At 46.5% G+C, this 72,089-nt stretch overlaps 1 protein-coding gene across 1 annotated transcript; it reads left to right on the forward strand.

Annotated features, from left to right (window-relative positions):
• Positions 1–27,040: 27,040 nt before the first annotated feature.
• Positions 27,041–49,911, forward strand: LOC125536062 (cytochrome P450 76M5-like). The gene is made up of 2 exons (XM_048699174.1): positions 27,041–27,160; positions 49,546–49,911. Exons 1-2 carry the CDS (start codon positions 27,041–27,043, stop codon positions 49,909–49,911), a joined length of 486 nt encoding a protein of 161 aa, XP_048555131.1.
• The last annotated feature ends 22,178 nt before the right edge of the window (positions 49,912–72,089 follow it).

The raw sequence follows: 72,089 nt of genomic DNA on the forward strand, positions 1-72,089 counted from the left end.
CTACAACGTCAGGTCCCAGTCCCCAGGCAGGCTTCAGCCATCGTTGGTATGCCAGGTCGTGATGCCGTGGTCAAGGCCACGAGGTGAGCGGCCCAAGATCCGGTAAGACCTCCCGAGACGTGATGCTCAGGAGGTCCCCCTTGGCGTGCAAGTAGCTCCCTGGAGACCGAAAAGGAAGGCAGCTCTGTCAAAGCGAGTTTACGAGAGTGGTGGGCTTCGGGCAGAGAGATTCGCTTTGTTTCGCATGGAAGACTTATCTTGTGGCAACTCGATGGCGATCCCTTGCACATCATTCGATTTGTGCTTCTACGGTGAAACTACTAGGCAGGGTCGCGCCGGTCACCCCGTTTCCCCGCTCATCTGTATGCTTTGTGTCCTCGGTTCCCGACCCTCGAGCGAGGCTCAGCCGCCGCTGGTATGCCAGGTCGCGATGCCATGGTCAAGGCCATGAGGTGAGGGCTGGAAAGTCAGTAAGAACTCCCGAGGCGCGATGCTCAGGAGTCCCCCCTTTAACGCGCAAGCGGATCACATAGAAATAAGGGGGGCAGGCGATGCCGCCTATAGTTGACCTCCGGAGATTCCTGTGGGTTAGTTCGAGAGAAGAGCATGAGTCATAATCGCACCGTTGCCCTGCCGCTATTCTTTCCGCAAGAGGATGAAGGCACTGAGGTTCTCGTGAGATGACGTACGCGGAGCGGGCCGTGAGCCAGAGCTTGATCGCATAGGTTTATCAGCGTTGCAAGGACGGACCCGAGCACAAGCGCCGTGCCAACATGTGTAGCCCCCGTTGTGGTATGAGCCGGAGGCCGGTGAGCAATGCGGGTGGCCGCGAAGGACAACAAGCAAGCAGATGATAATCGTAAGATGGCTTGCAAGGAATCAAGCTAGTTCATATAAGTGCAAGGACGATACATGCCGTAGGGGCAGACCCATGCGGCCTGGGGAAGATGCAGCCTTGTGTCTACTACACAACCTTCTTCTTGTAGACGTTGTTGGGCCTCCACGTGCATTGGTTTGTAGGAAAGTGGCAAATTTCCCTCAAGTGGATGACCTAAGGTTTATCAATCCATAGGAGGCGTAGGATGAAGATGGTCTCTCTCAAGCAACCCTGCAACCAAATAACAAAGAGTCTCTTGTGTCCCCAACACACCCAATACAATGGTAAATTGTACAGGTGCACTAGTTCGGCGAAGAGATGGTGATACAGGTGGTATATGTATGGTAGATAAAGGTTTTTGTAATCTGAAAATATAAAAAAAGCAAGGTAGCAAGTGATAAAAGGAGCGTAAATGCTATTGCAATGTGTTGAAACAAGGCCTAGGGTTCATACTTTCGCTAGTGCAAGTTCCCTCAACAATAATAACATAATTGGATCACATAACTATCCCTCAACATGCAACAAAGAGTCACTCCAAAGTCACTAATAGTGGAGAACAAACGAATAGATTATCGTAGGGTACGAAACCACCTCAAAGTTATTCTTTCCAATCAATCCGTTGGGCTATTCCTATAAGTGTCACAAACAGCCCTAGAGTTCGTACTAGAATAACACCTTAAGACACAAATCAACCAAAACCCTAATGTCACCTAGATACTCCAATGTCACCTCAAGTATTCGTGGGTATGATTATACGATATGCATCACACAATCTCAGATTCATCTATTCAACCAACACATAGAACCTCAAAGAGTGCCCCAAAGTTTCTACCGGAGAATCAAGAAGAAAACGTGTGCCAACCCCTATGCATAGGTTCATGGGCGGAACCCGCAGGTTGATCACCAAAACATAGATCAAGTGAATCACGTGATATCCCATTGTCACCACAGATACGCACGGCAAGACATACGTCAAGTGTTCTCAAATCTTTGAAGACTCAATCCGATAAGATAACTTCCAAGGGGAAACTCAATCCATTACAAGAGAGTAGAGGGGGGAAGAAACATCATAGGATCCAAATATAATAGCAAAGCTCACGATACATCAAGATCGTATCACCTCAAGAACACGAGAGAGAGAGATCAAACACATAGCTACTGGTACATACCCTCAGCCTCGAGGGAGAACTACTCCCTCCTCGTCATGGAGAGCACCGGGATGATGAAGATGGCCACCGGAGAGGGAATGCCCCCTCCGGCAGGGTGCCGGAACGGGTCTAGATTGGCTTTTGGTGGCTACGGAGGCTTCTGGCGGCGGAACTGCCGATCTATTGTGTTCTCGGATGTTTTTAGGGTATATGGAGATATATAGGCGGAAGAAGTACGCCAGGGGGGCCATGAGGGGCCCACGAGGGTGGAGGGCGCTCCCAGGGGGGTGGGCGCCCCCTACCTCATGGCCTCCTCGAAGCTTCCTTTATGTAGACTCCAAGTCTCCCGGGTTGCTTTCCTTCCAACAACGAGTTCCGTGAAGTTTGAGGTCAATTGGACTCCGTCTGATTTTCCTTTTCTTCCAAACCCTAAAATAGGAAAAAAAAACAGAAACTAGCACTGGGCTCTGGGTTAATTGGTTAGTCCCAAAAATAATATAAAAGTGTATAATAAAGCCCATAAACATCCAAAACAGGAGATAATATATCATGGAGCAACCAAAATTATAGATACGTTGGAGACGTATCAGCATCCCCAAGCTTAATTCCTGCTCGCCCTCGAGTAGGTAAATGATAAAAATAGAATTTTTGATGCGGAGTGCTACTTGGCATAATTTCAATGTAATTCTTCTTTATTGTGGTATGAATATTCAGATCCATAAGATTCAAGACAAAAGTTCATATTGACATAAAAAAATACTTCAAGCATACTAACTAAGCAATTATGTCCTCTCGAAATAACATGGCCAAAGAAAGTTCATCCCTACAAAATCATATAGTTTAGTCATGCTCCATTTTCATCACAGAAGAATGCTCTCATCATGCACAACCCCGATGACAAGCCAAGCAATTGTTTCATACTTTAGTAATCTCAAACTCATAAACCTTCACACAATACATGAGCGCGAGCCATGAACATAGCACCATGGGTGGAATAGAATATGATGATGGGGGTTATGTGGAGAAGACAAAAAGGAGAAAGTCTCACATAAACGAGGCTAATCAATGGGCTATGGAGATGCCCATCGATTGATGTTAATGCAAGGAGTAGGGATTGCCATGCAACTGATGCACTAGAGCTATAAATGTATGAAAGCTCAACAAAAGAAATTAAGTGGGTGTGCATCCAACTTGCTTGCTCACGAAGACCTAGGGCACTTGAGGAGGCCCATTGTTGTAATATACAAGCCAAGTTCTATAATCAAAAATTCCCACTAGTATATGAAAGTGACAAAACAAGAGACTCTCTATCATGAGGATTATGGTGCTGCTTTGAAGCACAAGTGTGGCAAAGGATAGTAGCATTGTCCCTTCTCTCTTTTTATCTCATTTTTTGGGCCTTCTCTTTTTTATGGCCTTTTTCTTTTTTTTGGGCCTTCACTTTTTTTATGGCCTTTCTATTTTTTTTATTCCTCACTTGGGACAATGCTCTAGAAAATGATGATCATCACACTTCTATTTTTTTACAACTCAATGATTACAACTCGATACTAGAACAAAGATGAATCTATATGAATGCCTCCGACAGTGTACCGGGATATGCAATGAATCAAGAGTGACATGTATGAAAGAATTATGAACGGTGGCTTTGCCACAAATACGATGTCAACTACATGATCATGCAAAGCAATATGACAATGATGATGCGTGTCATAATAAATAGAATGGTGGAAAGTTGCATGGCAATATATCTCGGAATGGCTATGGAAATGCCATAATAGGTAGGTATGGTGGCTGTTTTGAGGAATATATAAGGAGGTTTATGTGTGAAAGAGCGTATCATATCACGGGGTTTGGATGCACCGGCGAAGTTTGCGCCAACTCTCAATGTGAGAAAGGGCAATGCACGGTACCGAAGAGGCTAGCAAGGATTGAAGGGTGACAGCGCGTATAATCCATGGACTCAACATTAGTCATAAAGAACTCACATACTTATTGCAATAATATACAAGTCATCAAAAACCTCGGTACTACGCGATGCTCCTAGGGGGATAGATTGGTAGGAAAAGACCATCGCTCATCCCCGACCGCCACTCATAAGGAAGACAATCAAATAACACCTCATGTTTCAAATTTGTTACACAACGTTTACCATTGTGCATGTTACGGGACTTGCAAACTTCAACACAAGCATTTCTCAATTTCACAACTACTCAACTAGCACGACTTTGATATTATTACCTCCATATCTCAAAACAATCATCAAGCATCAAACTTTTCTTAGTATTCAAAACACTCATAAGAAAGTTTTTACTAATCTTGAATACCTAGCATATTAGGATTATTTAAGAAAATTACCATGCTATTTAAGACTCTCAAAATAATATAAGTGAAGCATGATATTTCATCTATTTCTACAAAATAAAACCACCACCGTGCTCTAAAAAGATATAAGTGAAGCACTAGAGCAACAACAAACTACTCCGAAAGATATAAGTGAAGATCAATGAGTAGTTTGAATAATTATGCAACTATGTGAAGACTCTCTAACATTTAATAATTTCAGATCTTGGTATTTTATTCAAAAATCAATAAAAACAAAATAAAATAAAATGACACTCCAAGCAAAACACATATCATGTGGCGAATAAAAATATAGCTCCAAGTAAAGTTACCGATGAACGAAGACGAAAGAGGGGATGCCTTCCGGGGCATCCCCAAGCTTAGGCTCTTGGTTGTCCTTGAATATTACCTTGGGGTGCCTTGGGCATCCCCAAGCTTAGGCTCTTGCCACTCCTTATTCCATAGTCCATCGAATCTTTGCCCAAAACTTGAAAACTTCAAAACACAAAACCTAATAGAAAACTCGTATGTTCCTTTAGTATAAGAAAATAAATCACCACTTCAAGGTACTGTAATGAACTCATTATTTATTTATATTGGTGTTAAAACTACTTAATTCCAAGTTCTCTATGGTTTATAAACAATTTTACTAGCCATAGATTCATCAAAATAAGAAAACAACACATGAAAAACAGAATTTGTCAAAAACAGAACAGTCTGTAGTAATCTGGATCAAACATACACTTCTGGAACTCATAAAATTCTCAAATAAATTTCTGGACCTGAGGAATTTATCTATTAATCATCTGAAAAAAGAATTAACTAAATAGCACTCTCCAAATAAAAATGGCAGCAATGCTCATGAGTGCTAAAGTTTCTGTTTTTTACAGCATGATCGCAAAGACTTTCCTCGAGTCTTCCCAAAGGTTCTTCTTGGCACAAACACTAATTAAAAACATAAAACCACATATAAACATAGGCTAGATTAATTATTTATTACTAAACAGCAACAAAAAGCAAGGAACAAAAATAAAGGTGGGTTGCCTCCCAACAAGCGCTATCGTTTAACGCCCTTAGCTAGGCATGATGATTTCAAAGATGCTCACATAAAGGATAAGAATTGAAACATAAAGAAAGCATCATGAAGAATATAACTAGCACATTTAAGCCTAACCCACTTCCTATGCATAGGGATTTTGTGAGCAAACAATTTATGGGAACAATAATCAACTAGCATAGAAAGGCAAAACAAGAATAACTTCAAGATTTTAAGCACATAGAGAGGAAACTTGATATTATTGCAATTCCTACAAGCATATATTCCTCCCTCATAATAATTTTTCAGTAGAATCATGAACGAATTCAACAATATAACCAGCACCTAAAGAATTCTTTTCATGATGTACAAGCATAGAAAATTTACTACTCTCCACACAAGCAAAATTCTTCTCATGAATAATAGTGGGAGCAAACTCAACAAAATAACTATCATGTGATTGAAAATTAAGATCAAGATGACAAGTTTCATGGTGATGATTATTATTTAAAGCATACGTGTCATCACAATAATCATCATAGATAGGAGGCATGCTTTCAGCATAATAAATTTTCTCATCAAAACTTGGGGGACAAAAAATATCATCTTCATCAAACATAGCTTCCGCAAGCTTGTGGCTTTGCATATCATCGGCATCATGGATATTCAAGGAATTCATACTAACAACATTGCAATCATGCTCATCATTCAAATATTTAGTGCCAAACATTTTATAGATTTCTTCTTCTAGCACTTGAGCACAATTATCCTTTCCATCATACTCACGAAAGATATTAAAAAGGTGAAGTGTACGAGACAAACTCAATTCCATTTTTTATAGTTTTCTTTTATAAATTAAATTAGTGATAAAACAAGAAACTAAAAGCCTCGATTGCAAGATCTAAAGATATACCTTCAAGCACTCACCTCCCCGGCAACAGCGCCAGAAAAGAGCTTGATGTCTACTACACAACCTTCTTCTTGTAGACGTTGTTGGGCCTCCAAGTGCAGAGGTTTGTAGGATAGTAGCAAATTTCCCTCAAGTGGATGACCTAAGGTTTATCAATCCGTAGGAGGCATAGGATGAAGATGGTCTCTCTCAAGCAACCCTGCAACCAAATAACAAAGAGTCTCTTGTGTCCCCAACACACCCAATACAATGGTAAATTGTATAGGTGCACTAGTTCGGCGAAGAGATGGTGATACAGGTGGTATATGTATGGTAGATAAAGGTTTTTGTAATCTGAAAATATAAAAAAAGCAAGGTAGCAAGTGATAAAAGGAGCGTAAATGCTATTGCAATGTGTTGAAACAAGGCCTAATGTTCATACTTTCGCTAGTGCAAGTTCCCTCAACAATAATAACATAATTGGATCACATAACTATCCCTCAACATGCAACAAAGAGTCACTCCAAAGTCACTAATAGTGGAGAACAAAAGAAGAGATTATGGTAGGGTATGAAACCACCTCAAAGTTATTCTTTCCAATCAATCCGTTGGGCTATTCCTATAAGTGTCACAAACAGCCCTAGAGTTCGTACTAGAATAACACCTTAAGACACAAATCAACCAAAACCCTAATGTCACCTAGATACTCCAATGTCACCTCAAGTATTCGTGGGTATGATTATACGATATGCATCACACAATCTCAGATTCATCTATTCAACCAACACATAGAACCTCAAAGAGTGCCCCAAAGTTTCTACCGGAGAATCAAGACGAAAACGTGTGCCAACCCCTATGCATAGGTTCATGGGCGGAACCCGCAGGTTGATCACCAAAACATACATCAAGTGAATCACGTGATATCCCATTGTCACCACAGATACGCACGGCAAGACATACATCAAGTGTTCTCAAATCTTTGAAGACTCAATTCGATAAGATAACTTCAAAGGGGAAACTCAATCCATTACAAGAGAGTAGAGGGGGGGAAGAAACATCATAGGATCCAAATATAATAGCAAAGCTCACGATATATCAAGATCGTATCACCTCAAGAACACGAGAGAGAGCGAGATCAAACACATAGCTACTGGTACATACCCTCAGCCTCGAGGGAGAACTACTCCCTCCTCATCATGGAGAGCATCAGGATGATGAAGATGCCCACCAAAGAGGGATTGCCCCCTCCGGCAGGGTGACGGAATGGGTCTAGATTGGCTTTCGGTGGCTACGGAGGCTTCTAGCAGTGGAACTCCCGATCTATTGTGCTCTCGGATGTTTTTCGGGTATATGGAGATATATAGGCGGAAGAAGTACGTCAGGGGGGCCACGAGGGTGGAGGGCGTGCCCAGGGGGTGGGCACACCCCCCTACCTCGTGGCCTCCTCGAAGCTTCCTTGACATAGACTCCAAGTCTCCCGAGTTGCTTTCCTTCCAAAAATGAGTTCCGTGAAGTTTCAGGTCAATTGGACTCCGTTTGATTTTCCTTTTCTTCGAAACCCTAAAATAGGTAAAAACAGAAACTGGCATTGGGCTCTGGGTTAATAGGTTAGTCCCAAAAATAATATAAAAGTGTAGAATAAAGGCCATAAACATCCAAAACAGGAGATAATATAGCATGGAGCAATCAAAAATTATAGATACGTTGGAGACGTATCATAGCCCAAGGGGCACCCCCAACTGAGTCAGCTAGAGATGCAAAAGGGATACACGTCGCATGGACAGGCCTGTGCGACTTGGGGATAATGCTGCCCGAGGTGCGCCCCCAACTGAATGAATCGGAAAGAGTGACCTGACACCGTTGCTGGAGGGATGTTGAAGCAGTTGAAGACGCATGTTGAAGAACTTGCTCCTCACGAGCCGCACGGGTCCAGAGCCTCAGGAGGCTCAAGAAGAGCCATCGCCATTTCTTCCAGGACTGCGTGATGCCGGGCCTCTCGAGCCACTAGAACGCTCCGCAGGCGGTGCTGGAAGGTGACAGCCACGTTCGGCAGGCAAAATGACATGTGAATATAGCTGTGGGGTGGACCCTCGCATCGACCAACGCACGAGGGCCAGAAGCGCTCCTGGGATGCGGCCTTGTTGAGCCTTGGGATATTGATGCAGATGCGAAGCTCGTCGTTCTTGCCAGGATAAGGAGCTTCGCCAGGTGGCGGGCAGTGATCACCGCGCATGGTTCTCGGCTCTTGAAGCTCCTCGGTTACCTTTGTGATGAACTCCTGAGCACCAGGCACTCCATGCCTTGTGCCCTCATGAGGGAAGCGTGCGGTGAAGCATGCCTTCACATGGTGCCCGTGTGCCTCCCTCGTGACAATGGCTAGGTCAGAGGCCCTCCAGAAAAGAGCCCCCAAGCGCAACCCGAGGAGGGCGCCAAGCGCGCCTTCCTATGCGAGAGAGGGAGGCGCCCTGTCCGTGGGCGCAGGTCCTGAGATGGTGCCGCTGGACACACCGCTCTCCTGAAGCTCCTGGCTGCACAACTACTTCTTCTTCTTGGGGACGGCCTCAGGAGGGTAGAGGGCGCCTTGGTTATATGGGTCTTTGACTGCTGCAGCCTAGTAAGCGCACTCGAGAGATCACACCATGTCCTTTTCCTCGTAGGAGACTATGATGATGCCGCAACTTCCTAGCATCTTGAGGACATTGTAGCCGTGATGAGTCACTACCATAAACTATGGCGATGTCAGGTCGATGAGCTCGGTGCAGTAGTTGTAACGCTTGCCGAAGGTGACAGGGAGGTGGACCTGCCCTATCGGGGTGGTGGAGCCGTTGGTCACTCCTGAGAAGGGCTTGGTTGGCTGCAGCCGATCATACGGCACTTGGAGGCGGTCAAACATTTCGATGGAAAGGACATTGATCCTTGTGCCCCCATCAATGAGGGTCTTGGTGACGAGGACGTTGCTGATGATGGGCAAGCAGAGCATCGGGAGGGTGCCGGCAGTTGCCGCGCACTTGAGATGGTCGGATGAGCTGAAGGTTATGGTGTACTTGGACCACCTGAGCGGGCGCATGGCCTCGAGCCTGGGAAGGGCCGCGTTCACCTAGCGAGCAAACAGCTTGAAGATGCGCTGAGAGGCTGGGGCCTGAGCGCCTCCCATGATGCAAGCGATGGCACGAGGCTCATGGAAGCCTCCATCCCCTTCATCCTGGTGATGGTCATCGTTCGTCCTTGGTGGTGGCGGCAGCGGAGGGAGGCCAGTGTGGCCCTGCGGACGGTCCTCACAAGGCGGGTCTCTCCAGGCGCCCTCGCTAGGCTGGTCTTGCCAGCGATCCTCGCGAGGCCGCCCGCGCCACTCTTGGCGGGGGCCGCGGTCGTCCCTACGTCCTCTAGTTCAGTCTCCTCCACGGCCATAGCCTCGCTCGTTGCGCTCGGGGCATCGACCGAAGCGCCCGTCGCGGATGGCCCTAAGCTCCTCACAGTTGTTGGTGTTGTGGCTGTGCGCGTTGTGGATGGCCCAGAACGGGTGGTTGGCCTTGAATGACTCGGGGTGGTCACAGCCGCGCTTGATCTTTAGCTCCACCGTGAGCACTGCAGCCCCCTTGCGCTTCACGTCCTTGGCCTGGCCTTCTTGTCTTCCGGTTCGGCGGCTGGAATTTCAAGAAGGGAGAGGCGTCCCTCCTCAGCTCTCGCGCACTTGGTCGCCATGTTGAACATCTCCAGAGCTGTGCACAGGTCCTCGTGTATGGCGAGCTCCTCCTTCATCTCGACATCACGGATGCCGTCAGAAAATGCTGAGATGATGGCCTCGTCTGTCACCTTGGGGATCTTGAGGCGAACGCTGTTGAAACACTGGATGTACTTCTGCAGGGTCTCCCCTGGCTGTTGCTTGATGCGCCGCAGGTCACCGGCGGCAGGCGAGCGGTCACGAGTGCCTTGGAAGTTGGCGACGAAGCACTCGCGCATCTCTCCCTAGGAGGAGATCGATCCCGCGGTCAAGTTCAAGAGTCACGAGCGCGCGCCGTCTTTTAGAGCCATGGGAAACTAGTTCGCCATAACTTTGTCGTCGCGATTGGCCTCCTCGATGCTCAGCTCGTAGAGCTGCAAGAATTCAGCAGGGTCAGGGCTGCCGTCGTAGCATGGAGGCAGGTCGGGCTTGAACATGCCGGGCCAGACAACGCTGCGCAGCTCGGGGGTGAAGGCTCGGCAACCCGCCCTGGTCACTGGAGCCCGTCGTGGAGGTGGAGCCTGGTCTTGGTACCCACGCGCCGTTGCCGCAGGCTGCGCACGGTCTTGACATGCTGGTGCGGAGAGTGCAGGAGCATCTTCTTGCGGCCGAGGGATTTCCCGGCAGCTTCCTTCTTCAAGCGTGGGCGCCCTGCGTGGTGGGGCGCGCCGCGGGGACACGCGTCTTGGTGCGAGGGCAATGTCTTGATGTCTAGGTGCTCCATGGGCTACGTTGCCCGCTGCTGGAGCCGGACGAGGTAGTGAAAGGGACGGTGCAGGAAAGCCCCCAGCGGTGCTGACAAGCTCGGCGATGCGGTCTAGCCAGTTCTCGTGGAGGTCGTCGATGGGGCGGTAATGCAGGAGCTCGCGCGCCATGAGCAGCAAGGCTTGCGCGTCCATGGGTGCATGACGAGCGTGGGACGACAAGCCGGCCGAAGTCAGTGACGAGGTGGCAGTGCATCCATCCAGCCGCACAAAGGGGTGCAGCGATGAAGCTTGCTTCTCATTGCCCATCGGGCCAGTGGCGGCGTTGGCAGCGGGTGATGGGGAGTGATGGGGAGGTCCACCGAGGGGCGTCGTCTGGGTGACGCGAGCGGCAAGGGCGTCCCGGCGCTCAGCGCGGGCCCGGTGAGCGTTAGCCATGGATGCGGTGGAGCAGTAGTGCGTCGATCGATGGAAGAAAGGCATCAGCGCCCCCTACCTGATGCGCCAAATGTCGGATGACGAGTTCCGGGAAACCCTTGTGAGGTTCGAACTCTAGGGTGCGCATGAAGAACACTCTCTCCCCGACTAGCACGCTCAGCGATTCAACGAACTTGCTCGACGGACCCAAAGAACAAGAGACAAAAGGGATTATATTGGTTCGGACCACCTTGCGGTGTAATACCCTACTCTAGTGTGTGGTGGATTGTCTCATGGGGCTGAGGATGAACTAGTACAATGGATGAACAGCCTCAGGAGGTGAGGTGTTTTTGGGATCGATGAGCTGGTTATTTGGTCAGGGCAGAATTGATCCCATCCCGTCTATGGTTGTAACACCCCGGATATGATTTACCCAATATGTAATCCAACTCTTGCTGTTTCCGGCGTTAAGTTATTTTATTTCCTCGGGTTCGGGTTTTTGTCTCCGTGTGTTGTTGTTGTTGTTGTTATTGTCATGCATCTCATATCAAGTCATCATGTGCATTGCATTTTCATACATGTTCATCTCATGCATCCGTGCATTTTCCCCATTGTCCGTTTTGCATTCTGGCGCTCCATTCTCCTCCGGTGGTCATTTCTACCTTTCTTTCGTGTGTGCGGGTTAAACATTTCCGGATTGGACCGAGACTTGCCAAGCGGCCTTGGTTTACTACCGGTAGACCGCCTGTCAAGTTTCGTACCATTTGGACTTCGTTTGATGCTCCAACGGTTAACCGAGGGACCAAAAAGGCCTCGTGTGTGTTGCAGCCCAACACCCCTCCATTTTGGCCCAAAACCCACCAAATCCCTCTCCATCATCTAGAGCGTTCGATCACGATCGCGTGGCCGAAAACCGCACCTCATTTGCAGCTTCCTAGCTCCCTCTACCTCTATATATAGACCCCTCGAAAATTCCGGATCCCCTCTTTCCAAACCCTAAAAAAATCTCATCGCGCCGCCGCCGGACACGTCCGTCCCGGGCGGACGAAATCGCGCCGCCGCCCCGCACCAGTGGCGTAGCGCCACGTGGCGCCTCACCGCCCCCGCGCCGGCCCGGGCAAGCCCATCGCCGGCCCCCGAGGCCCGCGCGCCGCGCCGCGCCGCCCAGGTCCTTCCGCTGCCGTCTTGCCGGGCTCCGGCCACCACCGGTCGGCGCGCCACCAAGTCCGGCGAGCTCGAGCCACCGCCCGACGCACCGGTTCCTGCGCCTCCGCCGCCGCCAACCGCCGTCGCCTCGCCGCGCCAAGTCCCTCTCCTCGTCGGCTCCTTCCTCCCCCAAGTCCGGCGACCTCGTTCCTCTCCAGCGAAAAAACGACATTCCCGACGAACCTCGAAGTCCGTGCAAGCTGCAGTGGATCTGGATGTGAAAATATCTCGGTTGACTTTTTGCCTCAAACCCTAACTATTTTGCTATGTTCGTCGTGCCGTAACTTTGCATCTGTAGATCCGTTTCGAGCATATAGCATATCACAATGTTCGACTCAGAGAGCACATCATTTCATCTCATTGCATCATTTTCATTTGAGTTTATCTTGATGCCCGAATTGCTGTTGGAAGAATGCTATTTGAGATAATTGTCAGATCTGCTGCTCCAATTAGATATTTGTCATTTTTGCCATGATTATTGTGTGCATGATATTCCCAAGAGGGCTTTCAGGACAAGCTATGGTTCATATGAATACAGTGTCATGTCTTTTGGCCTCATCAACACTCCTCCGACTTTCTCTCGCATGATGAACTTCATCTTCAACGCCTACACCAATGACTTCGTTTTGGTCTATCTCGACGACATTCTAGTCTTTTCGAAGAACAAGGAAGATCATGCCAAGCACTTGCGTATGGTGCTCCGGGAACATCAGTTCTACGCCAAGTTCTCAAAGTGCGAATTTTGTCTTGATGAGGTTCTTTATCTTGGGCATATAATTTTTGCCAAGGGCATTGCGATGAATCCTGAGAAGGTGTCTGCAATTGTGAATTGGGAACCACCTCAAAACGTGAAGCAACTCCGTAGCTTCCTCGGTCTCGCAAGCTATTGTCAAAGGTTTGTGGAGAACTTTTCAAAGATCGCGAAGCCTCTCTCAAATCTTCTCCAGAAGCACGTCAAGTACGTTTGGTCTCCGGAATGTGACATCGCTTTCAACACTTTGAAAGAGAAATTGGTCACTGCTCCAGTTCTGACTCCCCCTGATGAATCCAAACCGTTCGAGGTCTTCTGCGATGCCTCTCTTCAAGGTCTTGGTGCAGTTTTGATGCAAGAGAAGAAAGTTGTGGCTTATACCTCTCACGAGTTGAAGCCCAATGAGATGAACTACCCCACTCATGACCTCGAGTTGGCGGCAGTTGTGCATGCTCTTTTGACTTGGAGACATCTCTTATTGGGAAGAAAAGTGGACATCTTCACTGACCACAAGAGTCTCAAGTACATCTTCACTCAGTCTAATCTCAACCTCACGCAGACTCGGTGGGTCAAAATGATTCAAGAGTATAATCGGAGTATCGAGTATACTCCAGGCAAGGCCGATGTGATTGCTGACGCATTGAATAGGAAGGCTTACTGCAACAGTCTGATTCTCAAGCCTTATCAACCCGAGCTTTGTGAAGCTTTCCGCAAACTTAATCTGCAAGTTGTTCCTCAAGGTTTCCTCGCAAACCTTCAAGTCTCTCCTACCTTGGAAGATCAGATTCGCGAGGCTGAACTTCTTGATGCTACGGTGAAGAAGGTGAAGATTGGGATTGCCAAGAGTCAACCCAAGTACAAGTGCTACCGCCTTGATGACAAGGATACTCTCTTCTTCGAGGATCATATTGTCGTGCCCAAAGGTGTCCTTCGTAAAGTGATCATGAACGAGGCTCACAATTCTCTCCTCTCCATCCACCCTAGGAGCACAAAGATGTATTAGGACCTCAAACAGACTTATTGGTGGACTCGAATGAAGCGCGAGATTGCTCAGTTCATGAATGAATGTGATGTCTGCAGAAGAGTGAAGGCCAGCTGGTCTCCTCCAACTTCTTGCCATCCAGAATGGAAGTTTGACCACATTGAGATGGACTTCATTACTGGGTTTCCAAAGTCCAAGCGTGGCAATGATGCTATATTCGTTGTTATCGACAAACTCACTAAAGTGGCTCACTTTCTGCCTATCAAAGAGTCTATCACTGCAGCTCAATTGGCGGAGCTCTATACCTCTCGATTTGTCTCGCTACACGGTATTCCACAGGTGATCTCTTCAGACCGTGGCAGCATCTTTACCTCAAAGTTTTGGGATTCTTTTCAGAAGGCCATGGGCACCAACATCCGCTTCAGCACAGCTTTCCACCCTCAGACTAGCGGTCAAGTCGAGCGTGTCAACCAGATTCTTGAAGATATGCTCAGGGTTTGTGTGATCTCCTTCGGCATGAAGTGGGAGGATTGTCTTCCATATGCTGAATTCTCCTACAACAACAGTTTTCAAGCAAGTTCGGGCAAGGCCCCATTCGAAATTCTGTATGGCAGGAAGTGTCGTACCCCTCTCAACTGGTCCGAAATTGGTGAACGTCAACTTCTGGGAAATGACTTAATCACAGAGGCAGAGGAAATGTGTAAAGTCATTCGAGATAACCTCAAAGCAGCCCAATCCCGCCAGAAGAGCTACTATGATAGTAAGCACTGTGATTTGGCTTTTGAGATCGGAGATCATGTTTACCTCCGCGTCTCTTCAATGAAAGGTACTCGTCACTTCGTTATCAAAGGGAAGCTTGCCCCTAGATACGTGGGACCTTTCAAGATCGTCAGCAAGAGAGGCGATCTCGCCTATCAACTCGAGCTTCCTTCAAACTTTGCCAATGAGCATGACGTGTTCCATGTCTCTCAGCTCCGCAAGTGCTTCAAGACTCCTGACCGCACCGTCAACTTCGAAGACATTGAGCTCCAAGAAGATCTCTCTTATCGTGAGCACCACGTTGCTATTCTTGAAGAGACTGAACGCAAGACTCGCAATAAGTCAATCAAATTCCTCAAAGTCAAGTCGTCACACCATTCCGACCATGAAGCCACCTGGGAACGCGAGGATCACCTCCGTTCTGAATACCCGGCGTTCTTTCAGTCCTAGATCTCGGGACGAGTTCCTTTTGTAGTGGTGGAGTGTTGTAACACCCCGGATATGGTTTACCCAATATGTAATCCAACTCTTGCCATTTCCGGCGTTAAGTTATTTTATTTCCTCGGGTTCGGGCTTTTGTCTCCGTGTGTTGTTGTTTTTGTCATGCATCTCATATCATGTCATCATGTGCATTGCATTTTCATACGTGTTCATCTCATGCATCCGAGCATTTTCCCCGTTGTCTGTTTTGCATTCCGGCGCTCCGTTCTCCTCCGGTGGTCATTTCTACCTTTCTTTCGTGTGTGGGGGTTAAACATTTCCGGATTGGACCGAGACTTGCCAAGCAGCCTTGGTTTACTACTGGTAGACCGCCTGTCAAGTTTCGTACCATTTGGACTTCGTTTGATGCTCCAACGGTTAACCGAGGGACCGAAAAGGCCTTGTGTGTGTTGCAGCCCAACACCCCTCCATTTTGGCCAAAAACCTACCAAATCCCTCTCCATTATCTAGAGCGTTCGATCACGATCGCGTGGCCGAAAACCGCACCTCATTTGGAGCTTCCTAGCTCCCTCTACCTCTATATATAGACCCCTCCTCGAAAATTCCGGATCCCCTCTTTCCAAACCCTAAAAAAATCTCATCGTGCCGCCGCCGGACACGTCCGTCCCGAGCGGACGAAATCGCGACGCCACCCCGCACGAGTGGGGTAGCGCCATGTGGCGCCTCACCACCCCCGCGCCGCCGGCCCGGGCAAGCCCAGCGCCGGCCCCCGAGGCCCGCGCGCCGTGCCCCGCCGCCTGGCCTTCGCCCAGCCGCCTGGGTCCTCCCGCCGCCGTCTTGCCGGGCTCCGGCCACCTCCGGTCGGTGCGCCACCAAGTCCGGCGAGCTTGAGCCGCCGCCCGCTGCACCGGTTCCCGCGCCTCCGCCGCCGCCAACCGCCGTCGCCTCGCCGCACCAAGTCCCTCTCCTCGCCGGCTCCTTCCTTCCCCAAGTCCGGCAACCTCATTCCTCTCCGGCGAAAAAACGAAATTCCCGACGAACCTCGAAGTCCGTGCAAGCTGCAGTGGATCTGTATCTGAAAATATCTCAGTTGACTTTTTGCCTCAAACCCTAACTATTTTGCATCCGTAGATCCGTTTTGGTCATATAGCATATCAAAATGTTCGACTCAGAGAGCAAATCATTTCATCTCATTGCATCATTTTCATTTGAGTTCATCTTGATGCCCGAAATGCTGTTGGAAGAATGCTATTTGAGATAATTGTCTGATCTGCTTCTCCAATTAGATATTTGTCATTTTTTCCATGATTATTGTGTGCATGATATGCCCATGATCTCTACATATGTTTTGTTATATGCTTTGTCATCTTTCCAGAGGTGCAATCCATGTATTTTTGTGATGTGTGTGGTGACTAGCACAAGCTTGCAAAGTGGTGCATTTGTCAATGCTGATTTCAAGGACTTAGCATTTCCATTAAGTCCTTGAGTTGTTCTTATCAATATGCCATATGTTCATGTTGTTTCCTAGTGATCTGTGCCTCTTTTGAGGATGATCAATAAGGATGATTTGTTAATCTTTTTTTGCAATTATAGAGCACCCTAGCTTGAGTCAATCGAGCTCTACTTTTGCTATTTAGCGATTTTGCTGAGGATGTTGTAGTTGATCTGTGCATGCTATGTTATTGTTCTTGCCATGTCCAGCTTGTATTATGTGTATTCTTGATGGGTGCATGCTTAGATTGTCATGCCTTGCTCTGTAGTGAGTGCATCGAGCTCGTAAACATGCCTACTTGATATCTGTTTTGCATGTTCCAGTTTTTCACTAAGTCTGTGATCTGATTATGTTTTTGCCATGTTCACATGCTTGCAATTGTATTTTCTGATCCCTTTTGGCTCAAGGTCACTAAGGGACTTTTGCTAAGCTCTTTGAGTAGCTCCATGCCATGCTTTACTTTGCCATGTTCAGGCCCTGTATCATATAGTTTTCTTGCTCCAAAGTGTGCTACCTGATCTGGAATTCCAGACAAGTGCTAATTTCACTAAAGTCTGAAATCTGTTTACCAATTGCATTTTTTCCATGCTTGTTTGGACCTGTTAACGGATGAATTGGCCGTAGCTCAGTGTTCCTCTTTTGTTAAGCATCATGAATGGGTCCCTGCCATGTATTTTGCAGCCATGTTTGTCTTGTTGCATTTAGATGGCTACTTGCTGTATATCGCAGACCGGTGCCATATTTGTTTTGCTTGCCATTTCCAAACCGTGTCTCCGAAACCGGCGTTCTTTATATCGTTTTCAAGCGGAATCATCTCACCTTTCCAGTGGCACACTTGTATTTCCAAGTTGAGCCCAGGTTCATTCATACCTTGCCAAATCTTGCATATGCATCCCATATCGCATCCCGCATAGCATACCATGTTTGCATCATGTTGTTTGAGTTGTGCACGTGGTTGATCGCGTTCCTTTTGCTGGTCTGTCTTGTTTGGGTAGATCCGGGAGACGAGTTCGCTAACAACGAGCCCGTTGAGTTTGCTTTCGAGGATCCAGTCAACTCTGACAATTTTGCAGGCAAGATGATCATACCCTCGAAATCACTTCTATCTTTGCTTTGCTAGATGCTCTCTCTTTTGCTATGCCTATGCTACGATGCCTACCACTTGCTTATCATGCCTCCCAATTGCCATGTCAAACCTCTAACCCACCATGTCCTAGAAAACCGTTGATTGGCTATGTTACCGCTTTGCTTAGCCCCTCTTATAGTGTTGCTAGTTGCAGGTGAAGATTGGAGACCGTTCCTTGTTGGAACATTATTTACTTGTTGGGATACCATTATATTATCTTGTTATCTTAATGCATCTATATACTTGGTAAAGGGTGGAAGGCTCGGCCTCTCGCCTAGTGCTTTGTTCCACTCTTGCCGCCCTAGTTCCCGTCATATCGGTGTTATGTTCCCGGATTTTTGCGTTCCTTATGCGGTTGGGTGATAATGGGAACCCCTTGATAGTTCGCCTTGAATAAATCTTTTCCAGCAATGCCCAACCTTGGTTTTACCATTTGCCACGTAGCCTCTTTTTCCCTTGGGTTTCCGGAGCACGAGGGTCATCGTATTTAAACCCCCCTGTGCCAGTGCTCCTCTGAGTGTTTGTCCGACTGAGCTGCCTGCGGGGCCACCTCGGGGCAACTTGAGGTTTGGTTTTACTCGTAGCTAGTCTCATCTGAGTGTGCCCTGAGAACGAGATATGTGCAGCTCCTATCAGGATTTGTCGGCACATTCGGGTGGTGTTGCTGGATTTGTTTTAACTTGTCTAAGAGTCTTGTAGAACCGGGATACCGAGTCTGATCGGAATGTCTCGGGAGAAGGTCTATTCCTTCGTTGACTGTGAGAGCTTGTCATGGGCTAAGTTGGGACTCCCCTGCAGGGATTTGATCTTTCGGAAGCCGTGCCCGCGGTTATGGGCAGATGGGAATTTCTTAATGTGCGGTTGTAGATAACTTGAACCTTAATTTAATTAAAATGAATCAACTATGTGAGTTACCGTGATGGTCTCTTCTCGGTGGAGTCCGGGAAGCGAACACGGTGTTGGAGTAATGCTTGCTGCAGGTTGTTCTCTAGTTATTCGTTCATGCTTTGCCTTCTCTTCTCGCTCTCTTTTGCGAACAGGTTAGCCACCATAGATGCTAGTCGCTTGCTGTAGCTCCACATATTTACCTTGCCTTACCTATAAGCTTAAATAGTCTTGATCGCGAGGGTGCGAGATTGCTGAGTCCCTGTGGCTCACAGTTTACTTCCAAACCAGATGCAGGGCCAGACGACTCCGTTCCAGATGACGCATTAGAGCTCAAGTGGGAGTTCGATGAGGACTCACGCCGCTACTATGTATCTTTCCCTGATGATTAGTAGTGGTGCCCAGTTGGGGTGATCGGGACCGTGTCGCATGTTGGGTTTGTCTTTTATTTTGGCACCGTAGTCGGGCCATGAGTGATTGGATGATGTAATGCTATTGATGTACTTTGATTGACGTGGCGAGTGTAAGCCAACTATGTTCCTTCCCCTTTTATTATCTATATTACATGGGATGTTGTGAAGATTGCTTAACTTGCGACATTGCTTTCAATGCGGTTATGCCTCTAAGTCGTGCCTCGACACGTAGGAGATATAGCCGCATCGAGGGCGTTACAATGGTGGTGGCTAGGTCCTATTTATAGTGGCCTTGGTCCTCTTCCCAAATGTTAGGCGGGAAGGGATTCCACAATGGCCAAGTTTGAAGGGGGGAAACTAGTACAAGCTATCCTGACAAAAGGTGGTCTTCGCCTGCCGAAGGCTCTGGCGTGATGCTACTGTGGGCTCCGCGATGACCTCCGTCCTGCTGGTCTTGGTCTTGTTGCACCGACATGGAAACCTCTGCCTGATGCCTCGGGACCCTGCACTTGCGCTTGTCTCCTTAGCACTAAAGAGAAAATAGGTACACTGCCCCCGTTGGCGCCCTCCTGGCTTCGGTCGTCATGGCTCACGTCACGCGGACCTCGCGAGGTGCCCCTTGCATAGATATCTCCACTCCTCGGGAGGCAACCTCCCAAGGGAGGTCTTGGTGTCGTCTGCCTCACGAGGCTCGGCCCTTCACGAGGGTCTTGGGTGGTTGCTACCGAAGATGGGCCGTACCACACCATTGGTGGACCCACGCATTGGGCCGCAGGCAGGCAAGTCTGGGCACCCCTGGTCCGAGAACGCCGACAACCATTGTATTGAGTGTCAAACGAGAGAGAGGAAGCCATCTAGGTACTAACAACGGACCCAAAGGTCTACAAAGAACTACTTACGCATCATCGGAGAGGCACCAATGGAGGCGGTGAACCCCTCCGTGATAGTGTCTAGGTTGGATCTGGTGGTTCAGTACTCTGCGGCGGCTGGAATTGATTTTTGGCGACTCCCGTAGGGTTTCTGGAATATTGGAGTATTGATAGAGCAAAGAGGCGGTTCAGGGGGCACCCGAGGTCAGCACAAGCCACCAGGGCGCGCCAGGTCTGGTCCATAAAAAATATCCGTAAAGTTTCATTGCCTCTGGACTCCGTTTGGTATTGATATCCAGCGATGTAAAAATTATGCAAAAAAACAACAACTGGCACTTGGCACTATGTCAATAGGTTAGTACCAAAAATGATATAAAATGACTAGAAAATGATTATAAAAGATCCAAGATTGATAAAATAATAGCATGGAACAATCAAAAATTATAGATACGTTGGAGACATACCAACATCCCCAAGCTTAACTCCTGCTCGTTCTCGAGTAGGTAAGTGATAAAAACAGAATTTTTGATGTGGAATGCTGCCTAACATGTCATATCATATTCTTTTGTTTATAGCATGGACATCTAGACTTTTATATTGTTCAAAGCAATAGTCTAGTTTTGACATGATAACTTAAATACTCAAGCATATCAACAAGCAACCATGTCTTTCAAAATATCAATGCTAAAATAAGCTATCCCTAGCCAATCATGCTCAATCATTAATCCATTCATGAAACACACTCGCATATTTAACTACACCCGATCCTCCAGTACGATCATAGTGCCTCCTAGTTGGTACTTTTATAAGAGAAGAAGGAGACTCCAATTCAAAAATAAAAATTGCATGAAGTAAAAGAAAGGCCCCTCGGAGAGGGAAGTAGGGATTTGTAGAGGTGCCAGAGCTCAAAGCGAAAAATTTAGAGCTAAAAACATTTTGGGAGATGTGCCCTTCCCACCAACGAAAACAACTTAGAGTTCCCAACACTTTCCATGCTAGATATATCATAGGCAGTTCCCAAACAAAAAATAAATTATATTCCTTTTACCACCATACTTTCACTTTCCATGGCTAACTGTATCCACGGGTGCCTCCCATACCAACACTTTCCAAGTAATTTATTATTTGACAACATAAAGTAAATATTTTTCATTTCAGGACTGGGCATCCCTAATACCTTTGCCATACTCTCGTGCAATGGAAAGTGAATAAATATCCATCATGAGAATAACACATCTAGCATGGATAATATTAGCCACCCTATCAGCATACTGGGACCAGGGGTACCCAGACTTGCCTGCCTGCGGCCCGCAAGCGTGACTCCACCAACGACCTGGTACGAACCATCTTCAGTAGCAACCACCCAAGATCCTCGCGAGGGGGACGACACCAAGACCTCCTTTGGGGCAGCCTCACTAGGCTGGTCCCGAGGAGCAGAGATATCTATGCAAGGGGCACCTCACGAGGTCCGCGTGATGTGAGCCATGACGACCGAAGCCAGGTGGGCGCCAGCGGGCGCAGTGTACCGGTTTCCTCTTTGGTGCTAAGGAGGCAAGCTCAGGTGCGGGGTCTCGAGGCATCAGGCAAAGGTTTCCATATCGGTGCAACAAGACCAAGACCAGCAGGACAGCAGGACGGAGGTCATCACGGAGCCCACAGTAGCATCACCACCAAAGCCTTTGCAGGCGAAGACCACATTTTGTCAGGATTGCTTGTACTAGTTGTCTCTCTCCAAACTTGGACATTGTGGGATCCCTTCCCGCCTAACATTTGGGAAGAGGACCAAGTCCACTATAAATAGGACCTAGCCACCACCATAGAGGGGGATCGGATTCATTCAACCCTGACCAGCTCACCTGCTCATCGAGCCCAAGAACACCTCACCTCCTTAGGTTGTTCATCCATTGTACTAGTTCATCCTCACCTCGAGGCAATCCACCGCACACTGGAGTAGGGTATTACACCGAAGTTAGCCCGAACCAGTATAAACCCTCGTGTCTCTTGTTCTTTGGGTTCGTCGAGCATGGCCGTGGAATCATCGAGCGTGCGAGTCGGGGAGAGAGTGTTCTTCGTGCGCACCCCAGAGTTCGAACCTCACAAGGGTTTGCCGGAACCCGTAATCCAACATTTGGCGCGCCAGGTAGGGGTGCACCTGAGCTCCGTGTCTCCACCCGTTCCACCCCTCCGCCCGCTTCGTCTCTCCATTCGGCCCTCATGATAGGCGCCACCCCACCAGCTGGATCGACGGGCGAGCAAGGAGGCGCCATTGGCCTCCGGGCCTAAACCCCCGCCTTAAGACAGGTGCAGTGACCGCACAAGTTCAAGCCGTATATGCTCCCTTGCTACGATGGCGCGGCGGATCTAGCAGCTTTCCTGCTGGTGTACGAGGATGCCGTTCGGGAAGCCGAAGGAGATGACAGGGTCATGGCCAACTAATTTCCCATGGCCCTGGCTGGTGTATCACGCGCCTGGCTGCTTAGCCTGCCAGGATCCTCGGTGGCCTCCTGGGAAGAGCTGTGCGGTCTCTTCATTGTGTGCTTCGCAGCACCAGTGCCCCTTGTCGTTGCAGCCATCCTTGGCGGCTCATAGGCACCGCCCTCAGACCAACTGGGCGCCATCTCTGTGCAGCAGGGACCTCCCCCAGGATGGACGGCGCCCAAGGCCGACCTCACCTTCGACTCAGGGGACCATCCAGCGATCACCGCTAGCTCGGGCGCGCTCCCGATGCTTTGCGCACCCACCATCTGCAACATGGCAGTAACCGAATCGACCGAATGATGTTTTCTTGCGACGTATCTCCAGGGAGCAGGGGAATGAATTGTTAGCTAACATACATGGTGGATACTGCAGGCATCATTCGTCGTCGCGCACCTTGGTGGGAAATGTGTTCCGCAGCGGATTCTAATGACCCATGGCACTCAGCGACGCAACCGAGCTAGTAAAATCTTACGAGGCCTGGCATTTCCATGCCAAGCAAATGCACCAGCCTTCCAAGGGCCTCTAGACCATCCTTCTCTCATGGCCATTTGCGGTCTGGGGGCTGGATATCCTAGGTCCATTCCCTCGAGCACCCGGGGGCTACCGCTACCTCTACGTCGCCATCGACAAGTTCACCAAGTGGGCGGAGGTGGAAGCCGTCCGCACCATCCCAGTCGGCTCCATAGTTAAGATCATCAAGGGCCTCGTGAGCCGGTTTGGAGTCCCTAATCGCATCGTCACCGACATCTTCTTGCAGTTCACTAGCAATCTCTTCAAAACATATTGTGCTAATCTTGGAACACAGATATGCTATGCCTGAGTGGCACACCCCATGAGCAACAGACGAGGACCTTCAAGAATAAGCTCGAGGCCTATGGCAGGGGCTGGCATGACGAGCTCCAGTCCGTGTTGTGGTCCATCCGCACCACCGCCACCAAGCCAACAGGCTAGACCCCAATCTTCCTCGTCTACAGAGTCGAAGCGGTTCTACCTCACGAGGTCGAGCATCCCTCTATGCGGGTTTTGGCGTTCGACGAGGCGTGTCAGGATGCCATGCGGGGATGGACCTCGTGCTGGGGGAGAATGTCCGCCGCCAAGCCTTGATCCGAGCGGCAAGGTACCAGCAGGCGCTGCGACGGTACCACTACCGCGGCGTCCGCTCCAGGACGCTCAAGGTGGGCGATCTCGTCTTGAGGAGGGTGCTCTCCAGGGATGGGCAGCATAAGCTCTCACCCATGTGGGAGGGCCCATTTAGGATTTCTCGTGTCTCTAGCCCCGGCGCTGTGCTCCTGGATACGCCGGACGGGATCCCTGTCCAGAATGCCTGGAACATCCAGCACCTCCCGAAGTTCTACCCAGGAAGCAAGGCCCAGTGCCTATGAAGGTCTCCGCCCGTGACACTCTCACATAAAAATGAGTGGGGATGTACATGCCCCGGAGTCTCCGGAGTGCCGCCCTCGGGCCTCGGGGGCTCTGCGCTGGTGAGAAGACTAGACTAGGTACCGGACGCGGCTGGTCATTTGCTTTCTGTATCTCGTTGCAACCTTTTCGTGAAATTTGGAGTTCTGGCATTTCTCGATTGCTTGGTTGAACCCCCTTTTTCCTCTACTTCTTCGCTTGCCTCTTTTTTTTGCGTCAGGGAGGATGGCAGCTGCCCGACGCTCTCCCTCGTGCACCCCGCGCGGGGGCTGGTCACGTGTGTGCATGCACTGGGCTAGGCTAAATCATTGACACACCTTGCCAAAGCCCTATCGCCCCAGAGCTTCGGCTCCCTTGATCTCTGCGAGGTGCCCTCGATTGAGCCCATGATTAGAGCACCCTCCTAAGTTCGTGTTGCACGGGTACCGCGACGCGGTTCGCTAAGCTATGATTAGCCCATGCCTGAGGGCTCGCATAAGGAGGAGCATGGCACCCGACTGATGACATAACAAACCCTGCAGCTTTGTGATGCCTCCCGAGGTCAGTGGCTCCCTCATGACCCACAAGTGTAGAGGATCTATCGTAGCCTTTTCGATAAGTAAGGGTGTCGAACCCAACGAGGAGCAGAAGGAAATGATAAGCGGTTTTCAGCAAGGTATTCTCTGCAAGCATTGAAATTATCGATAAGAGATAGTTTTGTGATAAGGTAATTTGTAACGAGTAACAAGTAATGCAAGTAAATAAGGTGCATCAAGATGGACCAATCCTTTTTGTAGCAAAGGACAAGCCTGGATAAACTCTTATATAAAGTAAAGCGCTCCCGAGGATACATGGGAATTATCGTCAAGCTAGTTTTCATCACGCTCATATGATTCTCGTTCGGTACTTTGATAATTTGATATGTGGGTGGACCGGTTCTTGGGTATTGCCCTTACTTGGACAAGCATTCCACTTATGATTAACCCTTATTGCAAGCACCCGCAACTACAACAGAAGTATTAAGGTAAACCTAACCATAGCATGAAACATATGGATCCAAATCAGCCCCTTATGAAGCAACGCATAAACTCGGGTTTAAGCTTCTGTCTGTCTAGCAACCCATCATCTACTTATTACTTCCCAATGCCTCCCTCTAGGCCCAAAAAATGGTGAAGTTTCATGTAGTCGACGTTCACATGACACCACTAGAGGGATGACAACATACATCTCATCAAAATATCGAACGAATACCAAATTCACGTGACACCTTATAGCAAGACTTCTCCCATGTCCTCAGGAACAAACGTAACTACTCACAAAGCATATTAATGTTCATAATCAGAGGGATGTTAATATGCATAACGGATTTGAACATATGATCTTCCATCAAGTAAACCAACTAGCATCAACTACAAGGAGTAATCAACACTACTAGCAACCCACAGGTACCAATCTGAGGTTTGGATACAAAGATTGGATACAAGAAATGAACTAGGGTTTGAGATGAGATGGTGTTGGTGAAGATGCTGATCGAGATTGACCCCTCCCGATGAGAGGATCGTTGGTGATGATTACCCCCTCCCGGAGGGAAGTTTCCCCGACAGAACTACTCCGCCGGAGCCCTAGATTGGTTCGGCCAAGGTTCCGCCTCATGGCGGTAGTGTTTCGTCGCGTGAGCTTGCTTATGATTTTTTCCTTGACGAATGACTCCATATAGACAAAGATGGGCATCAAAGGGCCACCAGGGAGCCCACGGGGCAGGGGGCGCGCCCAGGGGGGTAGGGCGCGCCCCCCACCCTCGTGGACGGTGGGTGGCCCCCTCTGGAACATTCTTCGCCCAATATTTTTTATATATTCTGAAAATAATTCCCGTGGAGTTTTAGGACTTTTCGAGATGTGCAGTACATGTCTCTAATATTTGCTCCTTTTCCAGCCCAGAATTCCAGCTGCCAGCATTCCCCCTCTTCATGTAAACCTTCTAAAATAAGAGAGAATAGGCATAAGTATTGTGACATAATGTGTAATAATAGTCCATAAAGCAATAAATATCGATTTAAAAGCATGATGCAAAATGGGCGTATCACTCCTGAGTCGGAAACAAGGAGGCCTCACTAGATGCCAGGAGGCGCGCCCTCCCGAGACAGGAAACTATCCCGAGCGTATCAAGCCAAGTCACCCCCTTCTTTTGCATCTACGTGAACCACGAACAACATCAGAGCAATAAGCCTAACATAGCAGCATAGAGATCATAGTTCATTACACGCCCCAGCAGGGCCATCTACCTTTTTCAAAATGCAGGAAGAAAGGAAAGGTCAAACAAAAGCAACCCGCATGACCACAGCAGCTGACGAGGCACGGCTCCGAGGGCCTCTCGGACTCAGCACAATCTGAGTTCCTGTCGCGCCGCTGGTGCTCTCGCTTGCGGAGAAGCTGCCGCCGTTGGGTGAGCCATGGCCTTCACCAAGGGCAAGTTCACCCTTTGCCTCGTCATGGCCGTCGCCCGGACCAAGCTCACCGTTGTCACCGATGTCTTCGGGGCAGCACCCTACGCGGCGACCATCTTCCCCAAGCACCCTCATGAAGAGGGTCACGACACCATCATACTTGAAGTGGAGGGTACACCACCCGCTCAGGCCGCGTGCATGGGCAAACATCTACCAGCTGCGGGCCAGAGCCATGTTGCCTGCCGCGGAGACCTCCACCATGACCCACAAGGCCGGCAGCTTGCCGGGAAAGGAGCACGGAAGCTGGAGCGAGGTGCCAACCGGACTCTCCGACCACACGACATACTACGGGAGCACCTCTGCCGAATGGAAGTGCGGTCGATGAGGCCGAGCAACCATGGCACGCCTTTCCTGGCGCAGGGGCTGCTCCGCCTAGAGCGGCCCTCACCGTGGGAGGAGACCCTGCTGTGGGCGCCGAGGACAACGCCAGTCCATGAAGGAGTGCGACCGCGTGCCCGAGGATCCACGGCTGGGGTGATGACGTGCTTATGGGGACGGCCCCGCCCCCTCTTGGGCGGTGGCGAGTCGGGCCCCTCCTGGCGAGCCTTCCCCTTCTCCGCCACCAAGAACCTTTTCGTGGGCGCCATGGGACTGGAGAGAGATGGCCAGCGAGTTGGAAGAAGAAGGAGAAGTTGGCGAGGAAGCAGAGATGAGCGAGGGGCTCTACCCCTCCCCTCATTTATACCAGAAGGAGGCCAACCGCAAGCCTCCACGATTGCAGGTAATGATGGTTTTCTTCCACATGCAGCAGGGTCTCATCAAGTCAAACGGTTGCTGAGGAGGCGTGGGGAAGCGGAGACGCCCACGACCCATCAATCGCCACACGTCAATCAAGGCCGTAGGCGGTTGGGGCTCGTGGTGCTCTGCACTTATCCTTTGGATTCGCCTCGAAGCCAAGTCTGAGCGCGCCTTGGGCCCGGGGGCTACTGTCAGTGTACTGGGACCAGGGGTACCCAGACTTGCCTGCCTGCGGCCCACAAGCATGGCTCCACCAATGGCCTGGTATGACCCATCTTCAGCAGCGACCACCCAAGACACTCGCGAGGGGTCGAACCTCGCGAGGGGGACGACACCAAGACCTCCGTAGGGGCAGCCTCACTAGGCTGGCTCCCAAGCAGCGGAGATATCTATGCAAGGGGCACCTTGCAAGGTCTTCGTGACATGAGCCATGACGACTGAAGCCAGGTGGGCGCTAGTGGGAGCAGTGTACCAGTTTCCTCTTTGGTGCTAAGGAGGCAAGCGCAGGCGCGGGGTCCTGAGGCATCAGGCAAATGTTTCCATATCGGTGCAACAAGACCAAAACCAGCAGGACGACATGATGGAGGTCATCGTGAAGCTCCCAACAGCATCACCACCAGAGCCTTTGGCAGGAGAAGATCACCTTTTGCCAGGATAGCTTGTAATCGTTATCCCCCTTCAAACTTGGCCATTGTGCGATCCCTTCCCTCCTAACATTTGGGAAGAGAACCAAGCTGTCAGGACCCAATCCTATGCCACACGGATCTAGCATGTAACACCTCATATACCTTTGCGGCCTCATGCATGGTATTCCCACGGGTGTCTCCTTACCAGGCCAGGGACCGTTTGCTCATTTTAGCTCATGTATATGATAGTGTCGCTGGCATCCATATGACAAAGAACCCGGGCTGACATGGCTAGTCGTGAACCCAAAGTGGTGCTAACTTACAAGGACATGCATACATGACCCAGCAACGAACGTGTCGATTAACAAGGAATGAATCCCAAGTCTTGGCAAGCTACAAGGACTTAAAGGATCATCGCGTGACATTTCCCCAAAGGGACAGACACAGGAAGGAAGAAGGACACATGCGGGCCAGCCTAAATGTTCCGGAGCAGTAGCAAGCTACCATGGCTCAGTGGAAGCACTAGGAGAAATTTCCCGGTAAGAGAGGCTACCAAGGATAAAAAACTAGATAGTCAGATCCCACACATACCAAGCATTTCAATCACATACACACAATATGGTCGATATGTGCAAATACAATGTGGCATCACAACATGACTCTACAACTCAAGTATTTTATTCAATAGGCTCAGAGGAGCGAGATATTACCAACATGGGTCTCATGACCCAACATTCAGAGCATACAAGTCAAAGCACAAGCAGGAGCTTAACTTGTTTGAGTACAAACATCTACAAATGGAAAAGGCTGAGAAGCCTGACTATCTACCAGATCCTGCCGAGGGCACAAGATCGTAGCTAAGGTATCAAGATAAACATTGAAGTCCATGCGGAATTACTAGTGAGATTGAAGTATCTCTGCAAAAACATAAATTAAGAGAACTATCTACATATGCATCAGTATCAACAAAGGGATGGTGGGTTTTAACTACAGCAAGCCAGCTTTGACTTAGTGGCTATCCTGAACTACGACTGCAAGAAACTCTTTTGAGATGGTGCACATGAGTCCACATATTGACCATATCAATACACCACTATTGATCCGCTCCCGTCTCCCAACGAGAAGGCCATCCATAGCAATCATGTTTATCTCGCGAGTTTTAGAGTATCCACTTTCACTTGTCTATGAACTGTACAGGCATCCTTGAGGTTCTTTACCGCGGACGAGGCTATTCGAATAGCTCATTTATAACCGTGCAGGGGTGTACTTCTTCACACATGTTTCCACCAATTAGTGTCTGCACACGACATGTGCTCGGAAGACTTCAAGCGAAAGCCGACGTGGGTGTAGACCATGACCTACCTAAACACTCAAGTCTCTAATCTAGGTTTATAGCCGATTCAGGTTCCATCCACAAGGAGTCCGGCCGAGGTTTCCAAATACGGCCCTGAACGAAGTGTACAGGGTTCCGCGACACCAAACGGGCGCCCGGCATACCCGGCCACGTGCCTACCGCATCATAGCCCACCCCTCGGGTTAGCGCTGCGCACGGTCTACAGCATACTACAAACACCAGAAACTACTTGCAACTCCTGGACAGAGGACTAGGGTGGTTAAGAAGCCGGGTGGGGTCATATTTTAGGGCCCAATGCATGGTAGTAGCTGTTTCATGGATCACAAACACAAAACTCGGTTCCTGAGGACAGCTTCAATGAGACAACCCACCATGTTCTCCTACATGGCCTCTCACCGCTACCTTTACCAAATCGTGTTCAAACACTTTTCTCACAAACAGTAGGACATATTCACCACCATTCCAATTCATCCCTGATGAATCAGACCTGACTCAACTCTAAGCAGTAGCAGGCTTGACAAACAAACATGAATTAGTAGGCACAACAAGGCTCAAACAACTCCTACTCATGCTAGTGGGTTTCATCTATTAACTGTGGCAATGGTAGGTCATGCAGAGGAAAAGGGGTTCAGCTACTGCAGCATGTAACAGTTTTAACATTGTTGTCCTAATGCAGTAAAAGAGAGCAGAAGCGAGAGAGTGGGATTGTATCGGAAAGAACAAGGGGTTTTTGCTTGCCTGGCACTTCTGAAGATGATATAGCTCTTCATCGGTGTCATTTAACTCATCGTCGGAACACGCCTACTGAGAGGGGACAAATACCGGCAAACAAGGAAGAACACAATCAATGCAATGCTCAATATGATGCATGTCCAGGACATGGAAAAATGAGTGTGTTGGGCTAATGCAACAACAACCAGCTGGGTTTGAGCCATTTTGAACCAAAGGTTCTATCCCAAACTCAACTTATGAATTTAAATAGTGCCTTATCATGTTTTGCACTAAACAGCAAGGTTAAGTTGCTTAAAAATGCACGAAACCAGCACAGATGGAAATATTGGATCTTTCTGATCATTTTTCATATATAAGTTATTTCATTTGGAGTTATGGTTGAATTTCTATGAATTTTAGAAGTTTTGGGCATTTTCTGGAATTTCTGAATTATTTTTAAACCAGAAAATGATTATCTGCGTCAGCATTGCATCATGCTAGCGTCAGCAGGTCAGCAGGGCGGTCCAGGTCAAACCTGACTAGTGGGACCCACTGGTCAGTGTCTCTGTTAATTAACTAACTTAATTAGTATTAGTTTAGCTACTAAGCTAGGTTTGACCAGGGGCCCACATGTCAGCGACCCAGGGGGGTCAAATCCCTGGTCAAAGGGTCAAACCTACCGGCGACATGACGCTGGCGAGGCCAGACGCGGCAGAGCAGCGCGTGATTCCTCCTCTGGCGACCAGATGGATGGCGGAGGGCATCTACGTGTTGCTGGGAGCGAGCCGCGTTGGGTGGTGCTAGTGGTTGGGCTCGGGGTCACCGGGAACAACGCCGGCGACGAGCTTTGCGGCTGCCAGAGTTCGGGCGAGGATGAAATCATCGGTGCAGTGGTCTTGGAGGCTCGAGGCTAGCTCCTATGTGGCCTACCTGGCACCGTGAAGTCAGTGGACATGGTGGTGTGGCCGTTGGGTGGCCGTAGCTACATCGGCGACGAGCTCAGGCGGAGGCCCGTGCGGTGAAGCTCGTTGCAGTCGATGCAGGGGACGACTGCGAGAACGGGGAGGATGGGGAGAGGCAGGAGCTCACAGTGATCTCAGCGAGCTAGACGGTGAGGTCGGGGACGAGCTGGTGCAGGCGTGATGGCGAAAGGGATCTCCGGCAACGGCGAGGTCAGTTGAGGCTGTTGCGGTGGCACGAGGACGACGGAGCTCGTGGACACGACAGCGCAACGAGGAGGCGACAGTGGCTACGGGATTCATGGCGGTGCGGGCACGGTGGCATCGGCCATGGTGGGGGAGGGAGAGAGAGAGGCGTTGGGGGCGAACGAAGTGTCCAGGGGGTCGGGGAGACGACGTGGAGGTCGTCCAGGCGTCCAGGGGCGTGGGCGGCAAGTAGGTGGCGCCGTGGCGAGCTCGTGCACGTCAGTGTCACCTCCCTGTCTGCCTGGCGGGGACGAAGCAGCTAGCTGGCACAAGCCAGCATAGTGCTGGGCCGGCTAGTGGCTTTGCTAGGTAAGTCCACTTTCCTTTTATTTTCTGTTTTCTATTTCTTCTGTAACTTTGTGGCTTTAATTAAAATACTAAAACTAACTCAAAAATCATGAAACTTCTCATGCCCACTCTATGGAATATTTCCAACAGCAAACATTTTAGTTGATGATTATTTGGATATTTAAAATAATTTATAGCATTTAAATGCCCAAATGCAAATAACTTATGATTTAATTCAGTGACCCAATGCTATCCTAGAAAAATGTGCACCATTTTTGTCAGAGGTTCTAGACCAAGGCAAGGATGATGAACATTTTGGAACGGCATTTCAGGTTCATTGAAAAAGATATTAGTAAACCCTAATTGGTTTAAGGGGGGTGCTGGGGGTTCTCTCATCCCCATTTCAAATTCATTTAAATTGTAAACATGATGACATGAGAAACAAGCAAAGGCAACATGGGCTGAGCTAGGGCTGTGACACAAGGTCACTATAAATAGAACCTAGCCACCACCATAGAGGGGGTTGGATTCATGCCACCATGACCACTCACCAGCTCATCGATCCCAAGAACACCTCACCTCCTGAGGTAGTTCATCCACTGTACTTGTTCATCCTCAGCCCCTCGAGGCAATCCACCACACACTAGAGTAGGGTATTACACCGCAAGGTTCCCCGAACCAGTATAAACCCTAATGTTTCTTGTTCTTTGGGTTCATCAAGCTTGGCCGTGGAATCGTCGAGCATGCGAGTTGGGGAGGGAGTGTTCTTCGTGCGCACCCTAGAGTTCGAACCTCACAAGGGTTTTCCGAAACCCGTAGTCCGACACACCCCTCACTGCTCCGCGAGCGGTACGAACACACAAAAGAGAATTATTCTAAAAATTAGACATGGCACATACAGATTTTCTTAGAACGGCAAAAGAATACCGCATATAGGTAGATATAGTGGACTCATGTGGCAAAACTAGTTTAAAGGTTCTTGGGTGCACAAGTAGTGATCATACTTAGTGCAAAATGAAGGCTAGCAAAAGATTGAGAAGCGACCAACCAAGAAATGAATAATCTCATAAGCGAGCATTAAGCATAGTTAACACCGAATAATGCACCACAAGTAGGATATAATTTCATTGCATAATTATGGACTTTCGTGCTAGCATAGGGAATCACAAACCTTCACACCAATATTCTTACTAAAGCATAATTACTCATCAACATGACTCACATATCACATCATCATATCTCAAAACTATTACTAAGAATCAAGTTTATTTTGTCCAATGATCTTCATGAAAGTGTTTATTATATCCTTCTTGGATATATATCACTTTGGGACTAATTTGGGTTTGTTGCTTTTGATAAGCTCAAACAAATAAAAGTGAAGTTCATGAGCATAATATTTCTTTCTCTCAAAATGATTTAAGTGAAGCAAGAGAGAACTTCCTGGAAATTTTACTAACTCTAAAATAAATCTAAGTGAAGGAAGAGAGCATTTCTTCAAAAATACTAAAGCACACCTTGCTCAAAAAGATATAAGTGAAGCACTAGAGCAAGTCCATAGCTCATAAAAATTTAAGTGAAGCAAAAAGAGAAATTCTGGCAAGTCATCGAATAATTTTGGCTCTCTCAAATAGGTGTGTCCAGCAAGGAATAAATAATTAAAATAAAAAATAAAACAAGCAAAGACTCATATCATACAAGAAGCTCGAAGCAAAACTCATATAATTGACGAATAAAAATATAGCTTTGAGTAAAATACCGATGGTCGTAAGTAGAAAGAGGGGATGCCACTCGGGGGCATCCCCAAGCTTAGTTGCTTGCTCTCTTTTTGATAGTAGCTTGGGATGCCGGGGCATCGCCAAGCTTAGGCTCTTCTTTCTCCTTATTCCTTCATCCATCGTAAGATAACCCAAAACTTGAAAACTTCAATCACACAAAACTCCACAAAAGCCTTCCTGAGATCCGTTAGTATAAGAAAAAAAATCACTACAATAAGTGGTGTAGTAAACCAATTCATATTTTGTTATTGCTTTATGGCTAATCAAAAACAATTGAACAGTATGTTGTATATCGCATAGAACTTCATCTGGCTGCTCGTTTCTTTTGTTCCTCCTCATCGCAAATAGTTAATTGAACTGAAACGTATGCCCTGCATCGCACACTCAACTGAAATCTGAACCGTGTTTGATGCATCCGTCATCGCAAATGTTTTGCACCTTTTTTATGGTTTTTTACACCATCCTTTGCAATTATTGCATCGCACACAGTTTCCTCGAAGGGTCTCTGATCGTAGTGTCGCACTAGCAGAATCCTACAGTAGTGTCCTTGGTATGCAGACTATGCTAATTATATTGTTGCTAAATATATACCCCATAGTTTCACATACCAACAAAAGAAAAAGTTCTTTTTGATTTAAGACATTAATTTCCATGACAGCATGCTGGTAGAACATAACATCCAATACAGACTATGCTAGCACCTTCATTATTAATTGAGTAGCACCATGAACCTTAACTGGGGGTTCAACAGGGAGGCTCTATAAATATTATCACTAAATGTCACTATTGTCTCTAAACAACAAAGTAAGTCCATACTATTACTTGGGGATTGCCTGGAACTCCCAACTCCCTCGTACCCCCTCACCTTGCTCATCTCTCCAGGGAAATTGGCTGGGTGGGGGGAGTGGGGCGACGCTGCCTGGTAGAGCCCATGCGTTTGACGACGGCGGGGCGGATGGTTGCTCCTCCTTCCCGGGCTATAAGGCGTCAGGAGCGCTAGATCCGCGGAGGTGCGGCCTCGTCCTCCGTCCATGGTAGTGTGGTGTCTCCTGGTGGAGGTCTTTGTGGTCGTGCGGGTTGAGATGTCCATAGGATGGAGGTGGGGTTGGGTGTGACCAGTGGCGGCATCCGGACTGGATCCGGTCTTGGCGGAGGAGGCGGCGACTTCGGCCCAGATCCGAACATGGTGGTGGCGGTGTCCTCTCCGCTGGCGATGACGGGCCAGGTGGTGGTTCCTTGTGGCAGCGCCGATGGCGGTGGATCTTGGAATCCCACACCCAGGGACGCAGCAGGACGCATGTGGCGACCAAAGCTTCCTGCGGCATTGACGACGCTTGAAGTGGGATCGCGACGGCATTTGCCGTTGTATGGGCGATTACAACGGCAGGTGCGATGGTGGGTGCTATCTGTAGTGCCCGAAATCAGGGAGGCGGCCCCCCTTCATCGACGGGGCGGACTCCGGGGTCATGTGGGTGACTCAGAGTCTGGATCTCGATGTGGTGACAGCCTTTCTGAGGCTAGTGGAGGTATTGGACGTCCCCTCCAACAACATGCCGGGTTCGATGTGGCTCGGCAAGTGGCACATGTGCCTCTTTCGGAGTTGTCTGGTAGTGCCTGTCATCGGCAGGTGAAGGATTGGTGGATGCGCTACCGGCAGATGCTATGCACGACGTGTTATTCCGAGACGTCAAGTCATGCTTGCTATCGGTCGGTGATGCACGGTGGCTCAGGCGGAGGTGTCATGTTTATTGTTGTTGGATTGAAGGTGGTGCAACGGCTAGGCGAGGCAGGCGATTTGGGACGTCTTTGTCTTCCTTTGTGTTCTTCAGAGGTATCTGGCTATCAAGGCATCTATAAACGGATAAGGACGGATGGTATAGACGACTTCAACGACGAGTTTATGCACCCCGGTGGAAACGAAAGATCTCTGATCGGGCTACATCGACGTGCGTCTACGTCATGGCCTTGTTGAAGGTGGTGGATTGAAGCTTGGCTTTAGGAATGAGAATCCAAAAGTTCAACCTTGTGGTGGACTCGCTATCATTGGCACACGTGCAACGATTTCTTCTTTAAGGCGTAGCCTAAGAGTTGTGCATTTTTCGTTTATGATGTGTCTTGTAACATAAGGTTAGTGTATATCTTGAGGATTTACTGTTGCCAGGTATATGGCCTTCGGGTTTATTTTCCATTTCCTGGTTGAAGTTGTTTGGCTGATGGATATTGCATTATTACTAATATATAGCTGATAATCCACAAGTATAGGGGATCATTTGTAGCCTATTTTGATAAATAAGAATGTCGAACCCAATGAGGAGCTAAAGGCAGAATAAATATTTCCTCAAGTTCTACCGACCACCGATACAACTCTACGCGCACTAGACGTTTGCTTTACCCAAAACAAGTATGAAACTATTTTTCAAGAATAAAACTACGAGTACTTTGCAAGAATAAAACTACAAATAAATTGTATGGTAATAAAAGTGGATAGCTTTTGGCAACAAGAAAGTCATTTGTCCCTAGGCAATCGATAACATGTACCGGTAATCATTCTTGCAATTTTATATGAGTGAGGGGCATGAGCCAACATACTTTTTCTACTTGGATCATATGCACTTATCATTGGACACCTAGGAAGCGTTCACAACTAGTAAAGATCATTAAGGTCGTGAAACCCAACCATAGCATTACGTATCAAGTCCTCTTTCCTCCCATACGCCATAACCCACTTATCTGCGTTTAGGCTGCTGTCACCCACACAACACCGACAATAAGCAAACCATGAACATATTGCAACACCCTACGGCAGGGGCCCCTTCATTTGCATGACACGGACGGCACCGTAGGACAACGCCATAAATAAATCATACAATCATACCAACCATGATCACGATTAGCCCATAGGACAAAACAGATCTACTCAAACATCATAGGATAGACAAATATTATTGGGAAATAATATATGGAGTTGAGCACCATGTTTAAGTAGAGATTACAGCGGGGAGAAGGGGAGTTACACTCTTGCATAGAGGTGGAGAGAGTTGGTGTTGATATTAGCAAGATTGTTGATGTAGGTCGCCGTCACGATCCTTGCCCTGACGGCACTCCGGCGCCACCAGGAGAGAGGGGGAGAGAGCCCCCCTCCTTATTCTTCCTTGGCCTACCCCCTAGATGGGAGGAGGGTTCCCCCTCTGGTCCATGGCCTCCATGGCAGCGGAGGGGCAGGAGCCCCTCCGTGATTGGATCTCCCTCTGTGTTCTCTTCTATTTCGCTTTCCTCAGGTCTGGCCCTTCACCGTTTCTTAAATTCCCGAAGATCTGTAACTTCGATTGCGCTGAAATTTTTACACAATTATCTTTCTTGCACCAGCGGAAGGACCCCAACCGCCTTATGTGGAGGGCAGAAGACACTTGGGTGCTCCAGGGGGTGCCCGTCGTGCCCTGGTGGGCTGTGGAGGCCGTGGGCTTCCATTAGCGTTGATTCCACCTCCCAAAAATCATAAATATTACAAAATAATTCTCCGTAAATTTTTATCGCGTTTGGACTTCATTTGATATGGATATTTTGCAAAACAAAAAAACATGCAACAAACAGGAACTGGCATTGGGCACTGGGTCAATAGGTTAGTCCAATAAATCATATAAAATGTTGCCAAAAATATGTGAAAGTTGTATAATATTGGCATGAAACAATGAAAAATTGTAGATACGACAAAGATGTATCTACATCCCCAAGCTTAATTCATGCTCGTCCTCGAGTAGGTAAATGATAAAAAAGATAATTTTTGATGTGGAATGCTACCTAGCATAAACTTGATCATATATCTAATCATGGCATGAATATTAAGACATAAGTGATTCAAAGCAATAGTCTATAATTTGACATAAAGACATCAATACTCAGGCATCTCAACAAAGAATCATGTCTTTCAAAATATCAATGCTAAAGAAGCTATTCCTACAAAATCATATAATTTTGGCATGCTCTGTCTTCTTAACACAAAGTATTTATCATGCACAACCCTGATGACAAGCCAAGCAATTGGTTCACACTTTTTAACGTGCTACAGCTTTGTCAACTCCCACACAATACATGAGTGCAAGACATGGATATAGCACTATGGGTGGAATAGAGTATGATGATAGGGGTAAAAATTGAGAAGACAAAGGGTAAGAAAGTCTCACACTAATGCGGCTAATCAACGAGATATTGAGATGGCCATCAATGGATATCAATGTGAGGAGTAGGGATTTCGATGCAATGGATGCACTAAGATCTATAAGTGTATGCAAGCTCAATATGAAAACTAAGTGGGTGTGCATCCAACTTGCTTGCTCATGAAGACCTCAGGCATTTGAGGAAGCCCATCATCAGAATATACAAGCCAAGTTCTATAATGAAAAATTCCCACTAGTATATGAAAGTGACTACATAGGAGACTCTCTATATGAAAAACATGCTACTACTTTGAAGCACAAGTGTGGTAAAGGATAGTGACAATGCCCCTTCTCTTTTTTTCTAGTTTTTCCTTTTTTTATTTTTTTCCTTTTTTCTCTCTCATTGTCCAGAGTCTCATCCCGACTTGTGAGGGAACCATACTCCCATCATCCTTTCCTCACTGGGACATGCTCTAATAGTGAATAATGATGATCATCACACTTCTATTTACTTACAACTCGATACCTAGAACAAAATATGACTCTATATGAATGCCTCTGGCAGTTTACCAGGATGTGTGCGAATGAATGCTCAAGTCATCAAAACAGAGGCGGTGGAAGTTGCATGGCAATATATCTTAGAATGGCTATGGAAATGCCATAATAGGTAGGTATGGTGGCTGTTTTGAGGAAGATATAATGACACTTATGTGTGATAAAGCGTATCATACCCTGGGGTTTGGATGCACCGATGAAGTTTACACCACATCTCGAGATGAGAAAGGGAAATGCACGGTACCGTAGAGGCTAGCAAATTGGGAAAGGTAAGAGTGCGTATAATCCATGGACTCACATTAGTCATAAAGAACTCATATACTCATTGAAAAATTTTATTAGGCCTCGAAGCAAAGTACTACTACGCATGCCCCTAGGGGGATAGATTGGTTGGAAAAGACCATCGCTCATCCTCGCCTGCCACTCATAAGGAAGACAATCAATAATAAAATCATGCTCCATCTTCATAGAATAACGAGAGACTATACGTGCATGCTTCGGGAATCATAAACCTTAACACCAATATTCCTAGTAACCACAACCGTTTACTAGTACCTCCCACATATTACCATCTCTATATCACAAAACCATTGCAAGGAATCAAACATATCATATTCAGTGATCCATAAGTTATATGTAGGATTTTATGACTAACCATGCAATTGACTAATTCCTATTAACTCTCTAAATAGATATAGTTAAGCATGAGAGTTTACTTCTTTCTACAAAAGACCATGCTCTAATAAATATAAGTGAAGAAAAAGAGCATTCTACAAATAATGGTTTTCCATGTGAAGAGAAACAGGCAATACAAACTTCAAATGATATAAGTGAAGCACATGAAGCATTCTATAAAGCCATACTCAAAAGATATAAGTGAAGTGCAAAGAGCATTCTATAAATCAACCATGGACTATCTCATACTAGCATGGTGCATAAAATAAAAGTGAAAACTAAACACAAAAGGCGCTCCAAGATTTACTCATATGACATGAACGAAAGAAAGACAAAAACATACTGATAATTGTTGAAGAAATATGGGATGCCTTCCGGTGCATCCCCAAGCTTAGACGCTTGAGTCTCCTTGAATATTTTCTTGGGGTCACTTGTACAGCGACCTGCTAAACAAACAGTTTTTAACCCCTTTCCACGATGGCATTTGGAACCGTTGCCAAGTGAGTGTGTGCGATAGGGTGGCCTTCCCACACGACCCAAAAAATCATCGGGGTTAGGCCCTCCTGGGATCCAGGCTGGGGCCGTGTGCTATCGGGCGAGGCATCGAAACCCAATCATTTCCGTAGGTATGTACATCCCACACGGTAATCCGAGAAAATCATTTCCATAGGTATGTACATCCCACACGGTGAATCCCAGAAAAACACTTCCATTGGTATGTATATCACACACAGTCAATCCAAGGAATTCGTTTTTGTTCTTATGTACATCCCACAAAGTCAATATAGGGAAAACATTTCCGTTCGAATGTATATCACACACAGTTCTTTGTGTGGAAACGTTTGTGCAAGGTGGCCTAATGCAAACAGTTCGCTGCCGGAAGTCGTGTGTGATTGTTAGTTGATCAAGCACGCCTACTTTCTAGAAACCGTGTGGGTTGTTTGAGTTCATCACCCATGGCGCTGTCTGAGTAACCGTCTGCAATAGAAAACCCCAATACGCAGGGTAATTAGCCTATTATTGATAATCCATGTACTAATCAAACTGATATTTCTTATAAAACACGCCAGATATTTCATATCCGTATAAAAGCAACCAAGATTTCATAATCGAATTACATCAAATAGCTTCGGCACTCAGTTACACCATTACAGGACAGCGCCAAGTTTCACATGCAGCATTGAAAACCTTTGGAAAGTAGCATCATACATGGTAAATAGACATATGAATCTCATTTGTGAAACTGCAGAAGCGGAAGGCAAATATTGAGCCTTTAGTGATATTGAATGTCCTAGCAACTTTAGGCCAGTGGATATGGATAATTGCCCACCCAATCTTCGTCCTCTTCAGCAAGACTTCAATATTGTACTGTGGGTGTTGAATGAATACCTTCCTTGCCTCTAGACCATGCAGGTGGTTTGAGAGGTAATCACCGGTGAACTGCTTTGAACATTACTAAAAATAAAGCTATGCATAAATCGCTGTTGTAAATTTTGAAATGGCGCAAGGGGCAAAAACAAGGTAAAAGAGTTGGTACCATCATATAGTTGACTGATGTCTTATTCATTGTGCAAACAAAGATCTTGCTATCATTCGTCGCAAGTTTCTTCATCCTAACAATCTTTCTGAGTTTCTTGACTTGATTGATATTCATGGACATCTCATTTCCCCATATAAAAAATGGGTCGAACAGTGGGTCTAAGCCTCTGACAGTAGGACCTACATGTGCAAGACCAAATTGTAAGAAACCTAAATATTAGAATGATTCCTGCAACTGCACAATAATGTGCTATTAGCCAAACGACCTTGCTTGAACAAACCTCGATGTTAAACCGCAGTGTCTCCCATTGTTTCCCTCCAACACACATAAGGAAGATCTTGATCAGGTTAACTGAGAGTTGCCATACTATCAGTAGAATATGTATTGAGTACAGCCAAATTCGATTGGTGTCACATGCATAACAATACAAAATTGTACCCACAGCAAATGAAAATCAAATTGCAGAACTGAATGAAACGGTGAAATGGACAGCAGACAAAATGAACGAAAATAGTTAACTGAGCATGACATTGCAAAATAGAAACATGTACTAGAAGATAAGACAGATAACAAAACAAAGAATGCTTGAGAACGGTACTACAAAATGTAGCAATTGTTGGACCAATGTGTTAACTGAAGATTGCATTTCAGAGGACCAAACTGTTCACTGAACATCAGATTGCATATTAACATTACAGAGGACAAATCACTAGAAGGCACTAGCGGTGGCCTCGAGGAAACATCATGAACTGTATTTTAAAGTAGACAACCACGTGGCGATGTCGACGGTGGCCTCGAAGACGAGGTGCTCCGCCAAGATCTGGAGGTCGACATGCATGGCAGCCATAGCGACTTTGTTCGCGCATGCGACCGCATGCTACTTAGCTCCATGTTATACTACATGTAAAATGGTTGTGGGCTGCGCTTAATTGGAGGAGGGGGCAATGATTTTGGTGGAATGTGTCGCTCCATCGGTCGGGGCATGTGGGACGGGAAAGGAGGAGGATGGTGTGGGTGGGGTGTGGATTACCTGACCATATCGACAAGGTCGCGCAGCAAGAAGAAGGGTCGGCGGTGAGGAGGCCGTGCAGCAAGAAGAAGGTTCTCCAGCGAGGATGCGGCGTTGCAAGAAGAAGGGTCGCCGGCGAGGAGGCGGCGCTGCAAGGAGAAGGGTAGCCGGCGCGGAGGTGATGCTGCAAGAAAAAGGGTCGTCGGCGAGGAGGCCGAGCTGCCAGTAAGTAGCAGCGAAGGTTTGAACTTGGAAAGGAAGGAGGAACAGTGGAAATGTGGCTTTTGGTAGGAGGAAGGGGGCGGGGAGATAGATATTTCTGCGGTGGCCAAAATTTTTCGCTCGGTGCCGCGCGAAACTGGCGCACAAGTGTGGTTCAAGCGGGGGCGGTGCACTGTAGACGACCAAGCTTCCTGCGTAAGCTAGTCAAGACGGTGCGGCAAGATATTTTGTATCGCATCCCACACGATACTTTCTAGTAAACTGTTTGTGGTATACCTGATTTTTTCATTATGTTTTGAAAGACAATATTGTGTTAGGGAGGGAAAGGATGGTGTTTGAATTGCTAGGACATTTACATACAGTGAGCATGCAACTAGTACATGAGTGTCGTGTTTAAATTTGGAATTATTCATGGTTCGTTTGGCATTTTTATGCATTAATTGAGTTTCTGGCCATTTAATGTGCATAATTCAAATTTGAACTACAAGCACATGCTCCAATGCACCAAAGTTTGCTGAAAAATTACATGTGTGTCTTTGGGTGAATTTATAGGTCCCATGCAAGAAATGGGAATACAATTCAAACATCTAGGTGTCGTGGCTCGGCCGGAATGATTGAGAAACTTGGTTTTTTAATTCCTGTAGATCCAAAACATGGCTGAAAATCATGAAACTTGGCATGGTGTCATGACATGGCACCAACATGCTGCAGTAAATTTTTGGCCGAATTGGGACAAGCTTTGGTGTAAGCTTCTTGCAAACCGGAGCTTCCCTCAAGAAGGCTCTTGGTTCCGAGAGGGAACGTGTCACCTCCGTGTGCGAAACGACATACGTACACTGCCTTCTCCCGTCTTAATTTTTGTACATTGGCAGATTAGACCAAATAGAAGTATCATGCTAAATTTTTGAATTATTCCGTGTTCATTTGGCCTTTCTATACATTAATTTAGTTTTTGGGCATTCGATGTGCATAATTCAAATTTGAACTACAAGCACATGCTCCAGTGCACCAAAGTTGTTTGAAAAATCACATGTGTGTCTTTGGGTGAATTTCTAGGTCCCATGCAAGAGATGGGAGTGAAATTCAAACATCTGGGCATCGTGGCTGGGCCAGAAAGATTGAGAAAGTTGGTTTTTTAATTCCTGTAAATCCAAAACACGCCTTAAGCTAGGCAGAAAGTGCTCCAATAATGAACCCACCCTGATCCCAAGGTATATCAAAGGCAATTTTAGTTAACAATGATTTGGCATTTAGTAGTGAGAACAAAACAACATATGGCATTCAATGATGAAGTCTAACTCTCTTCCTATGCATCGGCATGTCATACAAGAATAATTCATGCACATCAAGTAAAGGCCAGTACATAGTATAAGCAGTTTCTTTGCAATTTTATCGTGTTAGAAACATAAAGAGATGGAGATGTAGTTCCTCTCTTATAATAATTGCAACTAGGAGCAGCAAGCACATGCATATTATAGTCATCAAAATCATGATGTGTATTAGCAAAAGGCAACCCATCAATATAATCCTTAATAAGAGCAAACTTCTCCAATATAGTGTAGTTTGGAGAATTCAAAAAGATAATAGGACTATCATGTCTGCATGCAGTAGCAACAATTTCATTCTTAACATAAGGAACAATAGCAAGTTTATCTCCATAAGCATAATTAATATTGGCATCTTGGCCACAAGCATAACAAGCATCAATTTCATCAAAAAGGGACATTTCAAATGAATCAACGGGATCATAGCAATTATCATAGCATTCATCCTTTGGTAAGCACGCAGGGACGTTAAACAATGTATGAGTTCAAGAGTTACTCTCATTAGAAGGTAGGCACAGGTAGCTAATCCGCTCTTCCTCCTTTTGTTCTTCGCTCTCCTCATCTTATTTTTCATCCAATGAGCTCACAGTTTCATCAATTCCTTCTACCATAGACTCCTGCAAAATATTAGTCTCTTGTTGGACAGCAGAGAATTTCTCAATAAATGCATCAATATCAGAATTGTATTTATAATTATCATAACAAATTTAAGTATAGCAAAATTTTCAGGTCTATAAACTAAATCATCAAAATCTTCATACTTTTCAAACAAAGATTCAATTTCATAAGCACCCTTAAAAGAAACATATTCTTCTATTCGTTCCACATCATAGTAATCATATATACCATTAGCATAAGAAGCTAAGGTTTCATTATCGTTAAATCTGCATGAAAAGGGAAGGTGTGGAACCTTCATCCTAGAGTAACAAGTATAATCATATCTCAATGTTGCATATGAATTTGATCCCATAACAATTTCCCTTTATGAGTCAAGTGATAACCCCTAATGTATTCACGTTGATCCAATGTTACTCCTATTATATAGTTTAATGGGGTTTTCTTAGGATTATCAAAGTAGTGCATAATATCTTTCACATAACGAGCATTGAGGGTTTTAGGAGGTTCCCATCTCCATGAGTAGGAAGTACAACTTATTTTTTGATGTTTCTTGTTCCATATCCATAACTAAAGATAAGGAACCACTTAGAACAGAAAATAAAAACTACTTACTGATAAAGCATACAAGCACACATGAGAATATTCACTCCACGATATTGCTCCCCAGCAACGGCGCCGGAAAAAGGGTCATGATAACCCACAAGTATAGGGGATCGTTTGTAGCCTCTTTCGATAAATAAGAGTGTCGAACCCAATGAGGAGCTAAAGGCAGAACAAATATTCCCTCAAGTTCTATCAACCATCAATACAACTCTAAGCACACTTGATGTTTGCTTTACCAAAAACAAGTATCAAACTATTTTGCAAGAATAAAACTACGAGTACTTTGCGAGAATAATACTATGAATAAATTGCAAGGCAACCGATAACTTTTGTCAACAATAATATCATTTGTCCCTAGGCAACCGATAACAAGTACCAGTAATCATTCTTGCAATTTTATATGAGGGAGAGGCATGAGCTAACATACTTTCTCTACTTGGATCGTATGCACTTATGATTGGACCCCTAGGAAGCATTTGCAACTACAAAAGATCATTAAGGTCGTGAAACCCAACCATAACATTAAGTATCAAGTTCTCTTTACTCCCATACGCCATAACCCACTTATCCGCATTTAGGCTGCTGTCACCCCGCAACACCGACGATAAGCAAACCATGAACATATTGCAACACCCTATAGTGGGGGCCCCTCCATTTGCGCAACACAGAGGGCACCGTAGGACAGCGCCAAAAATAAAATATACAATCATACCAACCAAGATCATGATTAGCCCACAGGACAAAATAGATCTACTCAAACATCATAGGACAGCCAAATATCATATCATTGGGAAACTATATATGGTGTTGAGCACCATGTGTAAGTAGAGATTACAGCGGGGAGAAGGGTGTTACAATAGAGAGGGAGATAGTTGGTGTTGACGGTAGCAAGATTGTTGATGTAGATCGTCGTCAAGATCCTTGCCCCGACGGCATTCAGGTGCCACCGGGAGAGAGGGGGAGAGAGCCCCCTCCTTCTTCATCTTTCTTGCCCCCCCTAGATGGGAGGAGGGTTACCCCTCTGGTACATGGCCTCCATGGCGGCGGAGGGATAGGAGCCCCTCCGAGATTGGATCTCCCTCTCTGTTCTCTTCTTTTTTGACTTCCCCAGATCTGGCCCTTCACCGTTTCTTAAATTCCTAGAGATCCATAACTCCGATTGCGCTAAAAAATTTACATGATTTATTTCCATAAATTAGCTTTCTTGCACCAGAAGAAGGGCAAGTCTGGCAAGAGCAATCTACTTAGAGCATTAGCATTGATTGCGCTAAAAAATATACGGGTTGGGCCATTTTACAGGGCGGGCATAAGACACATGGGCGCGCCAAGGGGTGCCCGGCGTGCCCTGGTGGGTTGTGGAGGCCGTGGGCCTCCATTAGCATTGATTCCACCTCCCAAAAATCATAAATATTCCAAAACAATTCTCCGTAAATTTTTATCGTGTTTGGACTTTGTTTGATATGGATATTCTGTGAAACAAAAAACATGCAACAAACATGAACTGGCACTGGACACTGGATCAATAGGTTAGTCCAATAATCATATAAAATGTTGCCAAAAATATGTGGAAGTTGTATAATATTGGAATGACGCAATCAAAAATTATAGATACGACGGAGACCTATCTATAGATGCCTGCATCGCTTCGATGATGTAGAGGCCGGGGTCATCCTCCAAAAAAATCAGATCGACTTGGCATGCTTCTGCTTGCTAGGAACAGATACTCAAAAACACGCCGAGGAAGAGCCGGCAAGTCTGGCAAGAGCAATCTACTTAGAGCATCTCTAGCAAATCCCGTATAATGGCCCAACCCGTAAAATAACCATCAAAATACGGGTCCATGCGTAAAATGCTGCCCCATTAGACCCCGCAAACATGTCCGACCTGTAAATTTGTTTGCATGGCACGACATAATCCCCATCCCAACCCACGAAAACGCGGGTTCCCCCCTCGCCCTGACGGCGCCCTGTATATAGTGGTAGTGGTTGGCGGGGGTAGGGGGGCAATCCAGCCGCACTTTTCCACACCTACGGCCACCCCTGCCGCCGGGCCGCCGCCTACGATTCCGGCCAAACTAGCCGGCGGGATCACGCCGGAGCGCCACCACACACCTGAGCTCCCCCTCCACCACTTCCACCTATGTCAGCGGGCTAGAAAGTTGTAGATCGGCGGCTATTTGTCGTGCCGGCCAGATTTGGCGCATCTGGCTACCGATGCCTGTGCCAAGCCATGGATTGAACGCGTAGCACCCCCCGTAGCCTCGACAAAGCCCCAGCGCCAGATGCAGGTACTGGTTTGCCCTCTAGCCGCCGTCGTCGGTTTACCGACAAGGATTCAGCCAACAGTCGCCCGGGCTCAGCACCCGCGCAGCGGCTCACTGGCTCGCTAATGCCGCTCATACAGTGCGACGGCTTCACGCGTACAGTGCTACGGCTAAGTTCTAGCACACCGAACCACCCCAGATTGGCATTCTTCAAATGCGAAAATGACGGGGTATGTTGTTGTTTTCCATTTGTCTTTGTCAACCTATTCGGTTCAATTTCGATAGCGTATGGATATCTTCATTTGTGTAGGAAGATGGATGCTCATTTTTGTTTTGAGAAGGAGAATACATTGATTTATTGATAGAAAGAAACTTAATAGATGTCCATGCACTCCTTAGTAGAATTGAGGCTCATGATGCGGTTGCATGTGCAATTAGAAAAGAAACTAGAGGGGAGGCAATGTTTACTTATTTAGAACCAAAGAAGAAAAATGAAGAATGCAAGATCAAGAATCCACAGATCAACAATAAATGCATGGAGAATATGTTTGTCCAACTAGTGGGAGAGGTTATGAAAGTTGGATATCTTCTAAAATGGCTAATTATGGTTCTTGTTCTTTGGTCTTACTGCTCTAGCAAAGATTTGGTGAGTTATTATGTATGCAATTCCCTTGAAGAAAATAAAGAAGCAAAGAAATGTGTTTGCATGCCAGAAATTAAAATTCAAATTACTAATTTACGGGCCGGCGCGGCCGGCGGTAGAGTCAGACGAATATCCTTTTTTATGGGTCCGTTTTGCGGGGTCTGACACTGCCGACACCCGCGCCGGCCAGCAAAGTCGTTTTTCCGTGAACTGTATATGCATTTTGCGGGTCGGCATTATACGGGATCTACTAGAGATGCTCTTACAGCTGGAGACCATTGTGTGGCATGAGAAGAACTTGGTGGCAAATTAGGCACGTCCTATGCTGCCACGCTTGTAAGGCCCGAGAACGATGTACGTACTGGAGAGCAATACACTGGAATCTCGTCTAAACCACGCAGCAATGAGCGAACAATTTCCCCCAATTCGACCCGACCAATTCTACCTGGGGCTAACACCCGTATATCGTGCTATTGGCTTATCACTTCATCTTTCTCTTCCGACTAAGTTGCATGTTGGAGTAGATGGAGCATACATGTCCGAGCCTCGCTTCGGCAGATCGAACTTGTTGATGCTTCTTCCTTTTCCATTTCCCGACTACTCCTTCCGTACCGAAATACTTGTAGTTGGGAAAACTAGTACAAGTTCCCCCAACTATAAGTATTTCGGTACAGAGGTAATAGATATAAATGCATGAGCCCATGAATGATAGAAGATGACAAGAATGAGAGAAGTGCACTGTAGATTTGGAAGCACACAACCTAATTAATTTGGCATTTTCCTACGCTAGCTAGTAAATAACAACCGAGGGAGTAACTTGTACACTACCACTAAATACATCTATAGAGCTATTCCACCGTTGGTGGTTTGTATGTCATTGCTTGTTAACTTTCCCACTAGCACATCTACGCAGATCAATCTATAGTGTTCCATGGAGGGTTCGTTTGTCCATTGATTTTGATCATATAAATGCCAACTACATTGCTTTTTCACTTGTGTGCTAGCTCTACGTACATGTCCACGGATCTAGAGTGCTCCATAGGCGGTAGCTTGCACGCTAGTGCCAACCAAAATGCACAGCTCTTTCACTTATGTAAGTGTCCATCTGGCGGTGCACGTAGGTGTCGAATGGATGAATGAGACTATAAATTGATATCGCCTGAGGTGAGCCCACGCCACAACAGATTACACACAAAGAGATCCAAAAGTTAACCGAGGGAGAGGGAGGGAGGGAGAGAGAGTAGCCAGACATGTCCTCCACAAAGAGATCCATTACCACTATCATGGTTCTAGTGCTTTCTCTTCAAGCCATCATTGACGCCGACTTGTCTTGTCATGGAGGCTATGAATACATGTGGTTTCCAGGTTATTGCCAGTGTGAACTGAAAAACAATCTTCAACTTGGGGTTGCCAAGCCATTGTTGATACCAACACCGTATCTTGCAATGTCGGCCTTGCATATATGTGTTATCCTAGTTACTGCGAATGTACACTGAAAAACAATCTTCAACATGGGGATTACCAGGCCATGGTGCCAAGGCCCAAGAAGATCAACACCATCTTTCCCCAATACACCACTGGTAGTGGCTTCATTCGGTGTTCAAGCTATGTCAAATCTAATTAGGTGACCTCGATCATGGGGAAGAAAGAGGACAACGTGCCTAATGATAGGGTCTAGTGACGTGTTTTCCAACTAGTTGCATGTTATTTGGGGAATGATCAAGGAGTAGCACTGAGGCCCTCTCAATGCTCCACCTTGTATAGGTGCAAGTAGGTAAAAAATCTGATGTGGCAAGGTTATAAAGAGGAGAGACGTGAGTTTGGTGACCCCAGGAAGTACCAATGCCAAGCACGTGAACCTAGGCATAAGCAATTAAATGAAAGAAACCACCAATGCATGAAATAGTTTAACAACTAAAGCATTAAATGACGAGAGATTAGCACCAACAAGTGGAGCACCTATGCATTGTAGACATTAGTTGCTAAATTTTTAATATGCTTAGCACCTTATCTAAGCACCAATGCATTGGAAGTGGCCTGATGCTGCTCATGTAAGGTGCCCATGTACCAACAAATAAGGTAACAGCCGCAACCTTATATGCAGGTCACTGCTTTTACTTTTATTTTAGAAACATAGTACAAACGCACATGTTCACGTATGCTTAAAAACACTCAGCCCAATAAATGTGTGCCAGCATGCACACCCTACCACAATGAGCACCTCTCAAAGACCGAGCTAACAAATCTTGAGATTGACGAAGTCATTATAGATGCCTTGTAGTTGACAGGAACGTTATCTCCTACTAAATCAGTATAATCGAGAAAGCTACAATAAATCTAGAAACATGCGGGCACATGTGCCAACTCTAATAGTTGAACTCTCGTGAGTTGTTTCCACCACGAGAAAAGTAATCATTAGAACTATCCTTTGTCCATACACTATTTTAGTTCATTGATGGATGGTAGCCTTCCATGTCGTATTCTAATTTACTAGAGGTTATGTGATGCCTTTGCGTGCCATCGATGTTGGAGAGATGCCACATTGCATTTGGTCATGATAGGATGCGGCTCCACATACTCCTTTTGTTTGTCATACTCCTTCCAAATCTTCTCCCAATACCCATTCCTCTTTTACTCGGTGTCGCATATTGGATTCATTGTTGTGTCCAATCATGTTCTGAGCAAGAAGATATCCTCACAATTTAAGAATGTCAGACCTCTTGCCTTCGCCGTCTTGCCCTTCTTCTTCATCTTCTTCTTCTGCTTCTTCTTCTTCTTCTTCTGCTTCTTCTTCTTCTTCTTCTTATTCTTATTCTTGCCCGGATTGGCTCCACAGTGATCTTCAACATGTGGGCGATCATGCGGGACCCAGCGGCATGGGAGAGGCCCGACGCGTTTGTCCCAGAGAGGTTCCTAGATAAGGCTGCGACGGTGAAGTTTCGGGGCAAGGACTATGAGTTCATCTTGTTCGGGTCCGGCGGGCAGTTGTGCCCCGGCCTGCCGATGGCAGAGCGGGTCATGTCGTTTGTGCTGGCGTCGCTGCTATATGAATACGAGTGGCGGCTCCCGGTTGGCATGGCGGCCGACAAGCTGGACGTCACTGAGAAGTTCACCATCGTCAACACGCTCGTCGTGCGCCTTAGGGTCGTCCCCGTCGTGGTCACCTAGCTTATAGCCTTGTTGTATGCATGCAATCTTATCTTGTATCATGCGGACGAGGTGCGCCTGCTTTACACTATATCGAAAATCACGAGGTCTGCACTAGCTGCTCATGAAAATTCAGTAGCCACAAAGTAATTGCTAGTAAGCACTTTCACGGCTATAATAATTTCGGATTTGTGAAGCATCTTGAGTTTTCTCACCGTGCACTACCTTGTGTTGTTCCCACCACAATTTTTTCTCGAGAAAGACTCCCAAAGGATCCACTTTTTTACAATAATTACATGAAGGGATAAACTCCCGACTCCACCCTACACTAGGCCAGATGACTCATGGTCAACCCACATGCAACCTAACTCCTCGAACCCTATTGTCATCTTTAAACATTCCGGCTTTGGCCCAGAGCTTTCCTTCTTCTCGTAGTCGTTCCCTGACCCTCGAGAATGAGGGTGTAGCTCCATTAAAGACGATGTCATTGCGGTTCTTCCAAATCGTCTACATGGCCAGGAGGCATTTGGCCCGCGCTGACCTCCAGTGTCTTGGATCCTGGTCCTGTCTCATGCACCATGCCCCAAGCGTTTCATTCTATAGCGGCTCAAGCTCTCATCGTCTAGTCAGCCCACCCATCTCATGCTATACTTTCCTTGCGAACACGTAGTCAATCAGTAGGTGTTGTATTGATTCCTCATACTGTTCACAGAAGGGACACGCGTCCTGGTGTGGTAGTCCTTGCCTGGCCAAATGACCCAAAGTCCAGCATCTGTCCTAGATCATGAGCCACAAGAAAAAGCGGCATTGCAAGGGTGCTTTCGAATTTCAGGTGAATGTGGCTGTTGGCGACACCTTGAGGCCCATGAATTTGGACGAGTAGGCAGACCGGGCCGGGAAGCGCACGCCGTGTTCCCAGGACCAGGTAGCCTTGTCATCCACTCCTTCAAATAGCTGTGTGGCCTCGATACTCTGCCACAATCGTAGGAACTGCCCCAATGCCCTGGCCGATAGGTTGGGCCCAATGTCGCCTGCCCATGTACCATCTGCGAGTGTATGTGAACGTAGATGTCTAGACCGAGCTCGCATATCCTCTAGCCGTCAATCCACCTATCCTCCCAGAATAGCGCGCTCTGGCCATTGCCCACTAATGTCATGTAACACCCCGGATGTAACTTTCCCAATTTGTACTCCAACTCTTGCCGTTTCCGGCGTTAAGTTATTTTATTTTCTCGGGTTCGGGTCTTTGTCTCCGTGTGTTGTTATCGTTGCCATGCATCTCATATCATGTCATCATGTGCATTGCATTTGCATACGTGTTCATCTCCTGCATTCGAGCATTTTCCCCGTTGTCCATTTTGCATTCCGGCGCTCCGTTCTCCTCCGGTGGTCATTTCTAGCTTTCTTTCGTGTGCGGGGATGAAACATTTCCGGATTGGACCGAGACTTGCCAAGCGGCCTTGGTTTACTACCGGTAGACCGCCTGTCAAGTTCCGTACCATTTGGACTTCGTTTGATACTCCAACGGTTAACCGAGGGACCGAAAAGGCCTCGTGTGTGTTGCAGCCCAACACCCCTCCAATTTGGCCCAAAACCGACCAAAACCATCTCCATCTTCTAGAGCGTTCGATCATGATCGCGTGGCCGAAAACCGCACCTCATTTGTAATCTCCTAGCTCCCTCTATGCCTATAAATACACCCCTCCAAAATTCCCGTTTCCCCTTCCCCGAAACCCTAGATCCACTTCATCCGCCGCCGCCGGACAAAACTACCGCCGACGGACATGTCCATTTTCCTCCCACCGCCTCCACGTGGCACCACCTGATTCGCCCGCACGGGCACCCACATCGCCCCCGACCCCGCGGGCCCGCGAGCCCGTGCGGGGCCCTCTCCGGCCCGAAGCCGCGCCGCCCACTCCAGCGCCCCGCCGCCTTCTTTCTCCCTCGCCGCGCTGCCTGAGTTCGCCGGCGCCGCCCTGCTTCGTCGCGTCGCTGGTGGCCGCCGACCCGGCCCTCCTCGAGCCTCGCCACGGCCGATCGCCCTCGTCTCCGCCGCCAAGGTCGCCGCCCCGCCGTCAACCGCCTCCCCCGCGCCGGATCTGGTTCCTCTCCGCCTCTCCCTCGACTCCGGTGATGCCCCGCAGCTCCGGCGAGCACGAACTCCGGCGCCGGCCAACCTCGTAATCCGAGCCGATCCAGATCCAGTTTCCTCTCGGGTTGACTTTTATCCCCGAAACCCTAATAATTTGCATATTTCATCATGCTATAACTCCTCATCCGTAGCTCCATTTTGGGCATATAGCATATCAAAATGTTCACCTCAGAGAGTACATCATTTCATTCCATTGCATCATTTTCATTTGAGTTAATCTTCATTCCCGAAATGCTGTTAGAAGAGGGCTACTGGAGATATTTGTCAGATCTACTACTCCATTTAGATATTTGTCATTTTTGCCATGATTAATGTGTGCATGATATGCCCATGAGCTCTACATATGTTTTGTTAAGGGTTTTGCCATCTTTCCAGAGGTGCAACCCGTGTATTTTTGTGATGTGTGTGGTGACTAGCACAAGCTTGCAAAGTGAGGCACTTGGTAATTCTAATTTCAGGGACTTAGCATTTCCACTAAGTCCTTGAGCTGTTTATCTCATATGGTCATATGTTCATGTTGTTTCCTAGTGATCCGTGCCTCTTTTAAGGATGATCAGTAAGGATGTTTTGTTAATCTTTTAGTGCTCTATCCACCCATGTCTTTGTTTGCAATTATGGAGCAGCCTAGCTTGAGTCAATCGAGCTCTACTTTTGCTACTTCGTGAATCTGGGCAGATTGTCTACTTGTTAGCGATTTTGCCGATGATGTTGTAGTTGATCCGTGCATGCTATGCTATTGTTCTTGCCATTTCTAGCTTGCATTTTGTGTATTCTTGATGGGTGTATGCTTATATTATCATGACTTGCTCCGTAGTGTGTGCATCGAGCTCGTAAACATGCCTACTTGATATCTGTTTTCAGCATGCTCCAGTTTTCACTGTCTGAGAACTGATTATGTTTTTGCCATGTTCACATGCTTGCAATTGTATTTTCTGATCCCTTTTGGCTCAAGGTCACTAAGGAACTTTCGTTAATCTCTTTGAGTAGCTCCATGCCATGCTTTACTTTTCCATGTTCAGGTTCTGTAGCATGTAGTTTTGTTGCTCCGAAGAGTGCTACCTGATCTGAAATTCCAGACAAGTGTTAATTTCACTAAGTCTGAAATCTGTTTGCCATATGCATTTTTGCCATGCTTGTTTGAACCTGTTAATGGATGATTTGGCCGTAGCTCAGTGCTAGACTTTTTTTAAGCATCATGAATGCATCCCTGCCATGTATTTTGTATTCATGTTTGGGTACTGTAGCATGTTCATCTCATTGTATTTAGATGGCTACTTCCTGTAAATCGCAGACCGGTGTCATGTTTGAATTGCTTGCCATTTCCAAACCGTAACTCCGATTCCGGCGTTCTTTATATCGTTTTCAAGCGATTTCATCTCATATTTCCAGTGGCACACTTGGATTCCCAAGTTGAGGCCAGGTTCATGCATCCCTTGTCAAATCTTGCATTTGCATCCCGCATCGCATCCCGCATAGCACACCATCTTTGCATCATATTGTTTGAGCTTTGCACGTGGTTGATTGTGTCCTTGTTGCTTGTTTCTCTTGTTAGGGTAGAGCCGGGAGACGAGTTCTCTAACGAGGAGCCCGTTGAGTTTGCTTCCGAGGATCCAGTCAACTCTGACAACTTTGCAGGCAAGATGATCATACCCTCGGAATCACTACTATCTTTGCTTTGCTAGATTGCTCGCACTTTTGCTATGCCAATGCTACGATGCCTACCACTTGCTTTCAAGCCTCCCAAATTTCCATGTCAAACCTCTAACCCACCATGTCCTAGCAAACCGTTGATTGGCTATGTTACCGCTTTGCTCAGCCCCTCTTATAGCGTTGCTAGTTGCAGGTGAAGATTGGAGGCCGTTCCTTGTTGGAACTTTTATTTACTTGTTGGGATATCATTATATTGCCATGTTATCTTAATGCATCTACATACTTGGTAAAGGGTGGAAGGCTCGGCCTCTCGCCTAGTGTTTTGTTCGACTCTTGCCGCCCTAGTTTCCGTCATATCGGTGTTATGTTCCCGGTTTTTGCGTTCCTTACACGGTTGGGTTATAATGGGAACCCCTTGATAGTTTGCCTTGATTAAAGCTTTTCCAGCAATGCCCAACGTTGGTTTTACCATTTCCCACCTAGCCTCTTTTTCCCTTGGGTTTCCGGAGCCCGAGGGTCATCTTATTTTAGCCCCCCCGGGACAGTGCTCCTCTAAGTGTTGGTCCAACCGAGCGATGTCCGCGGCTACTAGGGGCAACTCTGGGCTGGCCTACCCGACGTCTGGCTCATCTGAGTGTGCCCTGAGAACGAGATATTTGCAGCTCCTATCGGGATTTGTCGGCACATTCGGGGGGTGTTGCTGGTCTTGTTTTAACCTGTCGAAGTGTCTTGAAGAACCGAGGTACCGAGTCTGATCGGAACATCTCGGGAGGAGGTCTATTCCTTCGTTGACCGTGAGAGCTTGTCATGGGCTAAGTTGGGACTCCCCTGCAGGGATTTGAGCTTTCGAAAGCCATGCCCGCGGTTATGGGCAGATGGGAATTTGTTAATGTCCGGTTGTAGATAACTTGAACCTTAACTTAATTAAAATGAATCAACTGAGTGTGTTACCCTGATGGCCTCTTCTCGGCGGAGTCCGGGAAGTGGACACGGTATTGGAGTAATATTTGCGCAGGTTGTTCTCTAGTTTCTCGCTCGCGCTTTGCCTCCTCTTCTCGCTCTCTTTTGTGAACAGGATAGCCACCATATTTGCTAGTCATTTGCTGCAGCTCCACATATATTTACCTTGCCTTACCTATAAGCTTAAATAGTCTTGATCACGAGGGTGCGAGATTGTTGAGTCCCTGTGGCTCACAGATTACTACTACACCAGATGCAGGGCCTGATGATTCCGCTCTAGGTGACGCGTTCGAGCTCAAGTGGGAGTTCGGCGAAGACTCTCAACGATACTATGTTTCTTTTCCTGATGATCAGTAGTGGTGCCCAGTTGGGGGTGCTCGGGACCGTGTCGCATGTTGGGTTATCTTTTATTTTGGCGCCGTAGTCGGGCCATGAGTGTTTGGATGATGTAATGTTATTTATGTACTTGATTGACATGGCGAGTGTAAGCCAACTATGTTATGTCCCCTTTTATTATGTATATTACATGGGATGTTGTGAGATTGCCTAACTTGCGACATATACCTTCAATGTGATTATGCCTCTAAGTCGTGCCTCGACACGTGGGAGATATAGTCGCATCGAGGGTGTTACAAGTTGGTAATCAGAGCCTTTCCCGACCTTAGGAGCCCCATTTCTTGATCGTTATTAGCGGCCGAGTTGTGTCTAGGAAAATGTTTCGAGTCATTTAGGAATTATATATCGGAGAGTTTAGGAATTCTTTTTTCTTCCCAGTCTCCTCATCTCTCTGGTAAATCATCCCGATGTAGAGTTTCGACTCTTCCCTTCTCAAATTTCACTAAAAAAAATTTAGGATCACGCGGGTATCTTGGAATCGTTTCGATGGTTTTATGACGAGAACATTGTCTTGGTGCCTCCTGTTAGGGGTTTTGTGGAAGTGTCCCGGGGAGTTGAGCTCTCAGGTGTTGTCGTCATAATTTTATCGTTGCAGTTCTGGAATACCTGAGTTTAGTACGCCGACATCGAAAATCTCTTTTATGCAGTTCGTTGGTGAGATAACCTTGACGCCACCTAGTACTGGGGCGGGAGTTTGGGAGTATCGCCGTAACTTGTATAACGGATGCTTTTCGAAATTTGAGGTAGATGGTTTCGGAAGTTTTCTCGATTATGTGTTGAAGGATGGATACAGCTGGATGTAGGAATTGCTAGATTTGGGTGAGATATTATGCTTCCCCTGTATCCCCAACACCTGATTGCATAACCAGAAATGTTCGGGAGTTTCATAGGTGGGAATTCTTGTAGCTCTAGTTCTTCTTCCACGGATATTGGTATGAAATTGGGATTTCTTACCGATTATTCATTCTTGATCCGTACCTTGTTGATTTATTTCTCTACCTAAATTCTAAGTGGCTTCTCAATTTATGGATATGTGACCATTTCAAGAGGAATGCATTCGTTCATTTTGTTCGGATGTGAAGACTATATGTTGCAATTTTCATTCCGTTGGATTCAGCTTCAATATTTGTCTATCAATGTGGTAAGGGATGTCAACCTCTTCAGGATGGCTCCTCCAATGCGCACGACTCCGAATCCTGATCCGCCACCACCTCCACCTCCTCCAGAGGCATGGCAAGCTGTGATGGCCGCAACCAATGCAAACACACAGTTGATCATGTAGATTCTCCAAGAGCGCAATCATGGCAACCAAGGGAACCAAGGCAACAATCAGAATCACTTTGCTGCACTCAACCAGTTCCTTGCTAACGGGCCAAAGACTTTCAACAATTGTGTTGAGGCAACCGATGCTGACGATTGGCTCGTGGATCTGTGCAAGCATTTCGAGTGCAGTAACGTCAGGCCTGAGGACTATGTCAAGTTCGCTTCCTTCCAACTCAAAGATCAAGCTGCAGAATGGTTCCAGCGGTACAAGGACTCCAGAGGTGGACGTGTGATCACTTGGGATGAATTCCGTCAAGATTTCAGAGCTCACCATATTCCTCAGAGCGTGGTTGAAAGCAAGCGTGAGGAATTCCGCAACCTGAAGCAAGGCTCTTTGTCTGTCTATGACTACAACAAGTTGTTTCACAAGCTCGCCCGCTTTGCCAAGCAGGACGTCCCTGATGAGAAGAGCATGATATACCAGTTCAGGGGTGGTCTCAGAGAAGAAATTCAGCTCGCTCTTGCTCTCTTTGAACCCGTGAGGTACGATGAGTTCTACAACATGGCATTGAAGCAAGAGGCCGCTCAACTGAGGTGTGATGCTTCCAAGAAGCGAGTCAGAGATGTTACTCCTTCTTCCTCTACTCATGTGGCCAAGCAGCAGAAGTATTGGCTTCCTCCTCCTCCGTTCCGTCAGCCGTATCAGCAGAAGAGCAAAGGTGGCAGTGGATCTTCCCCCCCCCCCAACCCTGGCTTTCAGAACAAGACTTCGTCCCAACCTCCAAGATCGAGTGCTCCGTACCACCGTCCGCTTTCAGAGGTCACATGCAACAAGTGCCAACAGAAGGGTCACTATGCCAACAAGTGTCTCAATCAGAGGCGTCTTCCTCTTCCTCCTCCTGTGAGATCGACAAGTACAGCTGTGGTCAAGCATAACCCCAAGCACGCCAAGGTCAACTTGATGAATGCAGCTCAGGCAGAGGATTTGTCAGATGTCATCATGGGTAACCTTCCTATTAACGATGTTCCCGCAAAAGTACTTTTTGATACTGGTGCATCGCATTCTTTCTTGTCATGCCCATTTGCATCAAAGCACAATGTTGATACTGAGATCATGCCCAAAGTAATGCAAGTTGTTTCTCCTGGCAAGCTTTTGACTTCTAGTTTGGTTGCTCCAGATATCTCTATCACGTTGGGCGACTACAAGTTTCTCTCTTCTCCGGTGGTTCTTGGTAACTCGGATATTGATCTTATTCTCGGAATGGATTGGCTTTCTAACCACAAGGCTCAGCTTGATTGTGCAGCCAGACATATTCAATTGACTCATTCGTCTGAGGATGTAATTGTCTTTGCCGCTCGTGATGATACCATCCGTCTGTTTTCTCTCAATGAAAAGGGTGAACTCGATGCCATCTCGCAAATTCCAGTCGTTTGCGAATATCAAGACGTCTTTCCAGAAGAGCTTCCAGGAATGCCTCCGCACCGGCCAGTTGAATTCGTTATTGATCTTGATCCTGGCACGGAACCAGTGTGCAAGCGTCCTTACAAGCTCGGACCTGAAGAGTTGAAGGAGCTGAAGAAGCAACTCGATATTCAAGAGAGAATGGGTCTCATCCGGCCTATTTCTTCTCCGTGGGGTTGCGGTGTTCTTTTTGTGAAGAAGAAGGATGGAACGGACCGACTTTGTGTTGATTACCGTCCATTGAACAAGAAGAGCATCCAGAACAAATACCCACTTCCTAACATCAACGAGCTGTTCGAACAACTCAAAGGTGCCCAAGTATTCTCCAAGCTTGATCTCCGTATGGGTTATCATCAGATTCGAATCCGTGAGCAAGATATTCCCAAGACGGCTTTCAGGACAAGCTATGGTTCATATGAATACACTGTCACGTCTTTTGGCCTCGTCAACGCTGCTCCGACATTCTCTCGCATGATGAACTTCATCTTCAACGCCTACACCAATGACTTCGTTTTGGTCTATCTCGACGACATTCTGGTTTTCTCAAAGAATAAGGAAGATCATGCCAAGCACTTGCGTTTGGTACTCGATAAGCTCAGGGAACACAAGTTCTACGCAAAGTTCTCCAAGTGCGAATTTTGGCTCGATGAGGTTCTTTATCTTGGTCATATCACCTCTGCCAAGGGAATTGCCATGAATCCTGAGAAGGTGTCTGCAATTGTGAATTGGGAACCTCCTCAGAACATGAAGCAACTCCGTAGCTTCCTCGGTCTCGCAAGCTATTGCCGAAGATTCATTGAAAACTTTTCAAAGATCACGAAGCCTCTCTCAAATCTTCTCCAGAAGCACGTCAAGTACGTTTGGTCTCCAGAGTGTGACATTGCTTTCAACACTTTGAAAGAGAAATTGACAACTGCTCCAGTTCTGACTCCGCCTGATGAATCCAAACTGTACGAGGTCTTTTGTGATGCCTCTCTCCAAGGTCTTGGCGCAGTATTGATGCAAGAGAAGAAAGTTGTTGCTTATACCTCTCGCCAGTTGAAGCCCAATGAGAAGAACTACCCCACTCATGATCTCGAGTTGGCGGCAGTTGTGCATGCTGTTTTGACTTGGAGACATCTCTTATTGGGAAGAAAAGTGGACATTTTCACTGATCACAAGAGTCTCAAGTACATCTTCACTCAGCCTAATCTCAACCTCGGGCAAACTCGATGGGTCGAAATGATTCAAGAGTATAATCCGAGTATCGAGTATTCTCTAGGCAAGGCCAATGTGATTGCTGACGCATTGAGCAGAAAGGCTTATTGCAACAGTCTTATTCTCAAGCCTTATCAACCCAAGCTTTGTGAAGCTTTCCACAAACTTAACCTGCAAGTTGTTCCTCAAGGTTTCCTCGCCAACCTTCAAGTCTCTCCTACCTTGGAAGACCAGATTCGCCAAGCCCAGCTTCTTGATGCTATGGTGAAAAAGGTGAAGATTGGCATTGCCAAGAGTCAACCCAAGTACAAGTGCTACCGCCTTGATGACAAGGATACTCTCTTCTTCAAGGATCGTATTGTTGTACCCAAAGGTGATCTTCGTAAAGTGATCATGAATGAGGCTCACAATTCTCTCCTCTCCATCCACCCTGGGAGTACGAAGATGTATCAGGACCTCAAGCAGGCTTATTGGTGGACTCGAATGAAGCGCGAGATTGCTCAATTCGTGAATGAATGTGATGTCTGCAGAAGAGTGAAGGCAGAACACCAAAGGCTAGCGGGTCTCCTCCAACCTCTTGCCATTCCAGAATGGAAGTTTGACCACATTGAAATGGACTTCGTGACTGGGTTTCCAAAGTCCAAGCATGGCAATGATGCTATATTCGTTGTCATTGACAAACTCACCAAAGTGGCTCACTTTCTGCCTATCAAAGAGTCGATCACTGCAGCTCAATTGGCGGAACTCTATACCTCTCGAATTGTCTCTCTGCACGGTATTCCACAGGTGATCTCTTCAGACCGTGGAAGCATCTTTACCTCCAAGTTTTTGGATTATTTTCAGAAGGCCATGGGCACCAACATCCGCTTCAACACAGCTTTCCATCCTCAAACTAGCGGTCAAGTCGAGCATGTCAATCAGATTCTTGAAGATATGCTCAGGGCTTGTGTGATTTCCTTCGGCATGAAGTGGGAGGATTGTCTTCCTTATGCTGAATTCTCCTACAACAACAGTTTTCAAGCAAGTTCGGGCAAGGCCCCATTTGAAATTCTGTATGGCAGGAAGTGTCGTACCCCTCTCAACTGGTCTGAAACCGGTAAATGTCAGCTTTTGGGTAATGACTTAATCACAGAGGCAGAGGAAATGTGCAAAGTCATTCGAGATAACCTCAAAGCAGCCCAATCCCGCCAGAAGAGCTACTATGATAGTAAGCACCGTGATTTGGCTTTCGAGATCGGAGATCATGTTTACCTCCGCGTCTCTCCTATGAAAGGTACTCGTCGCTTCGGTATCAAAGGGGAAGCTTGCCCCCAGATACATGGGACCTTTCAAGATTGTCAGCAAGAGAGGCGACCTCGCCTATCAACTTGAGCTTCCTTCAAACTTTGGAAATGTTCATGATGTGTTCCATGTCTCTCAGCTCCGAAAGTGCTTCAAGACTCCTGATCGCACCGTCAACTTTGAGGACATTGAGCTCCAAGAAGATCTTTCTTATCGTGAGCACCTAGTTGCTATTCTTGAAGAGACTGAACGCAAGACTCGCAACAAGTCAATCAAATTCCTCAAAGTCAAGTGGTCACACCATTCCGACCGTGAAGCTACCTAGGAACGCGAGGATCACCTCCGTTCTGAATACCCAGCGTTCTTTTAGTCCTAGATCTCGGGACGAGATCCTTTCGCAGTGGTGGAGTGTTGTAACACCCCGGATGACTTTCCCAATTTGTACTCCAACTCTTGCCATTTCCGGCGTTAAGTTATTTTATTTTCTCGGGTTCGGGTCTTTGTCTCCGTGTGTTGTTATCATTGCCATGCATCTCATATCATGTCATCATGTGCATTGCATTTGCATACGTGTTCATCTCTTGCATTCGAGCATTTTCCCCATTGTCCGTTTTGCATTCGGGCGCTCCGTTCTCCTCCGGTGGTCATTTCTAGCTTTCTTTCGTGTGTGGGGATTAAAAATTTCCGTATTGGACCGAGACTTGCCAAGCGGCCCTGGTTTACTACCGGTAGACCGCCTGTCAAGTTCCCTACCATTTGGACTTCGTTTGATACTCCAACGGTCAACCGAGGGACCGAAAAGGCCTCGTGTGTGTTGCAGCCCAACACCCCTCCAATTTGTCCCAAAACCCACCAAAACCCTCTCCATCTTCTAGAGCGTTCGATCACGATCGCGTGACCGAAAACCGCACCTCATTTGGACTCTCCTAGCTCCCTCTATGCCTATAAATACGCCCCCCTCCGAAATTCCCGTTTCCCCTTCCCCGAAACCCTAGATCCACTTCATCCGCCGCTGCCGGACAAAACTACCGCCGACGGACGAGTCCGTTTTCCTCCCAGCGTCGCCATGTGGCACCGCCTGATTCGCCCGCCCGAGCGCCCACATCGCTGGCGACCCCGCGGGCCCGCGAGCCCGTGCGGGGCCCTCTCCGGCCCGAAGCCGCGCCGCCAACTCAAGCGCCCCGCCGCCATCTTCCTCCCTCGCCGCGCCCCCTGAGTTCGCCGGCGCCGCCCTGCTTCGTCGCGTCGCCGGTGGCCGCCGACCCGGCCCGCCTCGAGCCTCGCCACGGCCGGTCGCCCTCGTCTCTGCCGCCAAGGTCGCCGCCCCGCCGTCAACCGCCTCCCCTGCGCCGGATCCGGTTCCTCTCCGCCTCTCCCTCGACTCCGGTGACGCGCCGCAGCTCCGGCGAGCACGAACTCCGGTGCCGACCAACCTCGTAATCCGCGCCAATCCAGATCCAGTTTCCTCTCGGGTTGACTTTTATCCCCGAAACCCTAATAATTTGCATATTTCATCATGCTATAACTCCTTATCCGTAGCTCCGTTTTGGGCATATAGCATATCAAAATGTTCATCTCAGAGAGTACATCATTTCGTTCTATTGCATCATTTTCATTTGAGTTCATCTTGATGCCCGAAATTCTATTAGAAGAGGGCTACTTGAGATATTTGTCAGATCTGCTACTCCATTTAGATATTTGTCATTTTTGCCATGATTAATGTGTGCATGATATGCCCATGAGCTCTACATATGTTTTATTATGGGTTTTGACATCTTTCCAGAGGTGCAAACCATGTATTTTTGTGATGTGTGTGGCGACTAGCACAAGCTTGCAAAGTGAGGCACTTGGTAATTCTGATTTCAGGGACTTAACATTTCCACGAAGTCCTTGAGTTGTTTATCTCATATGTTCATGTTGTTTCCTAGTGATCCGTGCCTCTTTTGAGGATGATCACTAAGGATGTTTTGTTAATCTTGTAGTGCTCTATCCATCCATGTCTTTTTTTGCAATTATGGAGCACCCTAGCTTGAGTCAATCGAGCTCTACTTTTGCTACTTCGTGAATCTGGGCAGATTGTCTACTTGTTAGCGATTTTGCCGATGATGTTGTAGTTGATATGTGCATGCTATGCTATTGTTCTTGCCATTTCTAGCTTGCATTTTGTGTATTCTTGATGGGTGTATGCTTAGATTATCATGACTTGCTCCGTAGTGTGTGCATCGAGCTCGTAAACATGCCTACTTAATATCTGTTTTCAGCATGCTCCAGTTTTCACCAAGTCTGAGAACTGATTATGTTTTTGCCATGTTCACATGATTGCAATTGTATTTTATGATCCCTTTTGGCTCAAGGTCACTAAGGGACTTTTGTTAAGCTCTTTGAGTAGCTCCATTCCATGCTTTATTTTGCCATTTTCAGGTCCTTTAGCATGTAGTTTTGTTGCTCCAAAGAGTGCTACCTGATCTGAAATTCCAGACAAGTTATAATTTCACTAAGTCTGAAATCTGTTTGCCATATGCATTTTTGCCATGCTTGTTTGAACCTGTTAATGGATGATTTGGCCGTAGCTCAGTGCTAGACTTTTGTTAAGCATCATGAATGAATCCCTGCCATGTATTGTGTTGTCATCTTTGGGTGCTGTAGCATGTTCATGTCATTGCATTTAGATGGCTACTTGCTGTAAATCGCAGACCGGTGTCATTTGAATTGCTTGCCATTTCCAAACCGTAACTCGGATTCCGGCGTTCTTTATATCATTTTCAAGTGATTTCATCTCATCTTTCCAGTGGCACACTTGTATTCCCATGTTGAGGCCAGGTTCATGCATCCCTTGTCAAATCTTGCATATGCATCCCGCATCGCATCCTGCATAGCACACCATCTTTGCATCATATTGTTTGAGCTTTGCACGTGGTTGATTGTGTCCTTGTTGCTTGTTTGTCTTTTTTGGGTAGAGCCGGGAGACGAGTTCGCTAACGAGGAGCCCATTGAGTTTGCTTCCGAGGATCCAGTCAACTCTGACAACTTTGCAAGCAAGATGATCATACCCTCGAAATCACTACTATCTTTCCTTTGCTAGATTGCTCGCTCTTTTGCTATGCCAATGCTACGATGCCTACCACTTGCTTTCAAGCCTCCCAAATTGCCATGTCAAAACTCTAACCCACCATGTCCTAGCAAACCGTTGATTGGCTATGTTACCGCTTTGCTCAGCCCCTCTTATAGCGTTGCTAGTTGCAGGTGAAGATTGGAGGCCGTTCCTTGTTGGAACTTTTATTTACTTGTTGGGATATCATTATATTGCCATGTTATCCTAATGCATCTATATACTTGGTAAAGGGTGGAAGGCTCGGCCTCTCGCCTAGTGTTTTGTTCCACTCTTGCCGCCCTAGTTTCCGTCATATCGGTGTTATGTTCCCGGTTTTTGCATTCCTTACGCGGTTGGGTTATAATGGGAACCCCTTGATAGTTCGCCTTGATTAAAGCTTTTCCAGCAATGCCCAACCTTGGTTTTACCATTTGCCACCTAGCCTCTTTTTCCCTTGGGTTTCCGGAGCCCGAGGGTCATCTTATTTTAGCCCTCCCGGGCCAGTGCTCCTCTGAGTCTTGGTCCAACCGAGCGATGTCCGGGGCTACCAGGGGCAACTCTGGGCTGGCCTACCCGACGTCTGGCTCATCTGATTGTGCCCTGAGAACGAGATATGTGCAGCTCTTATCAGTATTTTTTGGCACATTCGGGCGGTGTTGCTGGTCTTGTTTTAACCTGTCGAAGTGTCTTGAAGAACTGAGGTACCGAGTCTGATCGGAACGTCACGGGAGGAGGTCTATTCCTTCGTTGACCGTGAGAGCTTGTCATGGGCTATGTTGGGACTCCCATGCAGGGATTTGAACTTTCGAAAGCCGTGCCCGCGGTTATGGGTAGATGGGAATTTGTTAATGTCCGGTTGTAGATAACTTGAACCTTAACTTAATTAAAATGAATCAACTGAGTGTGTTACCGTGATTGCCTCTTTTCAGCGGAGTCCGGGAAGTGGACACGGTGTTGGAGTAATGTTTGCGCAGGTTGTTCTCTAGTTTCTCGCTCGTGCTTTGCCTCCTCTTCTCACTCTCTTTTGCGAACAGGATAGCCACCATATTTGCTAGTCGCTTGCTACAGCTCCACATATATTTACCTTGCCTTACCTATAAGCTTAAATAGTCTTGATCGCGAGGGTGCGAGATTGCTGAGTCCCTGTGGCTCACAGATTACTACTACACCAGATGCAGGGCCTGATGATTCTGCTCCAGGTGACGCGTTCGAGCTCAAGTGGGAGTTCGACGAAGACTCTCAACGATACTATGTTTCTTTTCCTGATGATCAGTAGTGGTGCCCAGTTGGGGGTGATTGGGACCGTGTCGCATGTTGGGTTATCTTTTATTTTGGCGCCGTAGTCGGGCCATGAGTGTTTGGATGATGTAATGTTATTTATGTACTTGATTGACGTGGCGAGTGTAAGCCAACTATGTTATCTCCCCTTTTATTATCTATATTACATGGGATGTTGTGAAGATTGCCTAACTTGTGACATATGCCTTCAATGCGATTACGCCTCTAAGTCATGCCTCGACATGTGTGAGATATAGTCGCATCGAGGGTGTTACATGTCATTTCCGCAGCGTGGTATAGGGCTCGAGACTCAGCTGTAAAATCAATGTGAAATTCCGCCCATGGCCGATCTTTGTCAGTCTTCTGTAACATGGCCACCTTGCTTGTAATGCTTTGTTCAACAAACTAAGATTTGGGATTCCTAGACCACCAGCCCACTTGGGTCTGCATACCCTTTTCCAAGCTACAACACAATTTCCTCATGCTGCTTCTTTCTTGCCACACCAAAGGTACCCATGGCAAATCTTAATGAGCCACGTGATGGTTTTTGCCAGAAGGTTCATAGCGAGCATGGAGTGTATTGGCATTGCGCAGAGAACTAACAAGATTAGCGTGACGCGTCCACTCTTAGGTAGCATGGCTGCCTTGCAATGCGGTAGAGAGTCCGTGAGTTTATCCACTAGAACTTGTAGTTGCACCGCAGATTGTTTTCGTAAAGTGAGCGGCAACCCCAGATAGGTGCACATGAAGGAGGCACTCATGCATCAAAGTAGTGAACAAACTAGTGCCCTCTCGTCTTGAGAGCAGCGAATAGGAAGAGTGCCGCTCTTGTTCATGTTGACAGCTAGCCCAGCAGCATGACCAAAAAGATCCAAAATGGCTCTACAAGTGCGGGTCTCCAGTTCGGTTCGCTTGAAGAAAACCATGACGTCGTCAGCAAACAGGGAGACACGTTGTTGCAATCCTGATCTAGTCAGAGGATTGAGCAGTCCTTTTTCCATACTGTACTGGAACAGGCAACGAACGGGCTCCATGCAAAGGATAAATAGCATAGATGAAAGTGGAGCTCCTTGCCGAAGTCCTTGGCAGGGCAGGATCGGCCTACCAGGTGCACCGCTTATCAATATTCTCGTCGACGAAGTTGCCATGAGGCCACAGACCCATGCTCTCCACCGGTTTCCAAAACCAAGCCTCTCCAGAACTTCAATAAGTAAAGGCCACTTTACCATATCAAACGCCTTGGTAATATCGAGCTTGAGCATGATTATTGGGTACCAGAGTGCCTGAAGTCGCGGCGCCGTGTAGTGCACAAACATAAAGTTGTCATCCAATGATCTTCCCCATTCAAACGCACTCTGGTGGTGCCCATCTAGCCTCGGTAGATCATCCACAAGCCTCACGGCTAGCGCTTTATCAAAAAAAATTGATAGCACCATGAACTAGGCTCACGGCACCACAAATACCAGGTGGTGTTCACAACAGTTCCACAAAAACTTCCTTGACCAAGAACCAAAGCTTCTTTATTAGGGGTGCAAATCAACTATTCAATAATCGATTCACTAGCACCCTCACAAGCATAGGCTTTGCGGATAACGTCATCAACTGCAAGTTGATTCCACACTTCCTTGGCTTTCCTGCATTCAAACCGTATATGTTTGATGGTCTCAACACTTTGATAACATGATGGGCATTGCGGAGGGATTTCAAAATGTATATCTACAAGCACAACCCAACACGGTAATGACCCATGTAGAGTTCTCCATATATTAACTTTAACCTTTGGTGGCAGCGCAATTTCCAAATGCACCCACACCATTTGTTTCAATTATTCGGTTACCAAACTGAAGATCCCACTCTAAATGATAGGTTGTTCGTAAATAGGATACACATGTCTTCATCAGGTCCATGCAATAAAATCAATTATCTCATGGGCCGACGATGGTATGGAGAGTACGTTTCTTTTTGTTTTGATGGGTGGAAAGTATGCTTCTTGAATCAACATGTTTGATTTATGAGTGGTTCCTCTCATTATCCTATAACAAAGGTAATAAGATCAACAACTTTTGATAATAAGTGACCTCCTCTTATAGTAATTACCCTCCTGTCGGGAGCTTGCGGGATCCAGGACTCACTCCAAATGTTAATGTTCTTACCATCACCAACTCTCCACACATACGCACGTTTGATAATATTCACCCTTGCCATAATGGTTTTCCATGTGTAACATTATTTTTTGCTGAGAGTAGCATTAAGTAGGTCTTCATCCGGGGAGTACTTAGTTCTCAAGATTGTAGCACAAACAAAACTAGGATGATCAATTAATCTCCAAGCCTGTTTAGCTAAAAGTGCAAGATTAAAGCAATACAAATCACAGATCTCATTCCTTCTTTCTTTTTCGGAACACATATTTTCCACCAGGCAAACCAATACATGTTCTTATTATTAGCATCATCACTTCACCAAAATTGTGTAATCATGTCAATAATTCCTTTGCATTTTTAAGGAATTTTAAAGATGAACATTGCATACGAATGATGGAAGATACTTCTCCTTCCATCCATTGATTTTCATAATTAAACGGTCTGCAAAATATTGAAAGCAATTTGTTTTTCCTGGACAAACCATCGCTGGGAGGCCTAATTATTTATCCTTCAGAGCCACAGTCATGATACACAATGTCGAACACACTTGTATGGTTGTACCCTATTATTAGCATCAATACATGGACTTAAGAAAATAGTGGATTTATCTCCACTAACCAATTGTCACAAATCTATACAATATGCATCCACAACACTTCAAGCGCTCAAATTCTTGGGAGTTGTCTTTCATTAAAATTCGAGAGTTGTCCGCAAATAAAAGATTCGTAACAACAGGTGCATCGTGGCATACATTGACTCCAGTAAGATCTCCCGCTTTCTCTAAATGTGCCAACAACTCTAATAAACCTTCTGTGCAAAGGAGAAACAAATAAGGAGATAGCGGATCCCCCCGACGGAATCCTCTAGTTATCTTCAAGATCTCATCTTTGTCCGAGTTAAATCAAACTCTCTACTGGACTGAAGTGGCACACATCATAATAAGATTGACCCAACTTGCTTGAAAACCCATTTAGAAAAACATTCCTTCCAAAAAGACCCATTCCACACAAGCATATGCTTTACCATATGCAGCTTCACAACACACCACCCTTCCTTCCTTTTTTAAAATTTTGTATGGCATGAAGGCTCTCATATGCAACAACAATGTTATCAACAATCAAACAACCCAGGAGAAAAGCACTCAGTGTAGGGCTAATCTCCCCTCAAAAAATTACTTTAATATGGGTTGCCAACATCTTAGAAATAATTTTATATAGCACATATTACACAAACTGATCGACCTAAAAAGGGTTATCTTCCCATGTGAATGCATTTCAAGATCATTGCAATCGTATTATCATTCCACCCATTTGGCATGTTGCAAGAATTTACTACTCTAAGAACTTCTATAATATTATCACCAAGCTTAATCCAAAACCTCTAATAAAATATGGCATGAAGGATTGTCGGGTCATGGTGCCTTGAGATCCCCAATTTCAAAGAGGGCTTTACGAACTTCTTCGATCGTATAAGGGCCCGAGAGTGACACATTCATGTCCCTCGTGACTCACCGACGAAAAGATGACACACCCTAGTCAGGTACTAGAATTTCTGACATGAAGAGTTTAGAGAAACACCCAGTAATTACAAAATTAAGATCCTCTGTACCTTGTTGCCAATTTCAATAATCATCTTGAAGTTTCTTAATTTGACGTTTCTTCCTTGTTGTACCTGCTTTATAAAAAAATGTGTTTCTATATCTCCATGCACGAGCCAATTGGCCCTCGCTCTTTGTAATGAGTATAATTCTTCCCGATCCAACAAAATTTCCACTAAGATCTAGACCTCATTTGGTCGTGCTCTTGTCTCAACTATGACCAGACCGCATTTCAGTTTTTCTAATTCTTTCTTAAACTTTTTGATTCAGTCTACTCAGAATTGCTGTTGGATTTATAATATCTTCATGTAGTAATCGTGCTTCGAAATTCATACCTCCTACTGATCTCTTAAGACACTAACTGATACGTCCATTTTGCATCATGTTTTCCGACTGTTATTTATTGTGTTTTGGGTTGTTATTACACTTTATAATACAATTCTTATGTCGTTTCTCTCTTATTTTGCAAGTTTCACATGAAGAAGGAGATTGCCGGTAGCTGGAATTTTGGATCGGAAAGGGCTATATCAGAGATACCTATTCTGCAGAACTCCAAATGAACTAAAAATTGACGAAGAATTATTTTGGAATATATAAAAAATAATGGCTGAAGAAACACCAGAAGGGGATCCACCAGGAAGCGACAAGCCCGGGGGCACCCCACCCCACCCGAGCTTGTGGCGCCCTTTGCAAGCCTCCAGGGCCCTCTTCTGCTATGTGATGTCTTTTGACCTAAAAAATTAGAAGGGAGATTTCGGGATGAAGCACCGCCACCTCGAGACAGAACTTGGGCAGGAGCTCTTTTGCTCTCCAGCAAAGAGATTCTGCAGGGGAAAAATCATCTCATCCTAGGAGGACCAATCTTCATCAACATCTTCACCAGTACCATCTCATCTCAAATCCTAGTTCATCTCTTGTATTCAATCTTTGTCTCAAAACCTTAGATTGGTACTTGTGGCTTACTAGTAGTGTTGATTACATCTTGTAGTTGATGCTAGTTAGTTTATTTGGCGTAAGATTATATTTTCAGATCCTTAATGATATTCAATACCCCTCTAATCTCGAGCGTTAGTATGATTTGTGGGTAGGTACTTTTGTTCTTGAGGACATGGGAGAAGTTCGGTTATAAGTAATCATGTGGATTTGCTATTCGTTCGATATTTCGGTGATATGTATGTTGTTGCTTCCTTTAGTGGTGTCATGTGAATGTCAACTACATGATACTTCACCATACTTGGGCCTAAGGGAAGTTATTCTGGAGTTGTAATTAGATGATGGGTTTCTAGAGCGATAGAAGCTTAAACCCTAGTTTATGCGCTATTTCATAAGGGGGTGATTTGGACCCATATGTTTCATGCTATGGTTAGATTTCTCTTAATTCTTCTTTTGTAGTCGTGGATGCTTGCGAGAGGGGTAATCATAATTGGGAGGCTTGGCTTATTCAAGTAAGAACATTACCCAAGCACCAGTCCACCCACATATTAAATTATCAAAGTAACAAACGCGAATCAAACAAACATGATGAAAGTGACTAGATGAATTGCCATGTGTCCTCAAGAACACTTTGCTTGCTATAAGAGAAAGTTTCGACCTGTCCTTTGCTATAAAAAGGATTGGGATACCTTGTTGCACCTATTGTTACTCCTGCTACTTGTCACTTGTCATTAATTATCTTGCTATGAAACTATCTGTTACTATTACTTTCAGTGCTTGCAGAAAATACCTTGCTGAAAACCGCTTGCCATTTCCTTCTGCTCCTTGCTGGGTTCGACACTCTTACTCATCGAAAGGACTATGATTGATCCCCTATACTTGTGGGTCATCACTCACCATCATAATACTCAGTGTCAAGCAAAAGTGGACGGTGATCAGACTATACATGCTATTTGTTTGCTACCATTGCGTTTAGGAATTTATTTCTCTAGGAATCATTACAAACAATTGGATTGAGCTATTATCTAATATCCCCCTTCACCGAGTGAATTTATCACCGATATAGCCGAGGTCAACAATACCACAACATCCAAACATCCTCTAAAGTAATGCATCATAATGCTCAGCTGAGTGTTGCCCCATCATTCTCATCACCTAGCAGAAAATTTATTGAAATCACCAATGACCAACCAGGGATCAATAGCTGCATTATGAAGACCATGAAGATATAGCAAGGACATGTGTTGCTGATCCCATGAAGCTTCTCAATAAGAATCGGTTATACACCAGCCCACATTCTTGCCTTCCATTACAATTCCATCAAAGTAATTAGGCCCCATATAATTCAACGCCACTTCATTTTCTTTATTGTTAAACATAACTAGGCCACGGACCAGACCATCACTCTCTACCACATGCATAAAATCAAAACTCTTCCGGCGCAAAACATCCGACTTATCCTTATCTAAATGAGGCTCCGAAAAAAAGTTAATAGCCGCACTAAACTTCCCTTGGAAACCAAAGAGCTCACGAACTGTCGTGTTTGAGAGTATATCACGGTACTTTCAGGCTAGGGTTTTCATTGCCCCGATGGTCCTCCCCCTGGGAGGATGCTTGTATCTCAGCTGGGTTATTATCCTTTGCCAAGAAAATCAACACCCTTGAGCATTATCTTGTTAGCAAACTTTTAGGGCGTGCTACCCGAGGCTCACCCCCTCAATTCGATGCTTGTATTGATTAACAATCAATGAAATTTTGAAACCGGTACCATAGAAAGTGCATTATTAGTCGGTCTGTCCACTCCCACAGCAACAAAGTTTTCTGCTAGGCATTTTCTTGCAGTTGGCACTGTATCTGATCGGAGGTTGATCTGAATAAAACCTGATATAAAATATGCAAATAAAAAGTGCAGCAAGGTATTTTTGGGTTTTTGGAATTATAGATTTGAAAACAAGAGCGACAAAAGATAGATCGGAAAGCAATATGTTAAAAGATGGACCCGGGGGCCGTAGCTTTGACTAGTGTCTTCTCTTGAAAAAAATAGCATATGGTGGATAAACAAATTACTGTTGGGCAATTGATAGAAGATCAAATATTTATGATGATATCCAAAGCAATGATCATTATATAGGCATCATGTCCAAGATTAGTAGACCAAAATGATTCTGCATCTACTACTATTACTCCACACATTGACCGCTATCCAGCATGCATCTAGTGTATTAATTTCATGGAGAAACAGAGTAATGCAATAAGAACGATGACATGATGTAGACAAGATCTATTCATGTAGGAATAGACCCCGTCTTATTATCCTTAGTAGCAATGATACATACGTGCCTCGCTACCCCTTCTTTCACTAGGTGAGGACACCATAAGATCCAACCCATCACAAATCACCTCTTCCCATGGCAAGAAAAATAGATCTAGTTGGCCTAACTAAACCAAAGATTCGAAGAAGAATTACGAGGCTATAAATAATCATGCGTATAAGAGATCAAAGAAGAATCAAATAATATTCATGGATAGAGATCTAATCATAAACACAAACTTCATCGGATCCCAGTAAACACACCGCAAAAAGTCATTAAATCAAATAGATGTCCAAGAGACCATTGTATTGAGAATCAAAAAGAGAGAGAAAGCCATCTATCTACTGCCTACGAACCTGTAGATCTATGGTGAACTACTCATGCATCATCGAAGAGGCACCAATGAGGATGATTGTCGTGGTTTTGTCATGGCGTATGTCCTAGTGTGAGGACTTAGTCATGAGGCCAACACATCTGAGTGGTAGG

The sequence above is a fragment of the Triticum urartu genome, chromosome 2 (genome assembly GCF_003073215.2).
Source record: "Triticum urartu cultivar G1812 chromosome 2, Tu2.1, whole genome shotgun sequence".
Taxonomy (NCBI): Eukaryota; Viridiplantae; Streptophyta; class Magnoliopsida; order Poales; family Poaceae; genus Triticum; species Triticum urartu.

Coding starts and splice junctions, on each gene's coding strand:
- LOC125536062 (XM_048699174.1), top strand. CDS start 27,041: ATGGCCAGCGAGTTGGAAGAAGAAGGAGAAGTTGGCGAGGAAGCAGAG. Junction 27,161..49,545: donor GCAAGCCTCCACGATTGCAG/GTAATGATGGTT, acceptor CTTCTTCTTCTT/CTTATTCTTATTCTTGCCCG.